The 72089-nt window shown below is 42.1% G+C and overlaps 1 protein-coding gene across 1 annotated transcript; it reads right to left on the reverse strand.

Annotated features, from left to right (window-relative positions):
- Positions 1 to 3047: 3047 nt before the first annotated feature.
- Positions 3048 to 24002, reverse strand: SPACA1 (sperm acrosome associated 1). Its single transcript, XM_067560716.1, has 7 exons — positions 23783 to 24002; positions 18206 to 18262; positions 14045 to 14146; positions 13544 to 13650; positions 11978 to 12113; positions 3736 to 3856; positions 3048 to 3431 (listed from the first exon to the last, which is right to left on the reverse strand). Exons 1-7 carry the CDS (start codon positions 23940 to 23942, stop codon positions 3110 to 3112), a joined length of 1005 nt encoding a protein of 334 aa, XP_067416817.1. The 5' UTR covers positions 23943 to 24002; the 3' UTR covers positions 3048 to 3109.
- Positions 24003 to 72089: the final 48087 nt, after the last annotated feature.

Here is a 72089-nt window from a genome sequence, read left to right on the forward strand (position 1 = left end):
CCCATTTACAATTAAATTTTAGACCTATCAGTTAGCCATCTTTTAATGTGTGCCATGTTATATCTTTTACATCTTTTTAGTGTTTTAATCAAAATGCCATGCAGTACCAAGTCAAATGTCTAACAGAAGTCAAAGTATATTACATCACCACTATTACTTTTATCAACCAAACTTGTAATCTCATTTTTTTAAAAAAAGGGTCTCAAGTTAATTTGACAGGATCTATTTTCCATAAACTCATGTTGATTGGTATTAAATATATTGCCCGCTTTTAATTCTTTATTAATCAAGTCTCACGTCAGCCACTCCGTTATCTTGCCCAGGACTGATGTCAGACTGACAGGCCTATAATTACCCAGGTCATTCTGTTTACCCTTTTTAAATATCAGCACAATATTAACTTTCTTCCAGTCTTCAGGAACTTCCCTGGTGTTCCAAGACTTATTCAAAATTAACATTAACAGTTAGCATGCTCCACAGCCAGCATTTTAAAAACTCTTGGATGCAAGGAATCTGGACCTGCTGATTTTAAAATGTCTGACTTTAGTAGCTGCTGTTTAACATCCTCCTGAGATATCAGTGGAATGGAAAGAGTGTTTATCATGATCATATGATGAGACTACATCATCTATTTTTTTTGCCAGAAATATTTATTGAAAACTTCTCTTTTCTGCATTATTATTGATAATTCCATCATTTTCAGCTAGGAATGGGCCAATACTATTGTCAGGATTCTTTTTGTTCCTAACATACTTTAAGAATTCCATTTTCTTGTCCATAATTCTGCTGTCCACAGATGTCTCCTTGTGTCCTTTTGTTTCCCTTATCATTTTTACAATTCCTAGCTTCTGATTTATATTCATTACTATCAACTTCCCCTCTTTTCCATGTTTTGTTTAGAGCTAGCTTCATTTCCCCTCTAAACCCGGTCAGTTTTTTAACCAATAGGGCCTTCTTCCTCAGTTGTGGGATTGTGGCTTTTGGGGCACCTAGTAAAGTGTTCTGAAACACTTCCCGATTATCATCTACATTATTCTGATTATATTCTTCCTCCCAGCTGATTTGTTAGTACAAGTTCTAATATAGAATTTTCCCCATGTTGGTTAGAACACTTTTTGAATTAGGAAATTGCCATCCATAATACTTAGAAATTCTAAGGCTGTTTTAATACTGGCAGCAGGAGGCCTCCAGCCACTCAAATGAAAGCCCCCAAGCTCACAGTTTCTTTTCCCTATACGTTATAGACAGGTGTGCCAGGACCTGGTCATCCAGTTCCCTGGTGCGAGTTGGCAGTCTGTAGCAGACACCCATCTTGTGCTTTATCTGTTAGGACACTGAGCCATAAGCATTCACATAAGCATTTTCTTGTGGATTATCAGTGACTCAGAAACAGATAATGCCATTTTTGCCATAGAGCAGCGCTCCCCTTCTCCTTCCACCCACTCGATCCCTCCTGAATAATTTATGACCATTGCTTTTAACTTGCCAGTTGTGCAAATCATCCCACCAGGTTTCAGAATATCAATTAGATCAAATTTATGCTCTTAAATGAGCAATTCCAATTCTGCTTGTTTGCTACCCAGCCTCCCAGCATTGGTGGACAGGCAATTAAAGAATTTCTTCTCTTCATCTCCTTTGGTTCCTTGATTACTGTTCTCAACATCTTGATTCTGTGCTAAAAACGTACTCACATCTTCCCTCTTTTTACCCTCCTCTTTTGTTTTGAAATGTCCTCCTAACTACTCTAGTCAGCTTGTCCCCAAGATTGGTTCCTCTTCTATTAAGGTGGAGGCCATCCAAATTATACAGCCTCTTCTCCACAGAGAAAGTGGACCAATATTCCACAAAACCAAAACCCTACACCACTTACCTAGCCAGCAGTTCACTTCCAGAATTGTCTGCCTTCTGTCACTCACAGGACAGGAAGAATCACAAAGAACATAAGGACATTCTTCTTCATCGTGCTTCCAAGTTCCCTGAAGTTATCTACTATCTGTGAGATACCCCATGATACAGTGTCATTAGTGCTGATATGAACCATGATTAATGGATCCTTCCCTGTCTATTCCAGAAGTCTATCTAATCTTAAGAGTGACATCTCTTGGCTTTAATAAGACAGCACATTGTCCTGTTGTCCACTTGGAACTGAGCAAGAAAACTAACCCTTTCCTCCCCACCAAGAGAGGTTGTCCAGTGAAATAAAAGACTCTAATATCTTCTCTTTAAAAAGGGGTTTGGATAGGTTTTGGTTATAGTTGTTTTAGATAATCATTTAATTTTTATCCAACAGTACTTTATAACTTGTTTTAGCTCCTTTTTTCTTGTGTATATTAACTAATAAATTTCCAAGCTTTAGCATAAATTTCTTAGTGTGTTTGTCATGAAATTTAGCAAACCGAGGTCTCTGTATGCCAAACTCTGAACCCTGTTTAAAACTGTTTACTGTTGGACAGTTACAGGGTCAAGTTAACACCTTTTAACTCTTTGAGCTCATATATTCCATCTAAATTAATACAACAGTTACCATGAAACTGTGAGAATTTGCACAAATGGAAATGGTTCAAGAAAACCGGGTAGAAATCTAACTACTTGATGTATGCATAAATTCTGGGTTTGCAGACATAAATGATTGTGTGTACAAAAGTGAAGGTGCAAAATTAGTGGCTGTTCTTCAAATAACACTCCTTATGTCTTTCTCCTCCTTTGCTCACCCTCTAAGAGCCAAGAAGAATCTGGCCCCTAGGATTCCACACTAGTTCTTGGGTCAAAGGCTATTAATGACATAGGGGACACTTTACAAAGGGATGATCTTCATCCGGACCATTTGATATTAGCACTTTAAAATGTTAAATACGCTATTTTCAAGCTTCTAACAAAAATCTTGCTTCTGGTTCTCTGGATGAGAGAGGTTCAGATTATTAAAATCACTAAACCATATCCATTTTAAACAAATTTTAAATTTATCTGATGAATTTTTACCCCACCATCTTTAAAGTTCAGCTCTACATACCCAGTATATTAAAAAGCACATCTTAAAACTAGTAATGTAAATATTTTAAGCAAACTTTAATATAATCTCTTTTTAAATAATCTTTTTATATTTTTCTTTCTAATACTCTTCTGCATTGTTCCATTCATGGAAAGATTCCTGTTCTTGTCCAGGAGTATCTATTGGTGAAATATGTGATGCTGTTGGTGTTGGTGCTGGTGCTGACACCGACGCTGAACCAGATCCTGATGCTAATCTTGATCCTGATGCTAATCTTGATCCTGATGCTAATGCAGATCCTGATGGCAATGCAGATCCTGATCCTGATCCTGATCCTGATCCTGATGCTTCTTCTATGGTTCTCATTGAACCTTGAGAGCTTGGTTGTTCTTCTTTGGAGCTCTTCCCAACTTTAGAAGCCCAGAATGCTTTTACAGCTGCCCTGAAATGGAAATAACAATTGAACAAAATTGTAAATTCAAGTAGATTTACATTCACATTCCCTTACACAGAATATACCATATCATGTTCCTTCCCATCAACAATCTATAGTACTGCTTTGCAGACTACTTCTTTTGAAGCTACTCTAATAGAAAAAGAAGCTATCAGATATACAGTCCACTAGCAACATAAATATCCCAGTGTAGAAACATTAAATTATCTCATCCAAGTGTCAGTTTTGCAGTTAGTAATACCATACTCTGATCAAATAACACAAAAATCGCATTTGTATGCTGCCTACCTACCAGTGAAGAATTATGAAGATTAATGCAAAGATCACGCCAACACAAACAATAATTCCAGTTATCAGGACAAACACCAGAACTATATCCGTGTTTGGTCTCTTTAATCTTCTTGTTTCCAGTTCTAAAGAGAAGAAATGCCTTGATCATTATTGCTCAAATATCTTATTGAATAGGATGGTAAATGGAAGGAAAATAATTGAAAAGAAATAGGGCCTGATTCTCCATTACCTGAAACCTTGTGTAACCATTTAGACTTGTGAAAAATGAGTCCAAATCAGAATGGTAGCATTTTACACCCACTTTGCATACGTGTGAGTAGAGAAGATGCAAGACAATGGAGAACCAGATACATAATGCCTTTAAAAAGCCTAGTGTAATAAGGGACATTAGAGCTTGCAATGCAATATAGTGGAAGGAAATAACAACCCAAAGCAATTATGAACTGTATAAAAAAGGCATCACTTCACAAGCAGATTAGATATATGGTAGTCCTTCTCTATACAGTTCTAGTAAGACTGCACATAGTTCTGTACACATCAACACCACAAAGATGGTAACAAACTGGAGGGAATTAGAAGCCGCACAAATTATTAAAGTTATTAAAAGACTGAGATAAGGGAAAAAATTAAGGAAATAAATATTATAAGCACCTACCTAGTGCTATGAAAAGAATTAATAAAATAGTAACATGTTGCTTTTTAGAAAGTTTTGATAACATTTTAATAGACTACGGTAAAGGTAAATTTGTTGTACACATTTAAAAAACAACAAAAAAAGTAAATTAAATCATTTGCTTAGATTGTAAGCATTTGGGGCATAGACTGTCTCTTTGTTCCGTGTTTGTGCAATGTTTAGCACAATGAGGCCCTGATTTATGATTGGGCTCCTAGGAGCATACAAATAAATAATAATAATAATTAAACACTAATAAAAGAAAGTATGTTAACTGTATTGTATTTGAAGCATATAAACACGAAGAATGGAGAAGAATTGTTTTGGGTGAACCAAAGAGGTATAATTAGAAGCAATGGGATGAGATTGAGCAAGGGAAAATTTAGGATATCAGAAAATATTTCTTAATGCAGTCCAATAAACTTTGGAACAATCTTCTAGGGAAGTACTGGCAACCCCAATACTTGAGCTATCTTATATGATACCAGACAAAACACTTGAGAACAAACCGTAAGGAACAATCCAACATTGGTAGAGGACATGCAGGATGACCTAATAAGTATTTTCCATCTAATTTATGAGATTTAATTGTTACAGTGTGAAGAAAAATATTTGGTGGACAAACACTGCAAGCTCTCTTCAGAAATGTTATTGAAGACAAGTGTCCAATAACAATCCAAGTTCCTGATATGTAATATACTCTTCTCTGATCACTCCAGATTCAACTATCTAGACAAGCCAATTTTAATATCAGATTGATTTCTACCTGGCAGTATATATGTTAAAAACATAAGGTGTTATCCTACCATTCATTGCTATGCAAAATTCCCATTGAGTGTACCAGAAGGATTGTAGGAAATCCATAGCATCACTTGAATTTTAAAGGGCCCTCTGGTCCACTTTCCTGCATCACAGAAGTAATGATTTCATTATTTCTAAATCATGGATCATTCTTATAATCCTTCTGGTCTTTCTGCAAGATACAGGGCTGAAAGAGATGATTACCAGACTGGTTGAAAATTCCAAATAGAACTGTTTTGCATATAGGAATTGTCATATAATATTGAACTAACTGTTTTTAGACAGTTTCATTTTAAATGCTGGACTGTGTCTTTTTTAGAATTACGGCAGGGGGAAATAATAATTAAAAATAACTGATTTAAATATTTAATTAATTTAGATTTTTTATTTTACTGCTTAGTAGTAAGTGATTATGATGCTCTAAGAATATCTCTATTTGCAGGCTGCAACAGGGGAGTCTGTTAATGAGAAGTAGGAAATATCTCATAGTTCATCCAATATTGATCCATCTCCTTTGCTGTGTATGGCAGAGCCACATGATTCAGAATTAAAGCTGTTCATGTGACAACCTTATAACACAAGCTGAGAAGTCTTCAAGGCTACCACATATTTTTAAAGTAAAAGCAGAGCAGAGAGAAAAGTGAATATCCAATCAAGCATTTTATTCTGAGGAAATACTAATTTAAGTATCACAAAAAGCTCTTTAAGAGTATTTTAAAGCAGTACGGTACAACTGGCTTGATTCTGTACTCATCGCTCAGGCAAAACTTCATTACAATCAGTGAGAGTTTTGCCAGAACGAGCAGTGCAGGACTTGGCTCAATATGTCTTTGATCTGCTGATTCAGCCAAAGTAATATTTATTCGTCATTCTGAAAAAAAAATCTAATTTGTTTATTAAAAGAAGGGATAGGAAAATCTTTTTTAAAATGCACAGTAGCAATCCTCTAGTAAAACATCTTAGAAGCTGAATGTTAGTGTCAAATAGCTTCACTCCTGTTAATTTATATTTCATGAGTCTCCAACCATTACACACCCATATATTTTCAATGAGCTGTTGATTCTTTGATTATGCTTTTCTGGAAGAGGAATGTATGGTGAATGAAAGGGAAACTTCTTGTTTTGTTTGTCTGTATTATAGAAAAGAAAAGAAAAGAAAAGAAAAGAAAAGAAAAGAAAAGAAAAGAAAAGAAAAGAAAAGAAAAGGCCAGATTTTCAGAGATACTTAAGCCTCCATTAAGTTCAATTGAGAGGGGAAACCACAAAGGAGGCAGTTGTAGCTGCCTGATAATTGGGTTCAGTTCTAGGACAACTCCAGAATACTTTAGAGTAATCTAGACTCTAGTACATCACCAACTATAATGGTAATTAGCTGGAATAGGCTTCTAAGGAAGGCTGTGGAATCCCCATCCTCAGAGGTTTTTAAAAACAAGTTGGACAAACACCTGTCAGGGATGGTTTAGGTTTATTTAGTCCTGCCTCACTGCTTCCTTCCAGCCCTACAGTTCTACGATTCTATCAGCTCTGAGCAGCCCATAAAGGGCTATCCATCAAACGGGGACTGCCAGAGTGCTATGCTCCTGCCGCACCCTTTCTCAGGCCTTTCAGTTGGGAAGAGGTGAGAATATTTAGGTTAATAGGGGAATTATAAAAAGAAAAATCTAAAGTGAGCTGTGCATGAGTCAGTCTAGCCTCAAACCAATACAAACATTTTTGGAAGGTATTTTAGGAATTTCTGTAAAAATCAGATTTTGTGCAAACCAACCAACACATAAATTTTACTTGCAGTACAAAAGAGCAACATATTAGGAGTAACTGAATACTCAGGGCCAAATTGTGTTCTTAGGGTCTGATCCAAAGCTCACTGAAGTCCATGGGAATCTTTCCATTCACTGCAAAGAGATCTGGATGAGGCCCTTAGTTAGACCCTGATTGCACTGAAAAGGAGTAACACCCATGCATCTGAGAGGAATCTGGCATGTAGGAGACAGGCTACGGTTTGCCTTTGCACAGATATGTAGGGAGAGGGAAGGCCAGAAAGCCACTCTTCTATTGTTCCATGAGGTGCAAGCCACTCTAAAAGGAAAGGGGACGAGACAAGGCCATGGCCCATTCTCCCTTCATACCACTATCAGAGCTAGACAGCCACAAAAGGGGAGTGCACTCTGCACCCTGCTGAGGTGTGATACAGTGGGTGTACTTCCACTGTGCACCAAGGATCTATGGGAGGAACCGAACAATGCCTCTCTGTACTGTCCACCATGTGGATCTGCGCCTTAATGGAACAATCTGCCCCTTAATCTATTCAAAATTAAATAGGCTACACCCCAACTATGTTGTCACTGCTAGTTTTTCCCTCTAGAAAACATCAATGATATAAAGTTTTATCCATACACTTTTGAATAATGTAGTTTATTCAGTCACTTCTTTTTAAAAAACTAGATTTATAGTTACATAAATTACATACATCAACCCTGGAGCATTTGCTTTTCCAACATAACTTCTAGCAAAAGGAAACCCATCAAATCTGCCACTGCACTCTTTCCCCCCAAAATGTTTCAGTGAGTTGGAGCTGCTCCTAGAGCATGATGTTGTTGATGATAAAACAGTATTCTCTCCGTAAACAGAATGCTTGACCATTTGTGTACACAGTCAGCATCATATATGAATTATTTTCACTGAATTTCAGACCCAGCTTTCTACATATATGTTGGCTGTTTTGAGAAAGTTACATTAGATGGGAATGCACTTCTTACTCCCTACTTGGACTATTTTGTACTTAATGTACTGTTGTGCACGTATCTTTGTTCCCCTTCTGGATCATCTGCAAGACTCTTCTCACATATTAAAAATGCATGTACATGTCTAGATGTCAGAGCAGACCCCTCCCCCCCCCTCTCTCTCTCTCTCTCTCTCTCACACACACACACACACACACACACACACACACACACACACACACACACACACACACACACACACCAGGAATTTCAAATATGGTCATTGGGATTCCCTATTTCATTATCATATGAATGCAACAGAAAAAGGATCATATGTAACATGCCCTTTGTAGAGTAATCTGTTACAAAGAGGCAGTCTCTGCCTGAATAGGAAGTGAACTGAATTCATGAGAAATGGTCTACAGAAGCGCCTCAGCACAACCTACTGCCCATATGGGTGATGCTGCCATTTCTGATGCCTGACAAGCTGCTGCCTCCACCTCCTCCACTGTTGGTGCCATCAAATACACTCACTATGGCGATGGAACAAGGGACACAGTCTGGATCTTGGCAGACTGGCTCCCTTCACGTGGCACCATGAGGAGAATCATTCTCAATCTTCACCCCCTTCCCCCGCAAAATCCTCCCTCCCCACAGAACTATTATTAGAAAACATGAATAAACTGCCTTATGGCATTGGAGTCTTCAAAAGCAACTTAACAACGTAACAGGCAGGAGTGCGAACAAAATGATTTACTGTATCTCATGGTAATGATCTGGTAAGAGAGACATATGGAAAATTTGGCAACTAGTAGGAGGATTTTTCCTTACAATGGCTATAATAAAGTTTACTGAAGGAAAAACAAGTGGCGGTTTTCTGTCTCCCAGATGCTACGAAAGAGGAACAGAACCAGTCTCTGGAACTGTGTTGAAAATAAGAGAAAAGCCCATTTGTGATGACAGCTCATTGTGAAAAACCATTATTATTATTGTTTAATAGAAGGTCAGTGAGAACTATGGCAATCTGCTAAGTGCAAGTGCAAGCGCCCTATGGGCAGCTTTACATTACACCAAGTTCTTCCAAATATCCACTTAGAATGTGTGTGTGAACAGCTCCGATAGGTCTCTTCCTGCCCTTTTGCAAAATGTATACTCCTCCTATCTTCCTAAGATATACCCTAAAATTTGAAGCGAAAAGAATCATGCTGCATGTTTTGAACAAGAAAATTGTTATACCTATATGGGGACAAATTCTCAGCTGGTGTAAATCAGTGCTATCTCCATTGCTTCCAATGGAGCTATGCTGATTTACGCTAGCTGAGAATGTGGTCCTTATTGTTCAAATTACACAAGCATACAAGATAAAAAGGGAATGATGTGATGGAGTGAGGCCAGAACAAACAAGTTTTCCTCTTACCTGTTCATTTGGTTTTTTGTAACTGTTGATCAGCACAAGGTTTTCCTTTCCCTGGCAGCATCAAGCAGAAAAGCCAAACAACCAACCAAGCTGAAGCATTTCCACTCCCCTTCCCCAGCCTTGCAGCTCATTCTCCCTTTCTCTAAAGGAAGTGGAAGGAATGGGAAAACACCCATTATGATTCCATTCACTTCTCTCCTAGAACACATCTGAATCCTCTTAAGGAAAATGCACTCTGAGGACCCACCGAACAAAATCAAAGCCAGACATTTCAGTTGGTAATATCTCTGATAAGTGTGCACAGATCACCAGAAAGCCACCTGACACAGATCATCTAGTTAGGCTTCACCTCTTTCTACCTAAAAAAAAGTTGACAACCTCGGTAGAATGTGCTCTGATCCTAACCACACAAAAGGCACTTCTGGTACTCTGATCTACTTATCAGTGACAGTCCCTGCCTTGGGCCCTTGAAAAGAACAAGGGGCCCAATCAAATGCTCATTAAAGCTTCTAGGAACCAAGGACACCCATTTATTTTAATGGGAATTGGCTCAGGCCCAAAGAAAGTCAGCTTTCTAAAGGGTTCTGTTTTCAACACTAGCCTTAACCGCGCTCTGTAGGTCTAGCATATGCCAAATGTTCTCTTTCCTGGTCTTACTTTGCTGACAAAAACTGGGCAAGAAAATACCCTAATTGATGTGAAAAGGCAAAAGCATTGTGGGAAGAAACCTAGGGCCGGCGCAAAGAACCCTATTGTGGAACACCAGATAAAGTAACAATCTGGAAGATTTTAGAGGGGTAGCCGTATTAGTCTGTATACAGTAAAAACAACAACAAAAGCAACAGAGCTCTGCAAACTAATAGAGAAGAGCTAAAAATGTCTGCATCCAAACACAGGGACTCCTGTGGCATGTCTCTACAGCTTTTAACAGCAAAAGGGTTTCAAAAGTTCTGATCCCCTTGGAAAGGTAGATGCAGAAATCCTAATCTTGCTGGATCTCAGAAAGCAAAAGACAGCAGATCTGAACACACAAGAAAAAGGTCTGTACAGAATTGCATAACTCCCAATCAGTTATTTTATTGATGATCTCTTCCACCTTCAGCTTTTTGGGTCATAACAGCTGCATCCACTTTAGGGGAAGTAAGTCACTCATCAGAAAATCCTCTGGGAGTCTGTATAGTTTTAGAGCAGATCTAGTGGAAACCACTTGGGCACTGAGCATGAAACAGGCTTTTTCCATTGTTTTCTGAAAAGTGGAACTCGATTCTTTTTTCCAAGGAACAGAGGTAGTAGATCTTGGAGCCAATCTTTGCTGAAAGTCTTCTATCTTGCATAGCCAAACAAATCATTTCTGAATAGATATTCTTAGTCCCTGTGAGACATTCTGCTAGATGGACCTCAGCCTAGCCCTCATTCAGTAAATAACTTAATCACGTGTTTAAGTTCAAGCTTGACTTCAAGTCAACAGGACTATTCGGGTGCGTAAACCTATACGCATGATTAAGTGCTTTGTTGATCAGGTTCAACAGGAACCACCCCTTCCAGCAAATGGAATTCAGCGTTTGAATACCAGGAGATAGAATATTACTTGATAAAGCAGAACTCTGGAAGTTTTGCAGGAGCTAGATGTATTTAAGAATGAAAAAACAAATTCCTGGACACTGTGCAGTAGAAAAAAGAAGGGACTTTGCCAATGTGAGCAGAATCCCTTCCTGACTTAAATATGGATTCAGATGGACATGAAACCATGGGGGAGTGGAAAGTAAGGGACTCTGGGGGCTTTCCAGCCCCATGCCCTCTCCTCTGCAGTGCTTACTTGGACAAATCAATCTTGCCTGGCACCACACTTTTAAACCAGACTCTTTTCATTCTCCTCAGTAAAATAGTCATCCATGGCTCTAGGTCCATCTGAATCCACATTTTTTTTTCAGGAAGGTACACTGCCTACTTGAATAAGGTCCCTTTTCCCTTCTACTGATTGGGGGGGCTGGAATCTCCTCTCAGAATCTGAAAGGCAACCAGGGCCAATGCTGTCTCTTCTCCTGATAATATAAGTAAAAATTACCTGCAGCAGAAGAGGCAAGAAAACTGTTGCAGATAAACCATTTTATGAAATCTTCTCTTTCATTTTAAGCTTTTCTAAACCCAGCATGCATAGTAAAATTCAAGATGGCAGCTAAACGTGTTAAAATCCAAAGGTTGCCTTCCTACTTCTTCTGCACTGCACTGGAGCAGGAATCTAGCAGGGAATAAGGTGCCACCAAGTGAAGCAGAGTTGCTTCCATTTAACTGGCTGCCTTTCCTGCTTTTTGCTAGCAACGAGAGAAGACACCTGTGATCTGTGCAGCTTGACCAAGCCATAGTAACAAATTAACACAATGAAGACAAATAAATTTATTTTAGCCTGCAAATTTAAGAAATTACTCATTGCTACCATCAAACCCTTCTGTTTTCTGTAAGAGCTTTTTTTGTGTATCCATCTTTTATTGATAAGCATTTCTACAGCATTCATCATTATAGCGTGGGAGCACCTGCTCTGATATTAGGTGAGGTGCAGTCTCATGAAGGCTTAGAACAACCCATTAAAGACAAGCAATATCTTGTAAAAGGTTTAAAAGCTATTATGGACTTACCAGCTGTTGTATATACTGTATATTTTACAGAGGCAACTATCTCATTATTTTCTTTTGTGTCACACTGGAAAGCGACTGGATGGGTATCCCTGTGTACCTCCAGAATAGCCGAATCATTGGGAAGAATAAGTGATTGCTATCCATATTTTTTTTAAAAAAGACAAAATGGATTTTTTAATAGTTTTATAAGGGGGAAATGTTCTATATCCAAGTCATACAGAAAATTAGTTATTCTACTCGAGTAGTTCTCAACCAGTTCCATACCAGGATCCCTTCCCCTCCCTCTAAAACCCCATCCCATCTAGCCATGACTCCCATCCTACTCAGCAAAGGGGAAGGGCAGTGTGGTTGTGATCCACTGACACTTGTTCACAACCTCCAGGTTGAGAACCCAAGTTCTAAGAACATAAGAATGGCCAAACTAAGTCAGACCAATGGTCCATCTAGCCCAGTCTTCTGACAGTGGCCAATACCAGGTGCTTCCAAGGGAATGAACAGAACAGAGCAACTATCAAGTGATCCATCCACTGTCCTCCACTCCCAGCTCCTGGCAAACAGACACTAGGGACACTTCAGAGCATGGGGTTGCATCTCTGACCCTTTTAGCTATTAGCTATTGATGGACCTATCCTCCATGAACTAACCCAGTTCTTTTTTGACCCACATTATAGTTCTGACTTTTAAACACTACCTGGCAACAAGTTCCACAGGTTGACTGTGCACTGTGTAAAGAGGTACTTCCTTTTGTTTGTTTTAAACCTGTTGCCAATTAATTTCATTGGGTGATCCCTGGATTTCATTTTATGTGAAGAAGTAAATAACACTTCCTTATTCACTTTCTCCGCACCAGTCACGATTTTATCAAACTCTATAATATCCACTCTTAGTCATCTCTTTTCCAAACAGAGAAGTCCTAGTTTTTTTAATCTCTCCTCATATGGAAGCTGTTCCATACCCTTAATCATTTCTGTTGCCTATCTCTGTACCTTTCTAATTCCAATATATCTTTTTTGAGATGGGGTGACCAGAACTGCACACAGTATTCAAGGTGTGGGCGTATTATGGATTTCTATAATGGCATATATTTTCTGTTTTCTTATCTACCTCTTTCCTAATGGTTCCTAACATTCTGTTATCTTTTTTGACTTCCACTGCACACTGAGCAGATGTTTTCAGAAAACTATCCATGATTCCAAATCTCCTTCTTGAGTGGTAACAGCTAATTTAGACCCCATCATTTTGTATGTATATTTGGGATTATATTTTCTAAAGTGCATTACTTTGCATTTATTTACTCAAGTAAGAACAAAAAAGGTTACCTTCTAAAATATGTTACAGAATTTATTGCTTATTTTAAGTAAATAAAGGAAAATTGGAACTCTGCAATGTAATGGGTCACACAAGCTCTTGTGCCATCAGACTGTCAAAGAGAAACTGAAAGATTTCATTCATATTGTGATAGCAAAGGAAAGAACTAAACCAAGAGTTTGTGTGAGACGGTTGAAGCAGCTGGTAAATGTATCAAGTACATCATTCTTCTGCACAAGGTGAGGTTCAATTACTCACCTGGTCTGGAATTAACATTTTCCAAACATATGTAAATCGATTCTCTGGAGGTATAAAAATACAAGGGATCTTCACAGTAGCAAGGCTTTCAGAAATTGGCCTACCCCCTGTGGAAGAAAGTTTTAATAGATACATCAACAGCTGTTTAAAACATCTCTGTATGTACCACACAGTTCATAATTTACCTAATCAAAGAATGTGATTTTGACATTGTTCTTTTAATTAAAACAATTTAAAATATCTGCAGTTTGGCTTAACATTTAGAACATATCTACAAAATTGAAAATCAGTGCAGAAAAATGATACTTTACAGGGACTTGAAATCATGCACACATCAGTACAGAAATGAGTTTTGAAATGTTACTAGATTGCTTAATAGGGTAATTGGAGAGTGAAATGCAATCATTTCATTCCACTTCCACCACACTCACTAAGAATAAGAATGTTTCCCTTGAATAAACACATTCACTCTAAATTCCTATATTATAGGGTTCTACTTACATCCACAATCTACAGGTCCTCTGCACTCCTCTACACGAACAATACATTTTGTTTCACTTCCAGGGCATCCATTGGTTAATATAACTTCTCGAATGCCAATGCCTTTGGAAAAAAAATTTAAAATATATATTTTAGTTACCATTTCTTCCTTTTCTTCCAACGTTTTTTTGTATTCTCCCTCTTTATACCGGATGCTAAATTAATTTATCTACTATACATCAGGGGAAACAAATCCTCTCAAAGCTTCTGCCAAGGCTAACCCATATTTGGGCTTAAGATTTGGCTAACAACACTTACTTCTGCCCACTTTCATCACCTAAGGTCTTGTAAAGCATGCAGATCCTCAGAGTCACCATGTCATAGCATAGCAGTCATTCTTAATAGTCTCCTTTTAGAAGAACTCAAATGCAATTAAACTTTATACAGTATACTCCTGATCATCCGAATAGCAAGGGAGACATGGATTTTGTTCACATAATCAAGCGGGCAGGAGCCATTCAGTCACCAGTAGCAATATGGTCTCCCCTGCAGCTGAGGGCTCATCCTCCTCCTTCTCTTTACAGCTTTGGCTGGGGTGTCTGCACTGTCTCACCAGGATTACAGTCACCCCACCACACCCACTCCACATCTTGCGCCTGCAGGGATTGGGTATCACTGGGCCTGCGGTAGCACAGGGACCCCTTTCTGCAGCCCCGCTGTCATAGCCCCGCTCCCTCACTCCCGGGACAGCGGGGTTGCAGAGGACTCTCTGTGCTGCTGCAGGAGCCATTCAGCAGCAGAGAGGCTTCCTGCTACAGCCAGGGACTAGTCCTCCTACTCCTCTTCATAGTCCTTGCTGGGATCTTTGCTCTATTATGTGAACCTCCACATTATTGAACCCCTTCCTGGGCCCTCGCATAAGATACATGCTGCAGAGGGCATGTATTTCATGTATCTCATGCTGGGGGACAAGAAAGGGATTCAGATAATTTGGAGGTTTGGTAAAAAGGTTTTGAATAAAGAGGAGCATACCATATACTGCTAAAAAACAAAACAGTGACTCAAACATCAAAGCTGACTAGCAATTCATGAATCTGGTCTTTCAGTGCCCAAGTCAGCTGTTGCTGGGAGCATGGTAGGGATAGCCTGCTCACTCTGGCCCAGATCCTGTGATGTGGTGGGCACCCTTAATTCCCACTGATGTCAACAGGAATTGAGTGTGCTAAGCACTTCACAGGATTGAATCCTTAGAAGGAGAGCTTTGAATCACTTAACAGTAACCAGTGTTGGCTGGCTAAGGAGCAACACTGACAGGCTCTGAAGTGAATCCCATTCAGACCTCCTCGTGGTGACCGACCCTCAGAACTCCACCTAAGACATGGAGGGCTCTCCTGAAAATAAGGGCGGGAGGTATGCAATCACAAATATTGCAGGGTAAGGGAAGTGTCTGTATAAAATTCAATTAAATAAAATGCATTTACTCTCAAACATCAGTATTTCAATGGGAACACTGCCTCATTTTAACCATTACAAATTCAAAACAAATGCTGTATTTATTTTTGCCAAACAACGTGTACACAGTTCACTGAAATGACATAGGGTGTGGGGGAGGAGGGAATAGTATGTTTAGGCCCAGTAAACACTGAAGAAATTGCCATTATTCTAGCAGCATGTTGTTTACTAAATTGCAGGGGCATAGGAAAAGGGGAGTTAAAACCCTCCTGCAGTATGATAAATGGGAAATTGATTTGAATGCTGAATTAACCCCACTGATGTGAAGAATAATTTGTTGTGATGTATCTGCCCACTTTAAATGTATATGATACACACTGATAGATTTTAGAATATTTCACAGATGACATATAACTCGTGAAACAATACTTCAAGTGACAGAGGGAGACAACAACACTTACTGAAACTGTCACAAAACAGGGATCATTCTCAACTGCTGAGACATCTCATCTCGAGGATGCAGAGACAGAGGTGTAAATGGCAATGAACTGACACTTTTATTAAAGACATTCCTCTTACTTTAGAGCTATGTCTTTTTTGTTGTCAGGGGAAAAAAGGGGGGTGAGTAGAAAATCTATGAATATTGAAATGGCTGGTTTGAAAAAATCTGGATATTGGGCTAACTGTGGTTACATTTAATGGGAAAGAACATGTCTGTTTTAACTACCTGAATATTAAAACCTGGGCACCCTATCAACCTCAAAGAGTTGACTAAAAGAACTCCATCTTGAGACCTAAATTCCCCTGCCTCCCCAGTTTGACCAGTTTTCTCTTCTACTCCCCAAAAACTAGTTTCCCTTTTCCCCTCCCTATTAGCAGCTGCCTATTTCAGAAGTTAATCTACTGCAATACTCTGTCAAATGAAGTCTTACTTTAAAGTATTATTCAAATTAACTTGGACGGAAACATGGTCATGTTGAATTAGAAAGATTAGAAACATGGAACTTGGAAATTGCAAGTTAATAATACAGCTGGGAAAAATAATACAAAAAGTAAATATCAGTGGGAAGGAAAAGACAAATGGTGAAAGAGACTTAGAGGTAAAAGTAGATAAAAAAATAGACATAAATGTATTGGAACATGGCAGCAAAAAAGACTAATGCAGAATTGAGCAACATATTAACAAGCATCACTATCATGAGGAAATAAGGCTTTATGGTCTCTATAAACTGTTGTATCACCACATCAGGAATACTGAATTCTGGCCACAACATTACCGGAAAGATATTGAAAAACTGGAGGCAGTTCAAACGGCAACAAAAATTACTGAGGGATGTAGGGATTAATTTACAAGGAAAGATTAAGAGAGTTAAATGTGTATAGTTTGGCTAAATGGACTGGAGGGCATATCTTTCAACCTGTCAACACCCAACTATTGGACTTAAAATATGACAGAGACCCAAAATGAGGGACACAAAATAATAATCAAATTCAAAATGATGGGGAATTGCCTTTACTGTAAACAATCCTTCTTACAACCTCTAGCCGATGATTATTTATTTAAGATGTAAATAACTGACATCAATAAAAGGGAGAGGACATCAAACTTATGAGAAAAACAGGTAACTTTGGGACTACATTTAATTAAGTCCTTCAAATGGAGGGACATCTGAGAGATCCACTGAAGAGGTGAGCCATGATAACAATCTCTAAATACCTTAAGGGTGCAAGTATGGAAGAAAATGAGGTTATTTAGGGTGGCTCATAATGCGGGGAAGTGAAGTGCATAACCAGCAGTAAATGATGAAATTGAGAAAGGGAATAATTAAGCTGAATATCAGAAAAAAGACTTTCTGATAGCAAGATGTATCAGCATGTGGAATAGTTTCCCAAGGGAAGTAGTGGAAGCCCCCTCATTTGCGACATTTAAAACTAGTCAGGAAAAAAATATTAAAAGAATGTACTGTATAAAACAATACCAACTGGCTGGGGAACAGAATAATGGATTTTAAAGTTGGTGGTTTCCTGCCGCCCTTCATGTTCCAAGGTATTATGATACTATGAGACACAGATTCTGTTCAGAACACTTCAATACAACTTGTGTATCTTTTGCTAAGCAATGCAGAGCCATTCCAATCCGGTCCCTATCACCACCGTAATACTACAGATGTCTTATTTGCAATATATGTCCAATTTTCACTAGTCTGGTGAAACAAAAATTCTGAGATTCTGAGTGCTGAACTAACATTTTCATCCTATCTTTCTCCATGGTACCTCTTCTTTCCATTACGTAGTTTATAAATTATATAAATCTGGAATATAGAATAGACTACTGCAGATGAGCAATTTTTTGATAGAGCTGGCAATATTGTATGTGGGAAGACATCTGTGAGATGCATCAGAAGATCTTTCATCTTCTGAACATCTCACAGATGTTCACAAATAGAGAAAATTGTTACTTTGGTGAAGGCAGCTCATGTGCCAATAAATGTAGAGAACTGGATTAAAATAGGAGCTTGCAGGCTGTGAAATTAATAAAACAACGGATCTGACCTAAACTTCTAATGACAATCAGCTTGATTGTTTTTGTTAATTATAGTTATTGGAAATTGAAATCAATGAGAGGTGAAGGAGAGCAAGCAAATTACACCTGCTAAATTGCTACAGTTAGCATTTTTCCCCCAAAAAAACAAATTACAATATGCTTTATTCATCTGCTTTGCTACTTACCACACGTAACTGTGCATACTCCAAATTCTACTTCCTTGGATACTGTAGCATTCAAACCTAAACATAAAGTGTGAAGTTACATTTCTAATACAAATGAAACCTGCTTGGGGAGTGTGGGAGTGGGAAAGGGGGGGGCTGGTGGGTGTCGGGTGAGGAACACCGCCTAATTCCCAGATGAATTCATTTCTTGAAGTCTTCCCCAGTCCTTTTCATAAAGCCAAGTGCAAATAATGAATATTTAAATCTTAATCTGATTTTTGAGAAAATATTATGCATTTTCCTTACAAGTCAACCTATTATGTTAAATTAGCTTACTGAATTCTCTGGGAAGTACAATCTATGCATAATATAGGTCTTCTCTTAAGAGAAGCAAAATTCTCTATAAACAGTATTTCAGTCAGCTCATTTCGTAGTTCTTTCTGGCAAATGCAAGCCTTCCCACATAATTTTTTTTTCCTATCACACTTCAAGGTCAGCTTTAGACAGCTAGCACAAGCGATGAGTCAACCAGGTACAGTCTTTTAATTAACTATTGTGGTTTTAACCACTATGATTGGGCTTCTTCCATTTTTCTGGTACTTTTGAGGTTAGGAAATGGGTTTCACAAAATATGCAGAAGCAAAAGGTTCACGTCTCCATCTGGGATTCAAATATGGATGATATATTTTATTAATATTAGCATGCAAGCTGAATGCTTCTAAGGATAATGAGATAAAGTAACTGCTCAATAGAGGAATTAAACAACTTTATGCAGTGCCTTTGAAAACAATTCATTACAGAGGCAGTAAGTCTTTTTAATCTTCTAAAATGTATAGAGACAAACAAAGAAGATGTATTATGGCTGTTTTTACAAATCTACATTATCAGTCTATCCTGCTCCAGATATGTTGTTATGATAATAAATACCCATCATTGCAAAGTTTACTTTTTCTATTCCTCAATATTTTATGTTTTGGAATCTCTTCTGCACAAAATGTTATGTAAATTCAGTAATGGAAGTTTATATTTCTCTTCTTTTAAGCTGTTAAAACTTTACATAACATTTCTGTGGTTGAAAAATAAGTTGGTCCTTTCCATTAGCAGTCAGTGATACACAAATATAAAACAGTCTTCTTTACTCTACAGTAAGAGATTAACACTACAGTGGTAGTAGGCATACTTTACAGAGATAAATTGGTATCAAACTCTTATAACCTCTTTTCCAACATTATTCATGAAACTTAATAATTCTACACCTGTGCTATCCCTAACTGTCACTAAGGCTTTGTGATTTATTTCAATATATAAGGTATGCTAATCAGAACACTCTTTTAGCACATGGACAACAATATTTAAAGAATAATTTCACAATTTAGCCTATTATTATTAACTGTCTCAAATCAGAAAGGGAGGAATTAAAAAAAATTAGATTCTGTCAGTATCATGTGAAAACAGAGAGATGGACCATAATTTAAGATACCATGCCTCCAGTTACCCCACCCCACCTCTATTTAAATCTGTGGGATGTTAGCTCAAGAGCTTTGGCTAATCTCAACCACCACACCATAACAAAAAAGAGAGGAGATCTCCACAATCCTGTCTACAGTACAAATATAAACATGTTTATTTGTGGCTGTGATCACCCCATATTATAACATGGTTTTTTCTCATTCATAGGGACGGGAAAAAAAAAACATGTCAGAGAACTGGGAAGACTGGAGGATAGATCCTCAGCTTGTGTACATTGTCATAATTCTATTGCTTTCAATGGAGCCAGGACAATTTGCGCTAGGTCAGGATCTGCCATTAGGGGAACATCTACACAGGGATAAAAGACTCGAGGCACAGTCACAGCTGACTGGGAAGCTGACTCAGAATTGCAGGGCTCAGCTGGCAGGCTAAACATTGCCGTGTAGACTCTTGCATGGTCCCAGAGCTTGGGCTCCAGCTGGAGCCCAAACATCTACACAGCAATTTTTCAGAACATGAGTGATTGGGGCCAACTGTGGGTTTTTTATCCCGATGTACCCAAGGTGTCTACCCCAGAGTCTACATATTACAGTCATCCAATCTGGCGATGACAAGATCTGGCAGCTGTGGCAAGATGTGGTCACACGTGAAAGAAGAGGTTGCAATCTCCCACCCAAATACAAATGAAAAAAAGAATTTTGAGCACTACTTACTATGTGGTTTAAGAGCAGCCAGGGAACCACAGATTCAGAGATTACTAACAAAAGGCGAGCAACCTTATTACGCAAAGCTCCTCTAACTATGGGGCAGATATCAACTATGCTACCCTCTCAGGAGGCTTGACATGATCCAGTTGTTTCATTATAAAACATATTATGACTCTTTCATCACAAACTTAAGCAAACTAAGCAGTCATGGGATAAGAGGGAAGGTCCTCTCCTAGATCATGAACTGGTTAAAAGATAGGAAACAAAGGGTAGGAATAAATGGTCAATTTTCATAATGTGGAGAGGTGCTAACAGGGTCCCCCAAGGACCGGGACTGGGACCTGTATTGTTCAACATATTCATAAATGATCTGAAAAAGATGGTGGACAATGAGGTGGCAAAATTTGCAATTGATACAAAATGACTCAAGATAGTTAAGTCCAAAACTGATTGCAAAGAGTTAAAAAAGGGATTTCACTACGTTGAATGACTGGCCAAGAAAATGGCAGATGAAAATCAATGCTGATAAATGCAAAGTAATGCACATTGGAAAACAATCCCAACTATACATACAAAATGATGGGGTCAAAATTAGCTGTTACTACTCAAGAAAGAGATCTTGGAGTCATCGTGGATAGTTTTCTGAAAACATCTGCTCAATGTGCAGCAGCAATCAAAAAAGCTAGCAGAATGTTGGGAACTATTAGTAAAGGGATAGATAATAAAACAGAAAAATATCATAATGCCACTATAAAAATCCACAATACACCCACACCTTGAGTACTGTGTGCAGTTCTGGTCACCCCATTTCAAAAAAGATATATTAGAATCGGAGAAGGTACATAGAAGGGCAACAAAAAGGATTAGGGGGATGGAACAGCGTTTATTCTAGGAGAAATTAAAAAGACTGGGACTATTCAGTTCAAACAAGAGACAACTAAGGGGGGGGAGGAGGGGGATATGACAGAGGTCTATAAAATCATGAATGGTGTGGAGAAAATGAATAGGGAAGTGTTATTTACCCCTTCACATAACACAAGAACTAAGAGTTATTTGATGAAATTAATAAGCAGAAGGTTTAAATAAAAAATAGGAAGTACATCTTCACACAATACACAGTGAACCTGTGGAACTCATTGCCCTGGGCTGTTGCGAAGGCCAAAAGTACTGGGTTCATCAATAGCTATTAGCTCAGATGGTCAGAGATGAAATCCTATGCACACAGCCTCCATAAACCTTTAACTGCCAGAAGCTTAGACTGGACAACTGGGAATGGATCACTCAAAATTGCCCTGTTCTATTCATTCTCTCTGAAGCATCTGGCACTGGCCACTGTCTGAAGACAGGATACAGGACTAGATGGACCATTGGTCTGATTCAGTATGGCTGTCCTTACGTTCTTAAACTTACAATGGTGATTTGTTCATAAGAGATGAATAATCCTAAATCAAAAAAAGATTTTTTTATTTTCAAATAGTACTATTCCAACCAAATTTTTAAACATATTTAGACACTGCAAACTGATTGACTCTAAATTAACATGCCAATCAGAAATAAAAATTGACAATGGACTCAATCCTGCTATCAATGAGGTCAATTTGAAAAGAAAAAAAAGGAAAGAAAAACAAAAGCAAATAACAAAATCTTTAAGGAGAACAGTATCAGACTTAATGATATAATACTGTACATATCACTGTTATGATGCAATCTCGCCTCTTCTTTTATTCACATTTCCTCCCTAGATTTTTTAAACCAAGCTAAAATTTGAGAAATCTCCCTAGAAAAAAGAAACTACCAATCCCTATGTTTATATATAATGTCTTTTTCATTTTGCATCAGATACAGATAAAAAGGTATATTATCATTCCTATGCAAAAAGACTTATGCATATAACTTCCATTAGCATTAATGGGAGTTATATACATAAATCCCATACAAACTGATATGAGAATGTGCTAAAATAATATCCATTTACATTCCAGTCATAGGGCTGCAATTAGTACCAGCAAAGCAAAGATATCTCAGGTTCTTCTCTACATTTGGAATCCTTTTAAAAGCTATGCAGAGCAGAAATATTTTCCATTATTCTCTCTTTTCATTACAAGTCACATCACAGAATGCACATAGTACATCTTGATAAACACTTAAAATCCTATTTGAGAATGGTAATAGAGTTTCTTCCAAGTCATGCCTGTGAACTAAGGGAGAAAGTCACTCAGTTGTGTTTTAAATATTTTACTCTCGGTGAGTATTGTGGCTTATAAGCAATATTTTGAACTGTGCTGCAAAAGGCCTGCACATCAGGAAGTAACCTTAACACTCTCATTCCTAGTTCCAGGATTGGTGGAACTCAGGGTTTTGTAGTCAAGGTACTCAGGTTTTGTAGTTAAAACAGCTGGCTGCACTGATCCCTCATGATCCTTGATAGGCAATTTCTGTAATGACACTGATAGTGGTTACATCTGAGCAGGGAAATGGGATAAACACAGTATGCAAAATGATGTGGTAGGGAAAAATAAGATAACCCTCTTTGGACAAAGAGATAGATGAAATTCTGGACAAGGGACAGTCCATTTTCAGATGGCTTAAGGAAGGAAGATTTTTCATTATGTAGCTGGCCTTGTGCCTAATGACACACTAGTTGTGAACTTCAGTGTCTCATTGCTCAATGAACTAACAGACTGTGAGGGAGTTTACATGTACCCAACACGTTCCCTTAGCCCACACTTTTCAGCTACAAGAATCACAGGTAAATCTGGAATTTTCAGAATTTTCCTTACTCCCCCATTAGGAGGACCCCTTAGATGCTGTGTGACTTCATAAGTCATGAATGAACAAGGACATCGTCTCACTGTTAGCATATGCTATGAACTACCCTCCTGCTGTCCATGCATGAGGGGAGCTGGGCTCCTTCCTGGGGAGGGTAAAGGGGGCCAGGGAGCCTTTCTGTGCTTCCCCCACTCCTAGCATGCTCAGGGAAATCCTGCTTGCTCCCAGCACCCCAGGACAATCCCTCCTTCATAGACCCCTCTCCTCCCCTTCCCCTCCCCCCCCCACACCCTTTCACCCTGCCTGGAACCCCACAGATCCCTTCACCCTCCCTGGCAGCCCACTGACCTCCCTGGCACCCCAACACTGTGCAACCTCCCTGCCTGCATCCCCAGACACCCCATCATCTTGTCCCACAGCACCCTGCCTGGCACCTCACAGACACCCCCCCACCCCATCATTATGCCTGGCACCCCAACCCTGCCTGGCACCCCCTGACACCCCATCACCCTGCCTGGCAGCCCACAGATCCCTTCACCCTCCCTGGCACCCCATCACTGTGTCTGGCACCCCCCCAACCTGCCTGGCGCCCCACAGACCTTCCTCCCCGCCGTGCGGCTGCGGGACCCCTCGGCCCGGCCCCTCCCCTCACCCGGCTCTAAGAGCGGCACTATCGGCTCCGCCACCACTTGCTCCAGGGCAACGCCGCTGTCGTTCTTGGCGCCGACGGGCTGCTGGGCCAGCAGCAGGCTGAGGAGCAGCGCCAGGCGGCGGGCGAAGTGCCCCGCGTCCCCGGCCGCCCGCAGCCCCATCTTCCGCCGCGCCCCGAGTCCTGAGCCCAGCGCCGAGCCGCCCGCGTGGAACCCGCCGCCGCTGCCCGGCAACCCCTGAGGCGTCACAAAGGGCAGGCCCAGCGTTCCGAGCGGCCGCCGGCTCCAGGCCAGCGGGCTCCGCGTGCCCACCCCTGCACGATGGCGCCCAGAGACCTCCTCTCCCACCCCAGCCCACGCCCGCATGGCCCCTCTTTCCATCCTCCGTGTGTGTCCCAACTCGCCCGCCGTCCCCCCTCACACACTCCCCGGCCTCCCATGCCCCTTGTTCTCTACATGGCGCCCCAAAGACACCCGCTCCCTCCTGGCTGGGCCCCCCCCCCCCAAAACCTCCTTCTCTGCCTCCTTCCCATTGCACCTCACTCACAGACTTCTGCCTTGCCCCAGCACCTCAACAGTGTCACCTTTGCTGCCTCTGCTCACCATGCAGCCATCCAGGCCCCCCGGCCACCCTACTGTCATGGCACCTGGAGCAGCCCTCCTCAGTCCCTCCCTAACATGGAGGGGCCAGGGTCCACGCTGAGTTACAAATTCAAACTGACTTTCTTTGAAGTCACTGAGGATTTAAACTAGTCCAAATGAGAGCAGACTCTGGTCCATGATGCCTAAACACCAAGTTTGTATGTGCATGTATGGCATATAGACTGTGTTTATGCACCTGGACTTCAAGCCCTACTTTCGGAAAGCGTGGACCACAAACTTTGTACTACTTGAATGTTGAGGATACAGATTTCAGACAGGCCTCAGGAACAAAATCTGAATATGGAGCTGAACCCATCAGGGCCGTATTATCCATTAGGCACAATAGGCACAGTGCCTAGGGCCTACGAAACTTTCAGGGCCTACAAAAACATTTTTATATATAATTTTTTATTTTTATTTAAAAAAATATTTATTAAAAGCTTAAAATCAAATTAGTTATATTGGTTGGGGGGCCTACGAAGGCAGGTGTGCCTAGGGCCTACAAAGGTCTTAAAACGGCCCTGGAACCCATCCAGTACTTCCCCAAAGCTCAGGGGGGAGAGGGTTTGGATTCAGTGTTCTGATTCACATCTATTTCTAACAGAAATAATTGCGATAGTATCTGACATTTCGATAGCACCTGTCAACCCAAAGTATCCCAAAGCTCTTTACAAACTATGTGCATGCCGCCCTGCTGAAATGCAGCCACTTCTGAGGTAGACAGATGACAGCTATATAGATAACTGCTGTACAAAACAACAGTTCTGGAGGAGAATGGGGATTTTGGCCAGCTAGTACCAATCCAGCAGCACAGCTGCTTAGCATCACAGAATGAACACATGGCCCTAGTGCTCTGGTCTTTGCATTGAATACAGAGTCCAGTTCAAGGTCTCTGTCCTGGTGCTCAAAACCTTCTCTGGAATTGGCCCAAGCCACTTAAAAAAGAGTGTCTCCCTCAGCAACCTTGATCTCTATTGACACGTACTTTCCACTGAAACAATGAAATTCAAACAATAGGAGGAGGCTTATGAGTGCAGGAGATAGACTTCTCAAAGAAGCTGGACCAAGACTATGGAGTTAACTCTTGCAAGAGATAACAATGAGCAGAGACCACATCACTTTCAGAATTAAATGCAAATCTCATTTCAATTTAACTTTACCCCAATAATTTCTTCCCACACATGGATACACAAAACACCCACTCACTCACACGCACAAACATAAACAAGCAAACAAACAAAATTCCTGTGAACTAATGAAGCTATTTATCCTATAGGCTAGGAAGGAAGGAATAGAGCTTATTACTTTTTAAAAAATACTTGGTAGGCTCTCATTTACTATGGTGATGGGAACAAGGGGAATTTCACTCTGGGGAGTTTAGAGCACTGCAAGATTTTGATTCGATGGGTGGAGAGGCATTGCCTACTCCATCAAATGCATAAGATTTTCAAAGTTTGTATTAGAGAGACAAAGTGGGCAAGGTAATATCTTTTATTGGACCAACTTCTGTTGGTGAGAGAGACAAGCTTTCGAGCCACACGGAGCTCTTCCTCAGGTCTGGGAAAGAGTGGTCGCTTAGAATATGTGCTAACTACTTATGCTAAACAATCTGTTCCATCTTGCATTTAGCTGTGATGCTCGGAGTACTTTTCCCAGACCTGAAGAAGAGCTCTGTGTGGTTCAAAAGCTTGTCTCTCTCACCAACAGAAGTTGGTCCAATAAAAGATGCTACCTCAGCCACCTTGTCTCTCTAATACCCAGGGATCAACACAGCTACAGTTATTGTAGCAACACTGAATACAAAGTTTATATTGTCAGAATGATAAGGATATATTCTATAGCTTCAAGTCCCACCCACTGGAACTTTTAAAACTAGCTTGGAAAAATGTAACTAATTGTTAAATAAGGAACAACCTTCTGTAGGCAGTGAAATGATGAACTAGACTAATAGGTCATCTTCAACTCTACATTTTGATTCTTTCATCCTGAAGGATTTCAAATCACTTTACAATACAATGCCAATGCAATGCATCTCTGGTGAGGAGGACAGGAGACCATTGTGCATAGCACAAATGACAGTTTTGAGAAGGTGGTAAGGAAAACCACCGCTTTCACATAAGTGGATTTTTAATGTCCACACAGAGTAAATAGAACCCCAGTTTTTAAGATATAATTCCGCCCCCTCCAAAAAAAAAAAAAAAGATTTTTTAAAAAATGGACACACAGTAAACTGCAGAGAACTAGTAGATGACTGGTTAATGTTGATATAAAACAAATCATGTTATTTAGTATGGAACTTTATTCCATTTATTCACCATACCCCACAAAAATAGTGTCCTTCCTCTCCATAACCTCATATCTCACTATTCCCGATAGTGTCTCTCACTTTTCTTAACCCTCTTTTTTTTTCACCTTTTCCAAATGGAACACATTTGAAAGTTATAAACAAGGATATAAGGGAATTAAAATAAGACCAATGAAATATACAGGCCTAGGAGAGCTTTCTGGAGGAACCAAATAAAAAACTAAATAATTTGTTCAAAAATAGAAGGCATCCCTCCTAAGTAAGGTCAGCGTACAAGAATCTACTCTCCTCAACTCGCTTATTCACTCTGAAAGTGTCTCCATGGAGGAGCACAGTGGATTCCCAAGGAGTGGGTGTGCCACACCTACCTCTGCTGCTCCCATAGCTGGTTGCACCCTGGGCTGCCCCAACAGGAAAGGGGCTGGCAAATGAACATCTTTGAAAGAAATTGCAACTGCTTCCTCAGCTCTCCAGCATCAGAACAGCAACAAAAGCATTTCTGCAGTGGAGTGGGTGTTTGGAAACTTTCCTTCAGACTGCTTCTCTGTTCTTATCACAGGCACCATACCGCACTTAATACTTTCTCTCTCATAAGCCAGTTATAGGAAGGGGAAGTAGGCTGCCATGGGTCCAGGAAGACACCTCCACCCCAGGACCACAAGAGCAGAAGTTACACCAGTGGCCAGAGTTGCATTTTCCTTATAGTTGCCCACATGGGGGTTGAGGGAGAGAGATGCACCACAGGTAAAGTTGACATCTTCAGGATGAATAATGCTTGTCAAGTGTTATAAATATCCGTATCTTCATTAGTGCTCTTTGTGACCCGTCCGTGCCCAGGGCAGCCACCTGAAAATGCCAAGGGCAGGGCAGGCTGTAAAAGAAGAGCAGATTCTCTCAACACTGGTGGGTGGTACTGAAGCCAGACTTCCCAACCAGCCACAAACTGCACTTCTGAATCCCCACAGAAGCCAGCATACAAATGCACACAGCCCCCTTTACTGCATTTCAGCTTCTGGCTCCCAGATCAGCACTAGGTCTAGTAAAGAGACCAGTTGTTTAAACACTATGCTCTTTACTACAAAGGTTCCCTCTGACCCCAAGGGGTCAGCCACAGTACCAGTTCAATATACGTTTGGATCTTACCTAAAATACCACGTTGCCAGCCAATCCTTTAGTAACTAAAACTAAAGGTTTATTGTAAAAAGAAAGAAATAAACCATAAGAGAAATGTTAAAGGGTCAAAGCAAATCAGATACATACAAATGATTCAAAGTCCACATACATCAGGTTTCTAGAAGAAATGTGGAGCTGCAGGCTTGTACAGTTCCTCTGGTATACATCCAACACCTGGATGGGTCTTAGTCCTTTGGTTCAGTTGCAAGTGAATTGATCCAGAAGCAGGTATATGTCAGTAACTGAACAGGAACAAAAGGCAAAATGGTTTCTGTTGTTTGATATTATATATCCTCTGTCTCTGGCCATGCGGCCTGTGGAAACTTACAGGAGCTAAAATGGAGTCCAGAGTCACATGGGACAGTAGTTCAGAGTCGCATGAGAAAGTCCTGGTGCCTCATCAGGCATATCTCCGGCTTCTCCCCCTGGGCCCCTTGCACCTGGGGATGTCTCAATGGGCCATTAAGCAGGCTATTGTCCTGCAGCCCATCCTGTCTGGAGTGTTGCCCAGGCAGCACAATTTGAAATACAGATATCTCAAATATATTTATAACTTCCATTTTACATATTACACATGAATATAAGTAGTATCATCTGATTTAGCATATTACAACCTTTCTAACAGTACCTGACATGGCATATCTCACATGAATTATTAGGATTTCGACATACTGATGTCAAACAATATAACAAATGCTCTCCCCTCCATCTACCCAGCATGATATCCCCAACGTGAGACTGGTGTAAAAAGGAGTAATCGGAGCTCCTGAATACACCTCAAGGGCCCCCCTCATTCAGACAGCATGACACTCTTGATTAGCGCTCAGGCTGTATTTGACAGACCTTCTATTTAACCACATAATACAAAGTAGTTTCTTGCTTATTTTATTAGGCTTATGGCCACTATTAGAATAGAAAACAAAAACAATTTGTATTTTTAACATAAATCCTCACTCATTCATACAAAGAGTACAACAAAATGGATGTTTCACAGAGTTTCATTATTTAATAATTGTTGTTTTCATAGGTTGGACACTGCGCATAACCAAAACCCACACAAACCACTAAAATGGACCTGTGCAACCATATCTCTTATTTGCAGTGAGAAACTTGGTGGCTTTAAATGCAAGAAAGATGTTTGATCCATATGAATTCCGTGCCACGTTGTCTTCTATGACACAGTGCTTGAGGTCAATAGAATTTTCTTGATTCACTGGGCATGAGCCAATGAATAATTCCCTAAGCATTATTTAATAGAAACTTCCTGCAGCAGGAGCTGATGTCATAAGGTCAGCACATATGTAGTGGGTTGTTAGGGGGAAACAGCATTGAAAAACACCTCTTCCTATTTAATTCCTATCAACAGATAATGCCATGCTTCTTCCATAGAGTAAGAATTGTTGCCATAGTAATGTTTTCAGCATTTGTCTGGATCAATAGCAAAGCAAATTTGTTATTATTATTATTAATTATTGTTTGGAGGTCTGCAAATTTCATAAGCATATTTATACTCTCATGTAAAATAAATTATTTCAAACAAATTTCAGTACTATACAGTAATGTGAAAAAAGTAACATACAAAGATATTGGATCAAAATCAGACCTGGGATAAGCACATGCAATTCTGTTGATGTCTGAGTAGCTGTATCTACTTACTCCTAGGTCTGAATTTGGCCCCCAATATCTATGAACAGGAGACCAAACTCTAGAATAAACTTAAACTAAGAGAATTAGTGGGATTTCTGATTTGGGACCTTTGTTATTGGGGACTGTGCCTTTAAGGGCTGAGCTTCCCAGACAGAAAGTGTGGGTGGGTGTTGTGAAACTCTTGTTGTTACGCAGAGCCCGTTAAAACTAGACAGAGGCATTTTATACTGGCCTCAAATGAGGAAGCTGTTAAGACTTGTTACATATGCCAAAATATAGCCCCAGTCAGATGAAAGAGCCCGTGTTGTTGGCACATGAAAATTAGCCCCCTAAAGCAAAGCAGGCATAGATTTTTTTAAGTTGGCTGGAAAAAAACTGTGTATTTGTCCCAAACTGTTATTCTCATTTTCCTGATATAGCCTTACTAGAAGATACTACATTCAAACTGGTGATTGTGCCTATCAAATCTGTTCTTGCTAGTATATAGTATACCTGACATAGTAATATCAGACAATGGGACACCATTTAATGAGCATGAATGTAAGCAGTTTGTAGTGAAGTACAGGTTTAGATATGTAACCACTATTCACCATTATGCCCAGTCTAATGAGTTGGTGGGAAACAATGTCAATATAATAAAGCACTTACTGAAAAACACCATGGAGTCAGACTCTCATCTGTATTTAGTATTGTTAAATTACAGAATAACATCACTGAAGCAGGGGTTGTTACCAGCGGAAATTTTGTTGAACAGAAAACTGAAAACAAGGAAGTCTGCACTGTTAGAAACTGATGTCAGCCCCTAGGGACCTGCAGCTGTATAGCAACAGATACGGCAAAACAAACAAACAATATGATTTGAGGTCCTGCCACAGCTGCTACCACTTCATGAAAATGATGATGTGTGTCTCAATGATGGGAAACAATGGTTGCAGCCACAAGAGGTAGGTAGCCCTGCAGTCAGATGAGGTTTTCACCTTAGGTGGGTACATACTATGGCGACATCTTCTCCAAATCCAAAAAAACGAGGAAGATACAGGGCACTGAATCTGCCTTTTTCTCCCGAAGGGTCTCAGACAGGCAACAACTACAGCAGATTGAGTCGACCGAGCCCCAGGACATAAAACATCCAGAACAAGTGGATTTGACACTTCCTGACGGCAGTAGTTCTGAGGTTCTAGGGGAGACCTGCAGGTCCAAATGAGCACACAGGGCACCTCAACAACTAACTGAACGTTATTAGTAAGTTTAATTATTAGATTAGTTATAAGTATTTGTAACTGCATATGAAATTAATGTTGGTTCTTTAAGTGTCATTGTTAATAAGTTTTGCTTAGGAAAGAAAGATGTGGTAGTGGGAACTGTGCTTTTAAGGACTGAGCTTCCCAGACAGAGAATCTGGGCAAAGTGAAGCTCTTGTTGTTATGCATAGCCAGCTGAAACTGGACACAGAATGAAGCAGAGCTCTTGCAAGCTCTGTAAGCACTGAGTGACCACAGAACACCTCAGGATTCAGTCCTACTTCCAATTCAATGGGAATTTTTCAGTTATCTTCAATGGGAACAAGACTGGCCGCTGGTCATTAGACTTTCTCTGCATGTACTTTACATATGTTCCCACAGCTGAAACTCAGACAGGTCAGCAGGCAGCAGCTTTAGCAGGTGAGCCCAATGGAAATCTCCCCCAAGCCACTACAAACCTGAGCTATGCTTTTCTCAGATGGAAATTGCTCTGCTTATCTCACAGCTCCACAAGTAGGTAATGAACACACTGTTGGCAGTATTTCAAGAAAGAGTATCTCAGATTCCCTCCCATGGGAGAGCAGTTCTGTTCCTTCTGTAGTTTACATCCACATTCTAACATACTCAGAGCTACAGCATATAGTTTTGTCCTATATAAGGTGCTTGTCGTTTACAAAAATCAGCAGTTGGTACACTGTGGTATATATATGAGATACTACAATTATTTCCCTGAACAGTAGTTAGAACAGGAAAAAAAAATATGGCCTCTTCTGCCACCATATAGTAACAGTTGGTAAACAATTACTCTTTAATGGTGACCAATATATCATAGCCTGCCCAAGACATCACAAAACCAAAAATACAAATTTGTTATTTCTGAATAGCAATAATCAGCACTGTAGACAAAACACAGGGAAACTTTTCACATAGTAAAGCCCCATTTACATGACTAAACTCAGCATGTAACACCTCATCTAATGTGCAAAAGTCAGGGACTGTCTTCTCTCTTGTTCTAGTCTGACTGCTATGTGCTTGATTTTCTACAGATGGATACGGTTTTTCTAGCTGCTGCTTTTTTCCCATCCCTGCTTTCAACTATCATTACCAGGAGCAGCCACAACCATTTTGCCAGCCATGGAGAAAATGTTTTCGGTACACCCACCTGCCCCCGAAACAAACAAAAAACCCCACACCTAGAGCCAGCCAATCAGTGGTGGGAAAAAAAACAAAACAAAGTAGCACAGTGGCATGGTGTCCCCCTAGAAGTTGGCACCCAGGGCAACCACCCTGCTCACCTACCCCTAGTACTGGCTCCAATCCTGAAACTATCCCTTTTAAAAACAAAAACAATTGCTTATTTTTTAAAAAAGTCCAAAAATATCAGCATATCCATATATATTCTCAGACCTTTTCATATATTCCCACTGACTTTCATATTTTAAATATATCAGCATATTGAACACAGGCTTTAGAAAGAGAATTTAGCAACAGGGTGATAATTACTTCATATAAGGAACGAGAGATTATAATTGAGAGAATGCATGACTAAAACTGCCTGTAATTCTTCATAAACTAAGAGCCAAATTCTGCTCTCACATTTGTGCAGCCTTTTTCTCCTCAACAGGGTTGCAGGATTGTAAGCGAGGGCTGAATTTGGTCCCAATAGTCTAATCTTGCTCACTTAGAAGTCAATGGGAGTTTTGCTACTAACTTCAATGGGAGCAAGGTCTTGGGTCTTCAGTGTTTCTGAGCAACTGCAGATTTCACTGATTTCAATAGGAATTGTGGGTAATCAGTACCTATGAAAATCAGGCCTTGTGTATGCAGGAAATGCCAGGTTCTGTAAGATGTGAAGGGAAATACACAGATTTTCAATCATTTCATGATTGTTACAGTCTTAAAGTACATTTTTTCCTGGCATATACAGTTACATATCAGGTGCACATACAAGTTGTTCCAAATGACTGTGGTAATGTTTATCTGCTAGCTTTAAATCATGTTTGCTGCAGTGCACGAAGTGCATCATTTCGCTAGTTCTTGCTTTTTAGTTGCTTTGTCATACAAGAGCCACCATCATAATAACAGTCCATGACAACTGATCCCATCAGGACTCTTTTGGCAAGCTTCACCTGTAAAGAAAATTTTCAAGAAACAAGAATCTGTTAACTGCATATCTCTAAAAGTGATTTATAAAGCAGCTGAAGAATGCATAGGAGAACAGCCCCATTTAATTAAAATACTGTTAAAAGGGAAATCATGTGGTAGAACAATGTCTGGAGTATTTTCAAAACCAGGTCAGTTCAAGAAATGTGCATATGTTCGGAGTCCCCTTGGGTATGAGAGAATCTGACTTTGACAATGTTACCATAAAAAACTGGTAAACATGTAGTGAGGCTCCATTTACACAGAATGCCAACAAGCCTTCAGAATTGCAATGTGAAAAGGCAGTGAGGAAACTAGTTCCAGAAGTTCCTGCATGCCAAAGCCACGGGGAAGGATCATGTACATCCTGGGAACAACTCACACACTAGGCCACTGCGTGTAAGTGGAATAAATTATTTTCCCTATGATTTAAGCCCAGCTGCTTAGACAAAGCAGAAGGAGGTGGATTTGCTTAAGAATCCAGAAATCGTCTTAGTGGATCAAATGAATGGCCTATCTAGTTCAGTCCTGTCTGACAGTGATCAATACAACTTCTTGTGGAAGAAGCTGCTAGAATCCTCATAATGGACAAGTATGGAATAATCCACCCATAGGGAAAGATTTTTCCTAACTCGGTCAGTTATTGCTTGGCCTATTTTTTATTATTATTATTAATTTTCATTGTGGTAGTTGCCTGGAGGCCCAAATCAAGATCAGGCCCAATTTGTGCTTGGCACTGTGCACACAGATAATGACAGATGGTCTCTGCTTCAAATAGGATTTGTACACCTTATCAAAATATCTGGCCTTTTTAACATAACGGGGAGTATTTTCATGATCTATATAAAGTTCTTATCCTGCTGATTACCTTCACAGAGAAAGTAACTGAAACTGTATTGTCTTTGTCTCTCACGAGCAGACAAATTCTCAACCGTGTTGTACCCTCCTGTGGAACAGCTGCCAAGTGAACAGACAGCACAGGAAACTCTATCACCTTGCAGATTTTCCTCCACATGTTCCCCTCAGAGGAGAGGGATTTAAAGATCCTTGGAGGAAGCAAAGAACATGCATCTGCAAAACCTCAGAGCCTTTGGAATCCACAAGGAAACTCTGGTTCCAGCCTCATAGTCTTCTCTAGAGAATTAACTTGCTGTTAATCTCATTTGTAGCTGTTACTCTCAAATGTTTCTGTTAACTTGCCCCCTTTTCTGACATTAAGTCCCCCCGGTCATGCTCTAGTTATGGCACATAACAAGACAGCTATTTCACTTGGACATTTATAGCAGACTGCAAGTCAGGTTGCCTTGCTGTTTGCTAATTGAGAACACTGGTCAAGCTCCTACGCAATAATCAATTGTTGTTTTCCCTCCACTCCTTTCCCACAATCCATGACATCACTCCAGCCTGGATCCTATCTTTCCATCTCCCTGTTCTCTATACCCTGACTGGGAATCACCACCCACCTTCATAGGGTGCTCACCACACCACTTGCAATACCCCTAGCTTTGCTTGCCTCCATGCTCTGGAACAGCAGTGAGAAGTATACCAGCCCACAAGCCATCACATCAGCATGCTGCCACCTGGCTAGAAATGCATAGCAAGGCATTGACTAACAGATGCCAGAGTCTCCATGCTGCCCTGCTAGCTTCCCTTCTTCAAGCAGCACATTGCATCTAAGAGACTTGCTGTTGTTGGCTGCTGTGCCTTGCAGTTGGGCAAAAGCATGGGACCTAACAAGAGTTAATACTCATTCATTCCCCTTCCTGATTAGATAGCCACTAGTCTGGAGGCACCGAGATACCATGGTAATGAATGCAGTATAAATCCCTAGACCAATGGTTCTCAATCCATGGGCTGCTTGTGGCTCAATCAGCACACAGCTGTGGCCCATGTGACATCCTCAGGGCCATACAGGTAGTATATATATGCAATCCACAAAACACATATGAGGTTATGAGCTGCATATGAGGCCCACAATGATAAATAGATTGAGAACCACTGACTGTAGTAGTCCCACAGCTGTGGGAGAAATGGAACTAGCAGGTCTTTCACTAAGTTAACCAGTATGTATTCTAAACAGAGGAACATATAAAAAGGCAGCTTTGTGTATACCCTGAACAAATATACTGATTGTCTGCTGTGACAGGATACTGCAAAGCCTTTGCAAATATTGTGCAATTTAGAAAACATTTTAAAAATAAAACTGACATCTAGTATTTGACAAGCTCTATTTTTAGAGGGCCTTGACATTTGTTTAAGTAATTGATGATTTTTTTATTACCAGATAATAAGGATGAAGCTAAAACACCCCCCCAATTTTTCCAGAAACAAAAATCTTAAAGGAAAAGATTAAAATCAACAAGCTGTCCCTTTGTGTGACCTAGGTTTAAAAATACATATCACATTCTGATAAGATTTTAAAAGCATGGGATGCATCTCTGGTTTAGATGCCAGTCAGCTCTGCACCATTTCTCACTGTGAATTTGGTTTGATAAACATGAAGCTTGTTAAACTCAGGTGCAGAAATTAGGAGTTGCCTTAAAAATGTTTGTTTGTTTTTTCCAAGTGTAACTTGGGAAAATAAGGGCATGATTTTCAGAACGGCTGAGCTTCTGCAGCTTCCATTGCAGCCTGCTGGAGCGGTCAGTACTCAGCATCTCTGCAAATCAGGTCCAATGTCTGCTCATTATGGCAAGCTTTTACCTGATAATATAGGTTTACACGCGAATCTCAATATTTGTTGTCTTTGTCCTTCCAACTTACCTTGTTTAAATAATGCTCCAGACCAGTGTAAAAAAATCAGAATAATTTTGTTGAATTAAAAGGCTGCATTGAAAGAAAAGAAAGGCAAAGATGTGTCTTCTCCTGCAGTACAATAAAAATAAGTAAATGCAATTCCAGTTAATTATCCATCACTCAGTACAGTGACTTTATTTAATTTAATCCCTGGCTAATTAGATTGTCTATTTTATTTGATCATATTTACAGTAACCAAATCATTTGCATTGTCCTTTGACTGTTTATTTTGACCACTATCTGTTATTCAAAAGGTCACTGTCAGGTCAATTTAGGCCCACGTTTTTTCTTTAATGAAACAGAATTTTTTAATACATAATATTTCTGCAGAATCTGGCACTGAGGTTCAGAATTTTAAAGGTAGGTAGGCATAGCTCTGCTCAGCATTACAATACCTAAGTGACTTAGATGGCTAAGTCCCATTCTCAAAAGTAATTTTGACTCCTAAGTACCTGAGCCACTTTTGAAAAATGGGACTTGTCCAATGGCTGCACTAGACATTTTTACCAGTAGCGTGTGTGCTGGCATACAGCTGCTGACTTTGCTATTTCACTGGACTGCATTCATGCTTGGCTGCTTTTGCTGGTGCAGCATGTCCTCACAGTGACAAGCTGTGTTGGCAAAAGACATGTGGCACTGTGCATAGACATCCCAGAGCACCCACACAGCTGGAGTTCTGGGAGAAGGGTGTACACATAAGCTATGGAGACATCTGAGGGGTCAGCACTGGTGCCATGTATGAGGCAGATGGACCAAGGGGTCACAGCTCTCAGGAGAGGGCACTGGACTGGGAGGATCTGGGTCCTGAGGGCGTGCATAGAGACCCCAAGCCAGGGGCTGTACTTGGACTCTGTTCAAACTCTGGAGACTTAAAACACATGGGGATTCAGTCTTTGGCTGCACTCATAGTAGTCTGAGCAGTGTCCAAGAGCACATCTGGATCTGTGATGAAGGCTATTAAATGTGTCCTGCTGCATAAGATTGTGACTCTGGGCAACATGCAGGAAGTAACAGATGGATGTGATGCAATGGGCTTCCCTAACTGTGATGGGGAGATAGGTGGGATGCATATCCAGTCCTCGTCCCCCTCCACCTTGCTTATGAGTACATAAATAGAAAGGGATATCCTTCCATGGTTATTCAACATTGGTGGATCACCTGGGATTTTTCAACGACATGAACGTTGGATGGAAGGTGCAAGATTGTCACATCTTTAAGAATACAGGACTTTTTGAAAAGCTGTATGCCAGGGATGTTTTTCCTTCATTAGCGCATTCCTAGTGATGGGGTTGCAATGCTAATTGTAACTCTCTCGGACCCAGCCTACCCTGGCTCATGAAGCCATACACCAGGCACTCAGACAGAAACAAGGAAAGATGTAATTATCACCTGGGCAGGTGTAGAATGACCATGGCCTGCGCATCTGGCAGATTAAAGGAATGCTGGAGATGTCTCATGTCTAGGCCAGACCTCAGTGAGCCAAATACTCCTTTCGTTATCGGTGCATGTTGCAGTTTACATACTATATGACATTCAAAGCCAAGGAGAAAGTGTTACTGGCAGGCAGGAGGGGGAAAGTGGGAAAACTGCCGATTTTGATCAGCCAGACACAAGAGTAATTACCACTGAGCCCATCAAGGTGCTGTACAGCTGAAGAAGGCCTTAAGAGCACACTGTGACAGTGTGCCATTGTTACTCAGTGTGCTGCTTTGTGTTCCTTTGTGAATTTACAGCAGTTGGCTTATCTAGGAATCATTACCAACCTTTATGAATCGGAAGAGGGGCAATTGATATTTTTTGTGGGCTGGGGGTGGGAGGTCAAGTCTCTGTATTTAAAAAACAACTAAACAAAGTAAATCATAGTTTTCACAAAATAAAATTGATTGCACAAACAACAGACTACTAAAAGGATTTTAAAAGACTAAAAAGCAAAGGGGAAGGTGCTGGCTGCTCCAGGATGAAGCAAAGCTCAGTGTAGGTGTCTTTACAGCAGTCCTCCTTATTTGTATTGGCAGCTGAGTAGAAAGAATACTGTGGCAGGCTGTGCTGGTGTCTTGGAGCAATGGGGTGAATGGCCCAGGCTCTAGGAGGAAGAAGTTGTCCATGCAGTAAATGGCTGCTGGGGTGTAGGCCTTTGCATGTTTTGCTCCATAATGTTTTGAAGCATCTGAGTTTGTTGTCTCACCAGCTGCATGATGTCTTGGCATGCTTCCTGCTGCACCTCTCAGTCCTTCTGCCTGACCTCCAACATGAGTTCCCTCCACTCCCTAGTTTGGTGTTCCCTAACCTTGAGCAGATCAGAAAACATGTTCTCAATTACCCATTTATTTCTCTTCCTTACGTAGGTCAGTGGTTCAGCAGATGTGGAGGGGCTTCCCTCCAGGATATTCCAGGCAATGCCACTGATAAACAACCAGACAGATATTGCTAAATTTAAAGAGTTGGCAGGAAGGAGAAGATAAGTGTCACAAACTCCCTAAAATGTAACCAGAAAGATTTTCATAAAAATATGAAGAGGGTCATGCTACCACTTGCCACAGGATTGTTCAGCAGATGCTTTGGTAGTGCAATAAGCTTGCCAATGGTAGTAGACATAGCTTATTGCACTACCAAAGCTTTTTGTGACCGCATGATTTCTGGCTGTTTAGTGGCATTCCTTGGTAGACATGCTTTATAATTTGTTGGTCTTTCATCTTAATAATATGTGTATACCAAGAAAGCCACCAAAACCAAACCAGTGCTGTTGGAGGCAATTGCTGGGTACAGCTATGAATATCTACATTGCTGATCTTATGCTGCCACTTGAATATTGATATCTGCACCGTATCTGAAGTGCTCTGGCAAGGAAGCATTAAAAAAAAAATTGAGGGCTATATGTTTTTATTCTGACTGGTTGCTCCAGTGAGGGGTGGGCATTGTATTTTCACCCTCTGCCCAAAAGGCATTGTAGAATTGGTAGGTGATTAATGAGTGACTTATCAGTATCTGCTTCCTTACCAGCCATGGTCATCTTACCATCATCACTGTGTATGGTCCCACCAGCAATAAGGCCAACAATGCAGCTGCAGATAATTTCTACCAACACTGTAGATAGTCCTTAATGAAACCCTGAGAAGAGATATCATCATGATCCTAAATGACTTTAACATTTAGATAGGAAAGGATAACGACACCTGTCACTGGTCACTGTGACCCCTGGGAAGCATAGCTCAAAAATTCAACCAGAGTGGTCACTGTTGCAAGGAAAGGGGAACTATGACGTTGTTGCTGGAGGACTGTTTGTATTGGCCTGTGTCCACACAGGCGTCGTACCTGTGGAAGAATGCCAGGACAAGACTTACGCTACTCAGGGGGTGCTTTAACTTGACCGGCAGAAACTTGGGGTTTTGCTGGTGAGACTCAAAGTAGAGTGCAAGGATGTGCCAACAGAAGGCAAACTTTCTAGCATAGACCAGACTTTAGCCATCTAAGTCACTTCAGGTATTCCAACACTTCAGTTACTTCTACGCTGCAAATGAAACAAAACAAAACTTGCCGCAGCAAGTCTCAGAGCCCAGGTTAACTGACTGGGGTTCGCGCAATGGGGCTAAAAATAGCAGTGTAGACGTTCCCGCTCGAGCTGGTGCCCAGGCCCTGAAACTTTGGGAGGGTCTCAGAGCCCAAGTCCAGCTCAAGCGCGAACATCTACACTCCTATTTTTAGCCCCATAGTGCAAGCCCCAGTCAGCCGACCCAGGCTCTGAGACTTGCTGTCTCTGGGTTTTTTTGCAGCATAGACGTAACACTGAAGGGAGCAATGCCTGAATACCTTTAAAAATCTGAGCCTGTGGTACTGCAGCTCCTCTCAATAGTCTCCCCAGGGATGGCTAGGTCGTGAAATTGGCCCATGGGATCCCACTACAGGCTATTGACTTCATACTAGCAATGCTGCTATTGCTGAGGGGCAATTGCTTTCACATTGGTACTGAGGCCCAGCTGTTGCTTTGCCTCTTGTCCCTTATCACTTATTCCTCATAGTTATACTTCGCAACTTTCTTTGTGGCAGTTCTTCAGGATCAGCAGTTACACTCTTACATGTTCTTTGTGGCAGCTCTTCAGGATCAGCAATACACCTTGCCTCTCATCCAGCTTAGTAAAGGAGATTCTTTTGGCGACACGTCTCCCTTTTTTCCACATGTACAGCCTCTCTGCCCCTGCTGCTCCACCTTTTCATCGTGTGTGGAATTTCTCCACTGCCTCCTTCAAAAAGAAGTTCCTTGATCTTTCTCAGGGTGCTGCTTTCTAATTATTATTATTTGCATTGTGAAAAAGCCTAGAAGCCTTATCCAGGAACCACGGACCCAGGTTAGACACTCTACACATATAATAAAAAGGCAGTTCCTGCCCCAAACTAAATGTGAGGCTTAGTGTCAAATAGAATATTACCCAGGCAGCTTCCTGGCTGCCGAATCAAGTGAAGGAGGAAAAAATTAAACAATGTAGTGACCTAAACTTATTTAGGAGTCCCACCTCAATCACATAACACAGACACTAAGCCGGCTCACAGGCACAAACAGAAATGATTCTCAGGGGACTTGCTCTGAGGACACAATGGTATAATTTATAAATCAAAATAAATAAATACAGTTGGAGCAGAAATATAAAACAAATACTATCCAGAGGAAAATTCAATCAGTTCCCTAGGGATTAAATAAGTCAGAATTGGCCTGTCTGATCTCCTCTGTTCTCCTTATAAAATGATAAATAAAATAAATGGGGAGTAGAAGGATTCTCAGAATACTGATTGAATAACGTCAGCTCCCACCTATACGAAATATAATCGTTTGCAGGGTGTATAATTATTAGTCTGATTAGAAGGAAAGCACAGACCGAGTGAAATAATAGAATTTGACTTTTAAATGCATTACTGAAGGTTGTTTAGGTTTTTCATTCATTCTTTTGTCTTCTAGAAGATCAGCTTGGTTTTCTTCAGCAATGGTTATTCACTAGGAGAGTGGTTCCCAAACGTTTTGGCTCGAGGGACACAAATACGATTTTTATAATCCTGAAGGACCACCAGTCTCTGCCAGCAGCCCCCACTGCAGCAGCAGGAAGGAGTTCAGCGAGAAAGATCTCCCATCCCCCTGGCTGCAGCAGGGAACTCTGCGCTCCACCTGGGTCCCTAGGCAGTGGCTCCTTTCTGCAGCCAGGGAGACGGAGGATCAGTGTTCCCCTCCCTCTGACTCCAGCAGGGACCCAGTGCCTAGGGACCCAGGCAGAGCACTTTGCTCTCTGCTGGAGCCGGGAGAGAGGAGCGCTGATTTTCCGTCCAGTCAGCTGCAGCAGGGAAACTGTGTGCTCCACTTGGGTCCCTAGGCAGAGGTTCCCTTCTGCAGCCAGGGAGATGGAGGATCAGTGCTCCCCTCCTTCTGACTCCAGTAGGGACCCAGCGCCTGGGGTCCCTGGGAGAGCACTTTGCCATGCTCTCTGCTACAGCCAAGAGAGTGCTCATCTCCCCTCCCCTTGGCTGCAGCAAGGAACCTGAATCATCTTTCAGCCCCACAGCAACGCGCTCCACCTGGGTCCTCAGGCAGCGGCAGTGGAAGGGGAGCGTGGGCCATTTTGAAAGCCCACCGCGGGTCACGGTTTGGGAACCACTGTCCTAGGATGTATCTGAGGCCTTTTAGAGATCTTTAAAGGCAGTTGGGATATTTATATGGAGAAATTGCTTTCCATCTCCTCTTGAATGTTTATTGTCATTGTCAAGGTGATATTTGCTGTACAGTTAAAAGACTAGAAAAACCATTGAGCCTAATTCTGTCCTCACAGTACCATTATGCTAGTTAGATACATAGACTTCAGAAGTCTTACACCTGTTTTACCTCAGTGTGACAGGAGAAAGAGACCTGATATTTTTTTGATTAGCATACAGAAAGAAGTTAACAGAAACATAGTCAGAGAAACAGCCAAACATCTCTAATCAGACTAATAATTATACATCCTGGAAACATATATTTGGTAACTGATGTTATCCGGTATTTTGACATGACCTTCACCAGACAGTCAGGGAACTAGAACTGATACCATGTGACTTGAACTGTTTATCTGTCAGACACTCAATTTTTCACCAACAATTCATCTTTACTCAGTCCCCTGGAGAGTTAAGTGGGCCTGTTGTTCTCTGTGTATCTAGTACGCTGCTCTTCTACCACTACTTCCAATTAAGCAGCAACCAACCATGCCCCTGCATCCTTCATCAATACAAGTCAAACAGAAAGAAAGAAACAGAGGAAATGCCAAGTAACGCACGAAAAGACAATCTTTTGACAGCTACGTCCTATTCAGTGCAATCAGTTAGCAGCTATCTCACATGAGCTTAAAATAGACATACACTTTCGGTTCTCCTGAAATGGAATTTTTCTGGAAATCCATTCCCATCAAAATTCCACATTTTTGACTTTTCATCCCAATATGGGACAAAAACATTTTCAAACGTGAGTAATTTTTTATGGAAATTGATTTCCCCTTTCTGACCAGCTCTACTGTGCAGGCCAAAGTGATAGACCAATAAACGTCTCTGCTGTATACGTTGCCAAATTGGTATGGCTGGAAGGTTATCCTGATGTCATAGGACCTGAAATGGAATTCTCCATCAATTGTCAATCAACCATTATCTCCATGTGATTTGTTGATTGCCAATCTGTAAATTAGAACTACACCACATAGTGGCTTTTGTATAGTGTTGGGGATGAAAGTAAAATGTATTGGCCAAAATGATTCATATACTTTGTTGAACCATTTTGTTTTTCTCTGTATGGCAATGTAACTCCAAACCCCTCCTGTTCACCATCACAGTATGGGGTTGTTCAAGATAGGGTAAGTCTGCTCTGTGGCTTTTTACACAACTTTGGGGGACCAGGCCTGAGGTTCCTCAGTGTACACTGCATTGTGTGCCAGTGTGCATTCACCTCACACCAGACCCACTCAGACAAACCACCAGGAGCAGTTTTATTCTGTAAGTGTAACCCTTTTGCCAGACAGAGTCAGCAGCAGCAAGGGCCGGGTTCTATATCTAGGGGTCCCTGTCAATGATACAACACCAAGCTGGCTTGAGCCCCCACCCAGTCAGCTGGGAAATCACACACTATCCACTGGGTGCCCCAAAGGGCAATACTTCCCCTCTCACAAGCACAGAGTCTGAGTGTAGAAAGTAAACCTTTTAATAACAGAAGGGAAGTAACACAGAACTGGGTTTGGGAAACAGTGCAAACAGAACTCATGAACTCAATGAGCCAAACCCATCCCAGAGTACGGGGAATGTCCTTTGCCTCTCCCTTCTTGCTTTCCCCTGTACTGACCTTCATAGTTGCAATGTCCACCTCTCGGATAGGGGCTCAGCCAGTCCTCCTTTGCAGGCTCCTGCCGGACGCAGGCTTGACCAGGCCTCCTCTGCTGCTGCTTCCTGCCACCTCTGGCCTCACCAAGTCTCCTCTACTGGCTCTCACCATCTGGTGGCACCAACCACTCCTGGCTCCCATGTCTGCTGGCCCCCTCTGTCTACAGATGCTAACCGATCCTGGCATCTGCTGGCGCCGACCGATCCCACCATCCACTGGTATTGACTGCTGTTGCTCCTGCCATCTACTGGTGCTAACCAATCCCACTGGCTCAGGTGCTGTCCACTGCTGGCACCTTTCTGGTGGTTGTCAGTCAAGGTTTCCCTAGTGATTCAGCTCTTAGTGAATTTCAGCTCATGGGAAAACCTTCTGCTGGCACAGAAGCAATTAACAGTGGGAAGAGATCATCAACCCTTGCCTGAGGGTAGCCCTTTGGCAGGGCTAGTGCAATAGGAGACTTCTCCCCTCTCCCTCCTCTTACAATGCTGAAACATCTGTCCGCCACCCTTTTTGGGTTCTATTTGGGTGAGTGTGAATTTTTTGATCAGAACAAGCTAAACACAGATCTGCTGCCATTTGTTCATACAGTCGAAGGACAACATTTCATTACCCCTGCAGTTAACACAAAAGTGACTTGTAACACTTGTAATACCAGACACATTGACCATTTCCCATCATGCTCAACGCCTAGTGTGCTTATGCAGTATGCTGAGTACTTAATTGTACTCATGCAAATACAAAGCCCATGCAAATAACGTGCCCCCCTTTCAGCTGTTGAGCAGGGAGAGTGCCACTCAGACACTCAGACCTTGCTTACACCAGGAGAGCTAGAACAGGATTACAGTTCCAGCAGCTTCTTCTGTCCCTGCCTCATGCTCCTAGCTTCAGTGCTCAACCTTCCTGCTGGGAGGGCAGAGTGTACTTCCTATAACACAACCCCCCTACATGGTCTAACTCCCACAATAGCTAAACCCCAAAACAGACATGCCAGTGTTCTCCTTTTGTATCATTTCAACTCCTCTGAGGGTGCTCTTTAAGTCCTTTTTGGTCCTACCTATAAGGAAGCCTAGAACAGGATGAGAGTTCAGCAGGCCCCCTCTCCGTTTGCCTCACGCTCCCAGCTAAAACTTCCTCCTGGGAGGGCAGAGGACACTTCCCAGCAGGAACCAGGAACTTCTCCCAACATTCAGCAGTTTGTAGTCCACAACTGGTAGTTCCCACCGCTGCTGCTGAAGCACACGGGGCCTTGGGCTACATCAGGATGAGGATCCCAAAAGCCCCATTAGAAGGATTGGTTTCACGACTTATTTTTTTATCCCTACCTGTAAATGGGTATTATTGTTTATGTTTTGGAACCAGTGAAAGGCTTGGGACATGATGGAGGCAATGTAATCTTTCTGAAGGACCAGGAGTCTGAAACCAAGCCCACAATGGTGAGCTGAAGCCTCCTCCAAGACAGTGTAAGGCATTGACTCAGGTCCCAGATAAAGGTTTTGATCTTTTAAAATCTTTTAAAATAGGATGGTAAGAGGATGACAGGAAACTCACTCAAATACACAAAAATCTAGGTAAGATGTTCACCTAGACTGTGTTAATTTTGCTTCAGAAGCTCAGAGAAAGCTCTTTCCACTGATTGATGTCTTCTAGTTTTATGGGATGGCAGATTCTAAATTAGTTTTTACAAGTTTTTAAAATATTTCCTACTTTTTTTATCCCCAGTTATTTAATTTCTTCCCATTGCCTCTGCAAATTCCACTGGGAGAAAGCTCCCACTATAAGGCAGCCAGGAGATCTCAGGTAGTTTCAGCTTCTGTCTGTTAATGCTATAGCCTGAAAGTGAATCAATATCTTGGCTTAACACTAGAAGGGTAAGCACTGTGATTTTGGGGCCCATTATAAACAAGAGGTCATCATCAGTGTATAGTACTCCACAAGGGTAAATCTTGAGATATTAAATCAGGTGAGAGCATATAGTGATTGCCATGGTCTCTAGGGCCAGATCCAACAGGAGAGGGGACAGTGGACAATCCTGTCTAATGCCTCTGAGGAGGTTAAATGTCTGAAATTATGCCACTGGTTAAGAGATGATATGTGGAGTCCTTATATAGAAGCTTAACCCATGCTCCAAAAAAAAGGGCCCCAGATTAAATCTCTGGAGGGTATATAGTGTGTTTTACCAGGTTACTTTTTCAAAGACCATTTCTGCATCCAAGACTAGAAGCGCTTGGGATTCAGGGTCATCATTTCATACTGCTGTTACACCTATTGTCTTAAGTTATCTGAGTCATGCTGGCCTTTAATAAATCCCACTGAGCACAGCTTTCTCCAGCTTAAATGCCAATAGTTTAGCCAATATTTTTACATCATTATTAATTATGGAGATTGGTCTCTAGTTCAGGCATGATGTGAGATCCTGGCCCAGTTTGGGAATAACTGAAGTTAGGTGTCACGGTCAGGGGGTGGATGGTCTGATCTAGTGGTTAGAGTAGGAGTCAGGCCAGCTCAGATATCAGAAGGTCAGAGTCCAAGGCAAGCCAGAGGGCAAAACCGAGAGCCAGATGTCAGGAGGCAGGCAGTTTCAGATTCCCAGGAGATCAGTAGCAAGGAGCAGGTATTGCAGGGGAAACAGTCCTAAGTAGGGAAATCCCAGCTGCATGGACAACTTTCTGTTCCTGTGCTGGGTTTATACAGAAGATGTGAACCGATCAGGAGATACCCTGAGTATCTGAGATAACATCAATAATATTCACTGCCAGTTTTCTGAGGAACAGCACAGAGAGTCCTCTAGATTTTGAGGTGTGGCAGCAGGACAGAGTTTTTAACAACCCAATCTCATTCCAATTTCTGAAGCTCTTCTACAGTTAAAAGAGTCTCCTATAAAAATGTTATGTCAAACTTGGCTGTTTACAACCAGGCATACATTTGTTTATATTTAATGTGGATGTTAGATCCTTTAATGTTCCAAGAGATTACTTTAAGGTACAGAGCCATAGCAGTGCTGTTTAGGGCTGGTCTACACTACACAGTTAGGGTGACGTAAGGCACCTTATGTCGACCTAATAATATCAGCGCCTACACTACAGCCTTCCTCCCACTGATGTAAGTGTCCTACTACACCGACATAATAACTCCACCCCCACAAGAGGAGTAAGGCGTATGTCGGCCTACTTAGGGCGAGGGAATGTCTGTGTAGATACTGCGTCCCTTACTTCAAAGCCATGGCAGAAGCAATGAAATTGACAAGAAAGCCAGGCAGCTAGAGCCCAGCTGACTCCTGCTCCCCTGGAGAGTTGGGCAGCTGAATCCAGCTCTGGACTGGGAGTCAGGGCAAGAGTCCTGGGCAATTTCAGATCCTGCTCCCAGCAGGAAGCTGGGTCAAGAAGCCCGGGCGACTTCAGACCCCACTCTCGGTGGAGAGCCGGGGCAAGAAGCCTGGGTGCCTCCCCTCCCTTCTGCTGCCCCCCCACTCCCCGGTAGCGGGGAAGCCTTGTCAATTTCATGGCTGCCTGGCTCCCAGCAGGGAGTGGTGGGGCCGAGAAGCTGGGGTAACTTGGGCTCCCCCTACCTCCCAGGAGGGATCTGGGGAGGGCAGAAGCCCCAGGGGCTTCTTCCACTCCCCAAGGGGAATGGAGAGTGGAGGGGAGGAGCAGCCCACTGGGAGCCCAGGAGCCCGTGGGGCAGCAGGGCTCCCAGCAGAGAGCTGCCAGCAGAGCTCAGAGACTGGGCTGTCAGTTCCCCACCCTACCCCTCTCAGGTCGATAGACGCACTCTTGGTGAGGATGTGCACCACTGACCCAAGGCAGGTAGTATGGACATCATCCACCTTGCAAAATCCCCAGGGGTGGGAGAGCGAGGGGGTCTGTAGTGGGACAGGAGTCCCAGACATCTAGTTTTACTTGCTTTGATTTTGTGGAACATTGGTCCACCATCAATTGGGAGATGGGGGCTGTACAGTTTGTATGGCTTTCATCTTAGTAGAAGAGGAATTTGACCAATCATCTTGGGGTCACGCTGACTGGGGTAGTCAGGAGAGTATTAAACTGATAACAAAAGGGGAGGATGAAAAGAGGAAACAAATGACCACTCATTTAGCACACAATAACGATGTTCAGAACAAAATTAATCAAGAAACCAAAGGATATGAAGAAAAGCACAGATGCCAGATCCCTCTGAAGGGTAAGAGGGGGAGGGGACAGGTGTCCCGCTGGCCTGGAGGTGTGTGGACTCTGCTTAAGAGTCCTAGGTATGGTTTAACCTGTCCCCCACCTCCACCCCTGTTCAAAGATAGAGCTAATTAAGGCCCCATTAGGCGTTTTTTGTTTTGTTAAGTGATCAGTAGAGCTGCAATCACCTGTTGAAGGAGAAGGACAGGGCACGTTATAGGAATTTTGGTTGTTGAACTCAAGAATCTGAGGCAAAAGACACTGCCCAATATACGCTGAAGTGGGTGCTTTGCTCAAGGTTTTATGTTTATGAATCCTGCTTGCAGAGTTTTCCCAAATTAATGCCAGGTTACTTCCCTTCTTTCATTAAAAGTTTCTTTTCTACACTGAGGCCTGGTCTACACTGGCAGCTTAGGTCGATTTAAAGTCCCTTAATTTGAATGAATAACTCCCGTGTCTACACTGGCGCTACTGTTAATTCGAATTAAGGTGCCTGTAAAATCAAATTAATAAGAACACCTTTCCAAGTGGCGTAGCGCCTAATTCGAATTTGTTAATTCGAATTAATGTCAGTGTAGATGCAATAGGACTTAATTTGAATTAATTGGCCTCTGGAAGCTATCCCATAATGCCCCATTTTAAAGTCCCCTCCCCTCAAGCAGCCCGGGAAGATATGAATCTTCATTTCCTGTGCTTGCTGCCAGCATGGAAAGAGTTTTCCCACTGTTCTCAGCATGACTACTGCAAATCCCAAACGTGCTCCAGCACGGAGTCGAGCAGAGGTCTACCTCCACTAGTTCACAGTCCCTGATCAATGAGGAAGACTCCGTGGACAAGGAGGAGGAGGAGGAGGAAGCTGTGGATAGCAGGGTGCAGGACAGCGGGGTGTCCGTTCTCACACAAAGTCAGGAGTTATTCCTGACCCCTGAGCAGTCCACCAGCACATAGGACAGCACAAAAGATCCCATGGAAGGCACATCTGGTGCGTTTTCTTTCTTATTAGCATTTCTGTCCTTGTACATTGGGTAGTGGGGGGACGAGGGGGATCTCATGCATTTCGTTGACTGCCATGGGTGCCAGGGCTCAGTTTTTATATGTGTTGACAAACGCTACGTGTATCATCTGTTGATATCTCATGGAAAATTTAATGTATGCAATCTGTTATCCCTCCCTCGCCTGGAAAAAGTTTTCAGGGGATGACTGCCTTGTCCCTCACTGCATGGTAGGATTCTTCTCTGCAATCAAGGCAGCCAGCATCCCTCACCCTCACCACGCCATCCGCAGTTGGTTTCTGAATGGGTTTTAAATGCAAGCAGCGATTCTCCCCCCCCTCCCCCCTCCAACAAGCCCTTCAGAGTTTGTCTCTGTAAGGGTTTGAAACACAAGCAGAGATTTCACCACCATCCCCTCACCCTGCGGTCCGCAGCTGGTCTCTGAATGGGTTTTAAGTGCAAGCAGAGAGAGGAAATACTTTGCTACATTTTTTCATGGGCTTATTATGGAAATTGTTACTTTTGTATGAGATTCTTCATTATGCTACATGTGGCTACCTTTTATCATTGGCTCATTATTGAAATAGAAACATTTGTATCAGTTTCTTTACTATGCTAACTGGGGCTCCCTTGTTATTTATATTTCATTCTACAGACACCTCGGCACTGGACCAACCCTTAAGAAGTGCTGCTGACAGACTGTCTCAGACTAGAAAAAGGAAAAAAAAAAAGCAGAGATGACATGTTTGCGGACCTCATGAATGCCTCAGCAGCCACAGAGACAGAGCAAAGAGCGAGGTGGCTGACCTTGTCCCATAACATGGGACAAATGCAGGACAAAGATCACAGCACCACGCAGGAGATGCTGCGACTCATGCGGGACCAGGCAGACATTCTACCGAGTCTCATGGACAGAGTCCCGCTGCAGCCCCTCGATAATGCTCCTCAACCGACGGTTATGCCGCCTTCCCCCTCCCCAGTCCCCAGTAGGTCTCGGAGGAGATTGTCCAGGATGCATTACATGCTTGCCTCCACCCCAGTGGAGGCGAGCAGAAAGATGCGGCGGCCACGCTGAATGCTGGCCAGCAAGCTACCACCCTAGCCCTGGAGACAGTGAATGAACCTTCCCTCCCTCTTCCCCCATGACTTGAATGTTAAAAAATAAAGGTTTGTATGACTCCACAACTTTTCTTTATTAAATCATATGTACTTCAAGAGGGATTTCTTGGGCACAGATATCGAAGGGGGTTGCGGGGTGGGCTGATTATTAAAGGCAAATAACATACAGGAGGGGATGGATCATCAAAGGCAAGCAATATACGGAGGGGTGATCATTAAAGGCAAACAACATTCAGGAGTGGAGGAATGGTGATCATCAAAGGCAATAATATACAGGGAGGGTGGCAGGAGCATGAAAGGCAAACAACAGACAGGAACAGAAATCAGTCCTGCATCTCATTGCAGAACCTGGTTTTCAAAGCTTCCCTAATGCAAAGCTCTCCGCGGTTAGCTCTCCGCGTACTGCTGGCACCTGGCTGCTCATAACTGGTGGTCAGTCTTTCTGCCTCCACAGCCCAACCCTGGGGGAACCTTTCCCCCTTCGCTTCACCCACATTATGAAGAACACAGCGCACAGATATCACAGAAGGGAGGTACTTCTCACTCATGTCCAGCCTAGTGAGGAGACTCTTCCATCTACCCTTTAAATGCCCAAAGGCACATTCTACAACCATCCTGCAACTGCTTAACCTCTTATTAAAACACCCCTTGTCACCTAAAGGTGCCCAGTGTATGGCTTCATTAGCCAAGGGAGCAAGGGGTAAGCAGAATACCCCAGTATCACTATGGGCATTTCCACACCCCCAATGTGAATGTTTTGGTCAGGGAAGAAAGTGCCTGCCTGCATTTTACAAAACAGCCCCGAGTTACAAAATACATAAGCGTCATGCACCTTCCCACACCACCCCACACTGATGTCTGTGAAACAACCCCTGTGATCCACAAGCCCCTGCAGGACCATGGAAAAGTACCCCTTGCAGTTTATGTATTCGGTCGCCAGGTGTGCAGGCGCTAAGATGGGGATGTGAGTTCCATCAATGCTCCCTCTCCCCTCCCCCCTGGCAGTTTGGGAACCCCATCATGGCAGACCACTCCACTATGTCCCTGCACATTTCCCAAAGTCACTGCACTTCATAACAGAAGTCTATTGATGGCCCTGCACACTTGAATCACGGCAGCTGCCACTGTAGATTTACCAACTCCAAATTGATTCCCAACCGAGCGGTAACAGTCAGGGGTTGCCAGCTTCCAGAGAGCGATGGCAACTCTCTTCTCCACCGTCATAGCTTGTCTCAAGCGAGTGTTCGCATGCTTCAGGGACGGTGCCAGCTCCGAGCACAGTTCCAGGAGAGTTTCCTTTCGCATACGAAGGTTTTGCAGCAACTGATCATCATCCCACAGCTGCACAACGATGTGGTCCCACCAGTCTGTGCTTGTTTCCCTGCACCAGAACCTGCGCTCCACGGCTTGCAGATGACATGTTACAGCCTACAGCAATCGGGAATTGTCCTGCTCAATGTCTTGTAGCAGGGCAGCCATGGAGGCATAGATCAATCTGCTTCGCATTCTTGTTCTATTTCTAAAGTACTCCAGGATAATCTGCAATGTATTTGTCACGCTCACAATTATAGTGCAGAGTTCAGCTGGCTCCATTTCTCTGCATCAATGGTGATGGGGGGGAGTAAAAAAATGGCATGAAAAGCCTTTTCCTGTTTGTTTGGGAGGGGGAAGGGTAGGGGAAGCAGCGTTGCATCATGGGATGAAGATACTCGTCTCAAAAGCTACCATGGCTAGTTACACTGTGGGATAGCTACCCACATTGCACTGCTTTCTAATTCGAATTAAGGCTGGCCAGCGTGGATGCAAGAAACCAGCACAAACGCCATAGTGTGGACAGTCTGCTGCGATTTCTATAAATCGGTTTCTGAAAGTCAAATTAAGCTAATTCGAATTAGCGCTGCAGTGTAGACATAGCCTCAGACTCTGTGCTTGCGAGAGGGGAAGTATTGCCTTTTAGAGGTGCCTTCGGTATAGTGTGTAATTTCCCCAGATTACTGGGTGGGGGTTCCAGCCAGTTCTGTATTGTAGTGTTGAAAAGAAACCCCTAGATATTGAACCCGGCCCTGGTTGCTGCCGACTCCTCCTGGCAGAAGGGTTACACAAAAATAAAGGACGAAGTGGGTTACAGGCCACGAAAGCTTACGCCTGCAGAAATTAAATTTGTTAGTCTTTAAAGTGCTACAGAACTCTCGTTGTTTTTGGCTGTATACAAACTAACACAGCTACCCCCTCTGGAACAAAAATAAAATTGATCAAGGCACTAAGGAATAGAAAAGAATAAAAAATGTAATGGCCAATATACCAATGCTAGGAGCCTTGGTAACAAAGAAGAGGAATTGGAATTGCTTATTTAAGAGCATAAATTCCATCTACTGGTATTACTGAAACCTGGATGATTCTCACAATTGGAATGTTAAAATGAATAGTTATAACCTATTTAGGAAGTATTGAGTGGGCAAATGGGGAGGGTGAGTAGCACTCTGTGCAAAAACGGCTTTATCTGTTTCTGAGTTACAGATAACTTGGAAGAAAATGACCTTGAATGCTTATGAATCAATATCATAACTGATACAACATGAGATGGGATATTAGTGGGTGTCTGCTACAGACCACCAGCTCACACTAGGGAACAGAATGACTGGCTCCTTAAGTACCTGTCGGGGGGTGGCGGAAGCCGCATCAGGACTTCAACTTTAGAGACATATGCTGGAATCATCCTTGGAATTTCTAAATATTGTAGATGACAATTTCCTAACCTACAAAGTATTGAATCCAACATGAGGGAATTCTATATTAGACTTAGTCTTGATAGATACAGAGGAACTGATCACAGAATGAAAAATTAGTGGTAGCTTAGGTACAAGAGTTCATGACTTGATCACATTTGTTATGTGCAAATAGAATAAAGTTCAAACCTATCATATATATACTTGGTTCTTTAAAAAGGTCAATTTCACAAAGCTGAAAACAATTATGAGCCAAACCATCTGAGAGGAAGACTTTAAACAGAACAATATTAATGATAATTGGGGCTTGGGAATATATATAACAAATGGAAGAAAGGTGAAGTTGATAATAATGAATATGAATCAGAAGGTAGCTATAAATCAGGATTCACGTAATACTTTAACTCCTTTTGTTTTGCAAGTGCCTCAGCCCTCCTGAAAGCCATCCTACGATCTAAAATCTCTCTTGTAAAGTCTTGAAAGAGCAGTATTTTAGAGGGGCAATTGCCCCAGCGAAGCTCTCTTTTTTTCTCTTGCCTTGCATAGAATGGTTTCTTTGGTTGTGAACCCAAGAAACTTAATTATCACGGCTCTGGGTTAGGCCCTAGGAGCAGCCATTGGGACCAAGGACCTTTGGGCTCTTTCAATGTTGAATATAAAGTCCTCAAGCAGATCATGTATTTCATTAAAACTCTGGGGGAAAATTCCAAAGGCTTCCCTTGTTTTGCTCCCTCAGGGACTCCTATTAATCTAAGATTGTTTCTGGGTGATCTGCCTTCCAGGGTGTCCAGTGTCAATTTAATTACATTTATGCTCCTGAGGTGTTTCTCAGTTTAGACAGACATGCGCTGCAGCTGATCCTCTACTGAGGAAATACAACCCTCTGCCTCTGACATTCTATCAAATAGCAGTGGCAAGCAGGAGCCAATAACAGACACTATTGTTTGGAGAGTGGTGACTGTAGCTTTAATTGTGAAGGTGTCTGTAGCTACCTCTTTGAGTAATCAGTACACTTTAACTATCCTCAACAGCAGCCGTCTTGGCTGCGGGAGTCTCTTCTTCTGGATTTGCAGGTCAAAGAGGAGCTCACCATTGCTGGTGAGCCCTCAGTTGGCATCAGCATAGTTTTGTCTTGCTGGGTAAAAGGGGCACCCAACAATGGATAGGGGTGGATGCTTGTGAATTGTCCCAGAGCTCACTTTGCCATGTTCTATGGCCCCCAGTAATCATCATCCTGGCATGTTCCCATCTCCACATAAATCACACTCTGATACAATAGCCCCAAACCTCCTATCTGAACTTTTCACTTTAGGTTTCTCACAGAAAATCTCTCCACACACACACAGCCACATCCTGAATGGCCCTAGAACCTGGATGTAGACGAAGGCAGTATATTTCTGCCCCCAAGATCCTGGTCAGAATGCCTTCTCTTCCAAGCGAAAATAAGAATTCTTTCCATCTCAAGAGAAGAAGATTTGTTACTTTAATCTATAGCATCTTGCAAGGAACTTGGAGGGAAAAGCACAGAGTACAGGAGGGAGGAGGCACCAGGGGATCAGTCTGTGTGCACATGGCTAGAATGCTACCTGCAGTTGCAACATCACTGTAAATAGTTTCCTTAATAAGTTTAGTTTCACAGAAATGGAGTCCTCTCATTTTATTACCCAGCACACAGTACATGAAACATAGTCCACTCAGAAAATGCTTGGACCCTGCCTGATTCCAAAATTTACAGATGCCAAGAAACAGAAGCATTAGTGAATCATTAACCCAAGAGAAGCATCTACCACATTTGCACCCGTGCACAGTAGCATGAATCAGCAGTAGTCCCTTTGCTACATTGAAGGGGCTGCTCATGCCTAGCATTGCCTGGGGCTCAACATACCAGGTTTCCTCCTACAACTTGCATGGCATGGTCTGCACCACTCTCAGTCCAGGCCAGTATCTATATGGCAAGATTGAGAACTTTATGCTTGCTTTACAACTGCCATTCAGAAGATCTAAGTTAAATTCCCAGGGTCCCATTCTCTTCTCATGCCTGTTTAACCCAGTATAACTACAATTACTTCCATGGAACTACTCCTGATTTACATCAGTGTTAATGAGAGAAGAATATCTAGATCCCTTAGCCAACATGATATAGGAGCAATAATGAGACAGTACAGTCAGCCCCAAGAAGAAAGACAGCTTCTCCTATTGCTCAAGAGTGACTTTTGATGACAAAGAAAGAGGGAGTTCCACCCAGTCCTTCCTGACCAGAAAGTTAATGACTTCACAGAGGGACCTTTAAAGCACACCACCCAACATTTCAAGTGGCTAAAGCAGGATGCAGTGCCACTCAGGGTTTAGTCCTTCTGCCTCTCTGTAGATGGAGAGAGAAGAGTGGATGGACCAAATTTAATTGAGGTTGTGACCTAGCGCATGGAGTTGCAATGCTACTCAAATTTGGCTCAGCCACTTCTCCATAGACAGGGACAGAGGGGCAGCCAAGCCAAACCTGAGTAGCGCTGTGACCCTGTGCAGCCGGTTGCAACACCACTTGGTTATTTGGGGGGCCCTCGTAAACAGGGGATCTGGGTAAAACTACCCCTTTTACACTCCTTCCCCCTCCCCCTGAATGCGAGAATTGTTCTGCTTCAGCTGGGACAGAGTGTATTGTGGGGGGTCAAAGCAGAATAACCCTGTAAAATGCAGAACTGTTTGGAGGTCTGCTTTAAAGTTGACAGAGATGTTTAGAAAAGGGTGTAAAAGTTAGGGTTCCCAGGTCTTTGACACATTTAAAGAGGAACCCTTGGGTGAAAAAGCGGACATCTTTTGCTATAAACTTGAAATAATGTAAGTAATAGAATATGTCAGATAAAATATATGAAGTTCCCCCCGGAAGTCTTCTCTTTTCACTTCACTCTTTCAGAATTCAACTTAATAAGCTACAAAGATAGATCATTTTAACAGCCACTCCTCTAACTTCTCTTGCCTTTTTCCAGAAAATGTCAGCAACTGAAATGCAGAATAGAAATGCTGCTTCAGTTTTCTTTCAGATAATTTATTTTCTTTGTCCTTTGACATCTGACTGCAGATAGGATGGTTTAATTGCCCAAGTAAAGGCAAATAAGTGAAATGTGATAAAAGTGACATTAAATTCCAAATAGACTTCAAATGAATTAAATTAAAATTTAAAATACGAGACAAAATAAAGAGCACTACAAATACCTGCAAAATACAATACAAGGTGTTTTCTTTTTTTAAAGCAGACAACTCTAGTGTTCTGTTGGGGCACAACCTAAGACACAACTTAGTCAATTTAAGAAAAAAAATTTAAAAAGATATCTTGAGACTTCTAAAAATACTGCCTAAATCACAAGCTAGTTAAAAGCTAGGTGTGGGCAAAGCCTGTCTCAGGGTCTATACTCCATCTCCATCTTCCTTGACCTATTGGGCTTCCTTTGAAATTGTCAGCCTTGTTCTTCTTGAATCAGTTTCTTTCTTGACTTTCATGACAGTGTCCTCTGCTGGTTCTGCACTTACCTCTCTAACTGTATCTTCAGTGTTTTGTTCTTTGAGTTCTCATACCCTCTACAACTTTCAGTAGAAGCCCCGAAGGACCCTATCTTTAGCCTCCTTCTTTTCTCCTTCTACACCCCTCCCCTGGCTGGAAGTTGAAGCTAGACAAATTTGGACTGGAAATAAAGAGTACATTTTTAACAGTGAGTAATTAATCATTGTATTGGAACAACTTACCAAGGATTGTGTGGTGGATTCTCCAACACTGGCGATTTTAAAATCAAGCTTGGATGTTTTTATAAAAGAGATGTTCTAGAAATTAACGTGGGGAAGTTCTGTGATCTGTGCTATATAGAAAGTCATACTGGGTAATCACAATGGTCCCTTCTGGCTTTGGAATCTATGAATTAATCATTTTCAAGGCTTCAACTATCATCTTTGTGCTGATGACTCTCAGATCTTCTTTTCCACTCCAGACCTGTCTCCCTCTGAATAAACACACCTCTCTGCCTGTCTTTCTGACATCATCACATAGATGTTCATCTGTAAATTTAAACTCATATTGGCTGAAACTGAGCTCTTGATCTCTTCCCATAAAGCCCTAACTTTTCCCCCATCTCCATCATCATAGACAACACTACTATCTTCTCAGTCTTTCAGACCTGTAGCCTGAGCTTTGTGTTTGATTTAACCCTCTCTCTAGGCCATAGATCCAGGCCACCTCTAAATTTGCTAACCTTTCTAGGTAATACTTCTAAGCCCCGGCCTTTCCTTTTTGTCTGCGTCATCCAGAATCTTCTTCTCTTTGTCCTTGACTACCACAGCATCTCTATCTTCGGCTTTCAGGATTGCAACTTTGCCTCCCTTCCTCCATTCAAAATGCTGCTGCTTAGATCATCTTCACTCTGACCACATCAATCCCCTCTCCACGTTCCTCCACTGGCTCTTTCTTCACTTCTACGTCACTCAGAAACTTCTTATTTTTACCTTTAAGGCCCCTCATATCTTAGCCTTACGCTATCTTCCTGCTCTAATAATTTACCATGAAGTTGATTCTGCCTTTTCTCTTCCAACATTCCCAAACTACACATCAGTCTACTTTTCCCTCAGACAACTTCATGCTTTCTCCCATGATTCCTTTTATGCATGGAAAAAAATTGGAAAAACATCCATATAGCTACTACTCTATTCTCCTCCAAACACCTCCTTAAAAGCCATCTCTGCTGCATACCTGCAAAACTCTATCTGTTGACCATGGTTCAGTAGTCGATGAGCTATGACTGTCTCTTTCCTCCTTTCTTTTCCTACTCCCCCATGCTTACTACCTGCTGCATTCATGCATTTTTTCTCACTCTACTTTTGCCCCCAATTAAAAACAACACATATCTGACAAAACTGCACCAGTCATGACCATGTTGTTTTTATTATTTATTTGTATTATATTTGTTATAGTCCCATCCACAGCCAGTCATCTTCTAGATCCTAAACTCTACAGGTCTCTTTATCTATGTTTGTACATCACAATAGAGCACAGTAGGGCCTCAAACTTGATTGGAGCCTTTGGATGCTACAATAAGGTTTATTAATAATCATCATCATTCTGACCAACCATGATTTGATTAGAAGTTTACTGAGTGCTTATATCTGTGGTCTCAGTTCAGCCCATTATAGAAATAGGGACAAGCCATGAAATTCATATCTAACTCCAAACTGCCTCAAAATCTCAATGTTAGGAGACAGAGGTTTGGTTTGGGTCCATCAATTTTAAAAACCAAGAATATGTTAAAGAGGAAGAACAGTTTTCTAAAAGTCATTAAACAGAATGTCTAATTTTCAATTTTTTCCATCCTATGAAGAATTAAAATCACTCAAGCTACCGATCCCTCATATAATATAATTTGGATTATCTAGATGTAATCAGTGTTTAAATATCATGATGCTAGTCCCTTAAATGAGGAACAACATACAAGATTAAAAAATGGAAAGGAATTAGCTTGGAATGGAAGTTAATGTTTTGTGTAGTGGTAGCAGAACCCAGGGGGCATCTGTGATATTTCTACCCACCTAGAAACCTAGGATATAAATTAATGGATTCTAGGCAGCTTCTTATCAAATTATCTTCAAAAGAATTATTCAAAGGAAAATCACCCATATTTTTTCAAAGCAGTGGGCTAGGAATACGTTATGGCTCAGATATTGCACGGGAAATGAAAGAATATTTGGTTTTGCTCTGTATATGTCTACCAGTTCTATTGGTCATGCTGGTATATTATACCTTCTTTGATAAAATACTTTAATAATGGTAAATAATCACTGAAGAACACTAATAACCTGGCCATTCATATAGTACAGCAGAGGTCTGGTCTGTCTCAGTGATGTGAAAGTTCAGATAAGAGGATGAACACTGAACAGTGATCATGGAAATTAAAGAGACACATAATAGGAATTTATATTTGTTTCCCTTTTCAAAGTTATTGTCTTATGAGGTGGCTGTGTGTCTGTCTGTTTGTGTGTGAAGAAGACTTGGCAAAGATGTAACTCTCCAAAGCTATTAATCTGTTTTAGAAGCTTAACTCAATTGTAGAAAATTTCATAAAAGATAATGCTAAGGAACAGTGCCTGTTTTTCACTGAGCAGTCAAAAAATATCAAATGACAAAATGCTATGCAAAATTTGTTAGGCAGAGAGAGTCTATGAAGTAAAGGATGCCAAGGTAAGAAATGCAAGTTATTTATTCACAAGAGGTAGAGAACCAGTGAGTACTTGTCTATGTTATGTGTCCATAATCATTTTCATGCACAGAAATGCCTATACTTTCAGAAGACAACAAAGCTAGGTATCCGCATTTTGACACGGAACTGTATTCATAGATGACTAAACGGAGCCTTAGTGGTGAGGACGTGACTTGTGTAGCTTAAATTTATGACAGTTCATCTGCTATGTGAGTGGTATCTTGAATGGAGTCCAGCAACTCTTCCGTCAGCTGCATCCATATGCTATGCATGTGTTCACTGCTAAGCACAACTTATAAATTTAGTCCTTGTGGGTGAATTTTCTTCACTTTCGCCATGTTTGTGGTTCATTTTATATATGCTTTAAAGGAAATACACTTTTTTTTTAAAAGTTCCAAGCATATTCTTCAATGGCTCTCAAGCATTTCATAGTGACCTCTGCAAGTTTCCCAGACCACCTCAATCTCACATCATCAGCTGGTATATTACATTTGTCTGGACTGTTTTGTCTGTACTGTGAATTGCAAACTCCATGGGGCATGAATGGTGCTTTCTTATCTATCTACACAGTGCCAAGCATACAGTTGGTGTTTGAGAAATAATAATAGTAATATTTGCATGTTTAAACTTTGAAGACTCCTGGGTTAAATAATCAAAAGGGTACCTCTGAAGGAGTGATAGAATTGTGCACTCTTCAAATTCCTATGAGAATATGGGTAACAGCTAATCCTTAACCACATAAAAGTCACCTTATTGATTTTAATCTTTCCCCATATTATTTTTAGCCAACACTTCTTATTTATTATTAGAGTCCAATCATTTTTTGCAGCATAAATCTGGGAAAAGGGCTGGGGATTAGTGTGCTTTTAATAGCTGCTTTGAATGATACCCTTCCAGATCTCAGAAGTGAAGATAATTTTTCCGAGAAGAAATTGAGGCTGGCAGAAATATTAGATGTAGAACTACTGATGGTAATAATGACACACACCCAGCCAAGGATTTCTCTACAGCTCCCTTGAATTTTCCCAGCACCCCCTCAGTGGCCAACTAGTTTCTTCAAGCAGTGTTGCCAATTTAGTCATTGGCTGGACATTTTAATTGAAATTGAAATTGAAACATTAATACACACTTTAAAAACATACACAGTATATGATAAAACACTTGGACTTGGAAAAGCATAATAGGTTTGAAAAATATGAACAAAGACCAGCTTCCTCACACAGTTCTGTTTTTTATGACAATGTTGGCACATTCGTTCCGGCGATGCTGGCCGACCTAATAATGTAAATTATGGTTTGTAAGCAAGGTCTGAATGAGCTCTCGCCTGACAGCTAGTGATGAGCCTGGAGGGTGTGGGGGCAAAGCTTCAGGACCAGACTGTATTTACATGAACACACCTACTCTGCCTAGTTTCCAGCAGACAGAACTGTGTTGCCCAAGTGATCAATTTTGGCTGGTGTTGGGTTACAAATCATTTTAGTATTGAATGTGGGGGTAATACAATGTTGTTATTCTTGTATGAGTAAAGGGCAGCAGAACTGGACTTTGCCTGACGTGATTGAGGGGTGTCACCCTCGACTGAACTGCACTCACTAAGCAGGGGGTTTGGATGCCAGATCTCAGTGGAGACAGAGCGGGACAGGTGTTTTGTTTGGTGATGTGGGCTCTGCCTAAGAGTCACAGGCACCATTTGACCTGTTCGTCTCCCCTGTTAAAAGATAGAGCTGATTAGGTTTCATAGGTAGCTTTTGTTTTGTTAAATGACAACTGAGCTGAAATCACTGATAATCAGGTCTAAGTGAGGAGTCCTGCTGTGGACAGCGCATTTCTGCGGAAGAGACTGCCCAGCCTACACTAGCAGTGAGGTTTCCCCCACTGAGAGCTGAAATCACTGAGAGCTGGGTGCAACCTCAAGAGACCGACATGCAGAGGTCACAGTGGCGGGAGGCAGTAGAAGGTGATGGAGCAAGGCCACCGGCGATGGAGCAGTGGAGTGAACGATGGCACGACAAACAACAGCAGCCAGAGCAAGCGGCAAGCGGCTGGAGGAATGACCAAGGTGCCTTCTCACTGCCCCTGTGGGAGGTGAACTCATGTGAAAGCAACTCTGAGCTCTGGGTCTCCACTGACAAAGGAAAACAACGGTGGGGTGCAGTGGAGGGAGAAGGGGGGGCATGTTAAACAAACATTGTTTGTTGGACTGTGTTTTAGTGACTTTGCTCTAGAATGCTAGCTTTGTGACTGGGAAACTTATATAAATATATGTTTCCTAGCAGGCCAAGATTTTTAAAATGCTTTATTTGCCAAGGTCATTATCACACACCATCGCTATCTCAAGAGGTTGTTATCTTGGAGAGTTTCTGAACTAAACATTTTTATTATAATATTATAATTAATATTTACATAAGAGAAGCCATATTGGGTAAGATCAATGGTCCATCTAGCTCAGTATCCTGTCTTCCGACAGTGGCCAATGCCAGGTGCTACAAAGGGAATGAACAGAACAGGCAATGATCAAGTGACCCATCCCCTGTCATCCACTCCCAGCTTCTGGCAAACAGAGACTACGGACACTTCAGAGCATGGTTCTGCATCCCTGCCCCTCCTGGCTAATAGCCATTGCTAGACCTATCCTACATGAACTTATCGAGTTATTTTCTTAACCCTGTTATTGCTTTGGCCTTCACAACATCCCCTGGCAAAGAGTTAAACAGGTTCACTGTGCTTTGTGCAAAGAAGTACTTCCTTTTCTTTATTGTAAACCTGCTGCCTAATAATTACATTGGGTGACCCCTAGTTCTTGTATTATGTGAAAAGGATTAAATAACATTTCCTTATTCACTTTCTCCACACCAGTGAAAATTTTATTGACCCCTATCATATACCCCTTAATTGTCTCTTTTCCAAGCTGAAAAGTCGCAGTAATTTAAACCTCTCCTCATAGAAAAGCTGATCCATATCCCTAATCATTTCTGTTGTCCTTTTGTATACTTTTTCCAATTCCAATATACCTTTTTTGAGATGGGACGACCAAATCTGGACGTAGTATTCAAGACATGGGAGTATCATGGATTTATATAGCAGCATTATGATATTTTCTGTCTTAAACAGAAAGTATGATGTGACAGCCATGTTTGTTCGCATGCACTGTTTTGTGTGTGGCAGCAGTCAAAAAAATCTAACAAAATGTTGGGAATCATTAGGAAAGGAACAGATAATAAGCAAGAGACACCTCACACTACAAACTGGAGGCCAATGTTAAGTGCATTGTCACTTGTTAATCCTGAAGTTGGACACTGGCGCCAAATAAGACCAGCACATGCTTATTATCTTTCTTCAAGAAACTCATCTGACTGGTTAGTAGCATGCAGTGCAACAGTGAAAGATGCAGCAGTTGAAAAAGTGAAGAACCAAGAAAGATGTAGATGTAGTGCTTCATAGAAGGCTTGAGTAGCCAACTTTAATTTGTGTGATGATTTTAAAACATGATTCAAATCTACTAAAATGGTCATGAAACACTTCTCAGTTTTTACTGTGATGCCATACAGCCCATTTTCACTCTCACAGTCTCACCCCTCATTGGCCCTCGCACCCAACCACCGTAAATTCGAATGTCCCCTGTAATTTCAGTTCCTGGGGAAAACACTGCCCATAACACATTATAAAAGCCTTTTTTCTGGCAAGCATTTGTTCCCAGGTCTTCCACTGGAACAGAACATACCACCCTAGAAATCTGCAAAGAACTTTAGAGTCAATGTAAATGAGAAAATTAGCAACGAAAGAAAATAAATACTTTTCTCACAGTTAGCAAATGTAAAAAAGCACTGCTTTGATACTGAAGACTAGTACAGGTCTTCAAAAGTGAGAGTTATGTACCATTCTTTGGTGAGAAGAACAATAATTCCCAGAAGAAGAAGTAAAAATATGTCATTAAGATGGAGACAGTAAACTCATATCAATAAAGCAATAAGGGAAAGGTCCTAATAGAATATTATCATTTTAAAAAGCACAAATTTCTGAAAATACAGAAATTAAAAGTTAAGATAGCATTTAAAAAACAAACAAAAATATAAAAATATAGAGATTAAGTAATGTTCCGAAAGTTATATAGGGAATATATGCTGCTGGCAGGAATAGCATTTAGCTCTCCTCTGTTTTAACCACAGATCATCTTTCCTCTTCCCGGAGGCAAGATATTGGTGTTACTATTTTGTGAGGGGTGAGTGAATCAAAACCTAGACTCTGTTAGAATATTTACCACATATCCACTGGATAGATAATTAGTGCCTATATTTGTATGTCAAGTCCTGTACTGGGTAGTGATGTGCGTGGCTTATATTGTCGGTGCTGAGTCTGCATGGGCTGTGGACAGAAATCACAGTGGGACAGTGCTTAGCGGCCTGGTCCTTCTTTGGAATGTGTCTGCTAATGTTGCAGGAGCCAAGCTTTCGTTTTAAAAAATTAAGACCCTAGCCCCTGTGGTTGAAAATCTAAACTTCAAATTGTGAGCCACAGGTAAACAGATGCAGTGAAGTCTCATTTTGACATCTCATTTTGGCATTTCAAGGGAGCAGAGCTTGGTTTGTGGCTGAGGCTTTATTTATGAGTGGAGATTGGGAAAGTACCCATTTTCCCCCCTTCTCCCCAGTTAAACAGCTGGGTGGGGACATATGGATTACTCATGATTTGGGCTAAGGGAAGTTGGGGATGTAAGGGTTGGATTAAAGTTGTTTGGGGCCTCCTTGTTCCACATTTCAATCCTTTCCAGCGTGTACATTTTTGTTATTTTTAAGTGTAATCTTAACTCACAATTTTCTGGCTTTCAGACCCTGATCTTTTTTAAGGCTACAGCATTTTGTTAAGTTTCTCCCTCCCCCACTCTCAAGTTATTGCTACCTATTTCTATTTTTTCCTGACACTTTCTTTCTTTCCATCAGTGGTGCCTTGAAGTACCTCCGTGCCTTGGAAGCTTCAGGTTGGCCATTCCCAAGGATGCCATTTTATCAGCCAGGCACAAACCAAAGTACTTTCCTACTTCCATCCCTGCCACAGAGTCAGACCCATACCCGCCCTTGTCAAGTTACACCGACTGTGACTGGGGTGTATAAGAGAAAGAGGTGGGTGAGAGGAAGACAATAGGATGGGCAGGGAGTATGACAGGGATACCGCATGACTTTGCCTGTAAGGAACGTAGCATTGTTAAGAAGGTTATTTCTCCATTTATATTTTGCAGTGACACTAAAGATCTCTCAATTTATGGCTATTGCAGCTTAGGGTACGTCTACACTGCAACTAGACACCCGCGGCAGGCTTGTGACAGCTGACTCGGGCATGTGGGGTTCAGACGAAGGGGTTGTTTAACTGCAGTACAGACTCGGGCTTGGGCTGCAGGGCTGCGCTCTGGGACCCGGCCCAAAGCTCCTACACTGCCTGTAACAGCCCCTTAGCCTGAGCCACACAAAGCTGAGTCAGCCAGCACAGGCCGGCCACAGATTTTTAACTACAATGTAGACATACCCGTAGGCTCCACTTTTTCCTCTCAGAAGTGTGTCATGATCCCAGTAGCATGCAGATGGCGGGCTATGATTTTCTGGTCACCACACATCCTTTTGCTACTCCCTGCTGAGTCAGGTATGTGGATCTCCTGTGGAGAATAAGAAGAACCACATGAATAATTAAAGAATGCCTTCTTGTGAGAAATTCAGGGAGGTGAAACTATTTAATTTATCAAAGAGAGTGTTACGGGGTGATTTGATCACAGTCTACAGGTACTTACACAAGGAACAAAAATTTGACAATAGGCTCTTCAGATCAGCAGAGAAAGGTATAACAAGATCCAAGGGCTGGAAGCTGAAGTTAGACAAATTCAGACTGGAAATAAGGCACAAAATTTCAAAAGTCAGGGTAATTAACAAGTGCCACAATTTATCGAGGTTTGTGATGGATTCTCAATCACTGGCAGTTTTTGAATCAAGATGGATGTTTTTCTAGAACAGTGGTTCCCACACATTTTCCCTGCATGACCCATGTTCAGAGGTGTTGTTTCCCACTACCCCAGACAGCATGGAAGTTGCAGTTTAAAAATGGTGTCCTCCCTGCAGTGTGCCCTCAAACGCACAGTACATGCAAGGTCACACCGCAAGGAGGATGCCATTTTGCTTTACAAAATGGTGTCCTCTGGACTGCATAATCTCACAGACATATGGTGCGTGCAGCGTCATGCTGCATGGAGGGCACCGTTTTGTAGAGCAAAATAGCATCCTCCGTGCAACATGACTTTGTACGTACGGTACATGTGAGGTGACGCTGTGCGGAGGAGGCCATTTTGTAAAATGGCATCCTCTGCACACTCGGGATTGACACGACCCCATCTGCTGATGAAGTGACCTCACGTGGGGTCACGACCAACAGTTTGGGAACTGCTGTTCTAGAAGATCTGCTCTAGTTTAAACAGAAATTTATTCACTGTATAATCTATGAATCTATAACCAGGCTGGTGGGTGAGCGTGTGCCTGTGTGCGTGCACACACACGCCCACCGTGATCCCAGTGAAGGAGTAACTAAGACAGGCTGCAGATACACAGACTTACAGATACTTCTGATTGGTGACGCTACCCAAGAAAATATACATATTAATCTTTAAAGAGACCAGACCTCAGAATCTCACACCTATTGAAAATCTGTTTATTCATCCCTTCATTATCTGGTAGGAGCTAAATGGATCTTCATTAAACAGAATTTATCCTAAATACTGTCCTGATTAAGCAGCAGTAATTGCCATTATGCTAAATCAATTCCCTGGGAAACTTCCCAATAAGATAGATGTCCCAGTTCAGTGTGTCCTGATTCAGTAGAGTGGATTATAACATTATTTTACATTTATGTAGAATCTTTCATCTTGCAGCACTTGACAAATTATCAATATATTGCACCATTGAACTGCAGTGGCCTCAGGGGTGAAGGGCAGCAGCCAGCTGGCACACAGGATGCTGCATGGAGCTCTGAAAAATCCACACAGGAAACTGCATCGAGCTTAATTTATGAACCTTGAAGGTGAAGGTCTCAGCCAGACGGATCTCGTTTTGAACCTCTGGCTCGAAAAAGAATAAATCATTCTAACTTGGGGCCAGACTTCCAGCTGCACTGAGTGTAAACTCACCGTAAATGAGGAGGGGAGAGGGGAGAAGGATCCTGGGCTGGCCAAAGGCTGTAATGGCCCCTGGTGTACGGTAAAGCTACCTAGGGAGTGGTGTGAAGATCATCAGTGACAGTAGTTCCCAAAAGTCACTGCACCAGCCAGGGAGCAGGAGGAGCACCAGGCATTCTGTCCCACCCCCACTACCTCCTTCCCCGCCTTGGCCTACCCCCTGCATGGTGGCTAGGGAACCAGGTGTTGTGGATCCAGCTTTGCCAGATCTGTGCTATTCAAGGAGACCCCTCTCCTGGGGGAATCTTCACTGCCTCTTTAGGGCAGCTTTCTGCAGAGTTGGGTCTGAGGGTATGTCTACATTGCAGGTAGACACCTGTGGCTGGCCTTGTTCACCAGACTCAGGCTCGCGGGGTTCGGGCTGCAGGGCTATACAATTGGGGTATAGATGTTTGCGCTCAGCCTGGACCCTGAGCTCTGGGACCTTCTGAAGGGGAAGACTCAAAAAATAACAGCAAAACAAATGTTAAGTACATCAGAAGCAGCCTAAACAATCAGTGGGGTTCACTGGACAATTGAGATGCTAAAGGAGTACTCATTACGGAGAAACTAAATGAATTCTTTGCATTAGTCTTCATGGCTGAGGATGTCAGGGAGATTCCCAAACCTGAGCCATTCTTTTAGGTGACAAATCTGAGGAATTGTCCCAGTTTAAGATGCCATTAGAGGAGGTTTTGGAACAAAATGATAAAATAAACTGTAATAAGTCACCAGGACTAGATGGCATTCACCCAAGAGTTCTGAAGTCACAGCATGCTTTACAAGCGCAGCTGTGAAGCAGATAAGTGCTCCAACCTCCCTTTTACAGAAGAGGAAAATGAGGAACAGAGAGACCGAGTGTCTTACCTGAAGTCACACAGCAAGTCAGTGGCAGAGCCAAGATTTGAAATCAGGAGTTCCTGGAGACTTCCAAACCCATGTTAATTCTTCTAGGTGAAATGCAGACCTGTGAAGTAGACCAGGAAACTCAAGTCCTACATAAGCCACATTTTCATTGGGGATTTACATGGAACTTCATTGATGCATAAGCTTTATGCTTTCTGTCTGGGGAGAATTTAACCATTTGAGGATGGTGCCCCATCCCTCACTTGTCATGCATATAATTCACTCAATCTTCACTCAACTAAGAGTTGCAAGAAACTTTTTTTAGTGCCTACCAGAAGTGACGCCTCCCACAGGCTCTGATACTTTCTTCCAGGTGCTCTGTAGTACCTAAGTCCAGGATGATTGCATTGACAATTCCAGCAGTCTCTTCAGCTCATTCAGTGCCATGAGTCTTGCTACAACTCACACACAAAAGAACAGAATGTGAGCAACTGCCTTGAGTTCACTCAGAATTCTCAATGTTCAGCTGAAAACAAAGGCAAACCCTGGGCACTAATGCTGCAGTGCAGACAACTTTGCCTCCATATCAAACAGAAAACCTGGACTTTTTCTGCTGGAAGTCAGTCAGAAAATCCTCTAATCAACACGTCGCTAGCCTAGCATTTGATGCTACCAGGGTAGATGACTGGGGAGAACATAAAAACTGAAAATTCATTGCTCATTCACTATAATCACCGTAAATAAACCCTGGCATTTGAGACCAAAAGTGCCAGGCTGGTTTTATTTGCACAGTCTGTGTCATAAGACGCAGTTCTTCTTAATAGCTCCCAGTCATCTACCTTGCTACTCGACATGTAACCATGAGCCATCTTTGACTCCTTCCTCTCTGACTCACACATCCAGCCCATGAGTAAACCTTGCCATTTCTTCCTCCACAAGGTATCAGAATTCTGATCCTTCCTATCTGTCCGGTCAGCCATTAGCCTTGTCCAAACCCTAACAATCTCAATCCTCATGCTGCTGCCTTCTCTTCTCCAGCCTTCCTAACGCCCATAACATCCCACCCCCAGACCATCCAAAATGCCACCACGAAAATTATTTCCGTTGACCATCCCCCTGACATGTCATTCCCCTTTCTGAATGTCTTCACTGCCTTCCCCATGTCCATTGTATCAAATTCAAAAATTTTGTACCTTCAAAGTAGAAACAATTCCACCCCAACATATATCAGGAACTTATCAATGGCCAAATCCCTTTCCCTGACCCCCGTCTGCCAGCTACCCCTTTCATTTCCTTTTCCCACCGTCTCTCTGTACCTTTGTCCATGCTACCTGTTATACACGGATTGACCTTCTTGTCTCAATTCATAAACCTTTCCTTGTTCAGATCTCCCCTAAATTCTCATTTCTTCCATGCTGAATAAAAAAAAATAACAAAATAAATGATAACTGAGAAGCCTCTTCTATGTTTCCCAATATGTTCTATCTTTTCTTTGTCTATCGTCTATCTATATTGTCACCCATTTGGCAGGGAAACTCTATTTTCGTGTCTTGTACTGCCCTGAACACACTGGCTGTATCTAACAAATAATAAACATTGCAGCACCAGACTTTAGGTCATTAGATCAAGGTGTCATACTCATTTTTAGAGGGAGCCAAATTCCAATTTTAATTATAGTCCATAAATGAAGGACTGTATACTCTCCTGGATGCACAGCAGGTCTCCCACTGATGTCAATGGAAAGTTTGCATAAAGCGCAAAGGAAGAAAGATTATGGCCTTAATATAAGAATTACATTTCTAGGCTAGGTTCTCTCCTGTGACTAATTGAAGAGAGGGCGAGGTGGTCAGGGGGGCTAGTCAGAGCTCCCTGATTCTGAGGACTGGTTTATGCCAGCCGTGGAAAGAGTTAGCATTCCTGAAGGGTAATGCTAATTTACACTACAGCTCTAGGGTCTGTAATGGAGCCCATGTCAGTGGAGAGTCGGCAAAACAGAACTCTGTTACAGCCACTCCCCACACACCCCTGTTTCCTTCCTCCCTTGACATCTCCCTCTTCCCCCACACATACACACATTAGGAGTGTGATAGATGGGAAGCTGGTGCAAGAGCTGCCTCCGTCACCATTGCAGCAGCAGCAGGGAACTCCTTGCTGGTCATTTGTGGCCAGACTCTGGTCCCTTTGCACCTATGGTTGAGTTGGGAATCAGCTGAGATCAGGGGCTTAACACGTGTAAACAGGGTCTGAATGCGCTTCCCCCAGCATCTAGTGATGAGCTGGGCAAGAGAACTTCAGGAGACAACCTTGTTGGCATGGACACATCCATCCTGCCTAGGTGCTCAGCACGATGGGACTGCTTTGCCCAAATGATCACTTTTGGCTGGTGTTGGATCACAAGTCACTTTGTTATTGGGGCAGAGGTACTAAAGGGTTATTATGTGAATCAAGGGCAACAGAACTGTGCTTGGCATAGCCTGATTGAGGGACTCACCCTCAGCTAAACTGCACTCGCTAGACAGAGGACATGGGTGCCAAAGGCCTGTGGAATTGAGATAGGTGGTGTGGGCCCTGTCTAAAGGTCCTAGGCACCATTTGACCCTGCCTCTCCACTGTGTAATAACAGAGCTGATTAAGACGCAAGTGTGAGCCTTGTTACACACCGTACGGCGGAAATTACTGATAACCAGGTCTAATCATTAGACCTGTGTTGGGACAGTATCTGTGATGCTCTAAGAGACTGCCCAATGTGCATCAGCAGTGAGGCTCCCCCACTAACTGCTGAAGTCACTGAGCGCTGTATTAAGGGGTTGGACCTCAATACACTCGGCGGGGTGGTCAGTGGAGTGAAGCGGCTGGCAGGGTGGCCAGCGGGGCAGAGCAACAAGTGGCCGGCAGCATGGTGTGTGGCCAGCAGTGTGGCAGTGGACTGAGCAAGGCACTTCTTCTCCCTCTTCCCCAGCCACGGTGGGAGGTAAACTCCACAGGTGCACGTCTGAACTTTGAGTCTTCGCTGACCAAGGAAAACTACTGTGAGTGGTGGGGTGCTGTGACGGGAGGGGCACATTGAAGGAACTTCTGGTTGCTGCACTTAAGAACCTGAGGCAAAAGGAAACTGCCCAATGTACTCTGGGGTGAGTGTTTTGCTCATGGTTTTATCTTATGGACCCTGCTTCGGTGTTTTCCCAAGTTAATGCTGGGTTACGTTTCCCTTTTATTAAAAGTTTCTTTCCTACACTCAGTCTCTGTGCTTGCGAGAAGGGAAGTATTGCCTTTAGAGGCGCCCAAGGGGTGGTGTGTAATTGTCCCAGGTTACTGGGTGGGGGCTCGAGCCACTTTTGTGTTGTATTGTTGTAAAGGAACCCTTAGATATTGAACCCGGCCCTTCTTGCTGCCAGCTCCGACTGGCAGAAGGGGTAGACACATAATAATGATAGTAGCTCAGTCGCAGTCAGAATCACTGAGTAGGGAAATATACTCTCGGTTAGGACCACTGCCATTTCTGTTCTTTGTTTCTTTTCCTTCCCCTCCTCCTCTCTCTTTCCCCATCTTTGTAGCTCTTCTGCTCTCTTCACTCTGCATTTCCTTCCCTTGCAGCAACTCCCAAATTCCCTCCCTACCCACCCTGGGCTTGAAACTCCTTCTCCATTCACATCCCTGCTGATAAAATGAAATCGTTAATGATGGATCATTAAAGGATTATCACTGGCCTTTAGTGTTAACACCTCCATTATATTAACGAGGGCAAGGGAATTCACTCTTCCCAGAGCCATTGTTTCAGGCTGTCAGGAGCCTCAGAAAAACAACGCTGCATCAGTTACTCTGTCAACGGCTGGGCATTAACTTTGGAATCAAGAGGGCTAGAAACTCAGGCCTGATCTGAACTACAAAGTAAGCTGCCTTGTGTTGACTTATTTATGCATGTGTCTTCGTTCATATTTGTCACCAGCTGACATAAGGGTCCTGTTAGGGTGTTGCAGTAAAACCATCTCCCTGAATAGGCACAAAGTCATGGTTGAACTACTTTGGTCGACACAGTGCAATTCTGAGAGATCCTACAAGCTAGTGCTGCATCAGATCATGAACAAAGGCTTGGAGAGCCAATATAATTGAGAGCATGGAGAAAAACAGAGACAACAGGGAAAAGACTCAGGAGTCCCAGCAGGGCAGGGAGGAGGAAGTGCACCTGGACATAATAGGTCTTCTCAGGCAGCAAACACAAATTCCACAGAGATCAACCCACAAATCCAAAAATCCTGGACTCATCAACCTTTGCACTCTTTGAAGAACGCCATGCTAGCAGCTCCCTTTACCCTTCAACATTCCAGTAGCATCACAGACTGCATCCTCAGCCCTGCCACTCCACACAGGGGGACAGGAAGAAAAACAACAGTCTCACATAGACTGACCTGTGAAAACCACAGATTGGTGTATGTGTGGCCACAACAGACTACACTGAACCACCTTTTCGTTTACACAAATGGACATAAACATTTACCTCTTTTCCAAAAGGAATTTTAAAAGTTGCACCCCGTGAAGGTCTGTTAGGAAGCTGTATGACATTTTACGTTTGTTTGCGCTTTGATTCGGTGCACTGAATTTTTGCACTCAAAGCATCTTTATCAGTTCCCAACAAATATTACAAAATGCCAGAAGTTGTCAAGAAATCAAACAGTACTTTTAAATGTACACTAAGCACCACAGAATTCACTGCACCAAGACAACACCCAGCCATATTTATAAATGTACAGCAAGCAGCAAACAGTTCATAGCACAAGGCAAAGCCTTAGACCCAGCAGTATTTATAATTTGCAGCAGGCACAACAGAAGAGATACCAGCAGGCAATAGCCAAAAATCACATAGTTTAAATTACACAAGACAGAGAGAAATTATCTCAGGACAGAATACTACTGTGGCTGACTGTGAAAATGAAATCTTTAAAGCCTCCCTCCAATGCATAGCTTGACGTGCAGCTCTGGTAATAGCCCTGGTGTCTGGCTGTTCAAGCTCCGCCTCACCTCTCCAGCCTTGTGACCAAGGACCCCGCAATGCCAACTGGCAAAGGGGATTATAAGATTAGCCTGTTTCTAGTATGTAATTCTGGTTCACCAAAGACTGCCGTGTGAGGTCTGAAATGAAAGCCAGGATCACGCTGGTCATTGTTATTATTGTGAAATGTACATATAGATAGTACAAAGGACTTACGCATCTGTACTGAAAATATGTTTTTAGATTCTGTATCACAGTATAGGTAAAGAAACAGGTTTCCTCCTCAGACAAAAGCTGTTTATTTGCCTTTCTCTCAGTCAGCGTATACATTAAACATTGTAAGCTAACAGAATGGAGGCACATTTACATATGAAGTCATCAGAGAGATATGAAGTCAACAGGAAAGCGCACACAATGGGGGAAGAGAACCTTATTTAGACATGCACTTCAAAGGTTTGCTGGACTATACTGGGGAACAAAGAAGATAACCTGCACCTAAGAATGAGCAGTGTATTTACATTCATGAAAACAGGATCTCAACCAGCCATAGTTGAAGATGCTGCAAAAGGCTTTGGGTGAGATAAACTTCATTAAACAGGTTATCCTAATAGTTAAATTTAGTCTCTAGAAAGCATGTCTCTGTTATCCTTACTCACTATCTTTGGACTCTTTGGTAATATACTCATTCACTGTAAATATATCTTAGTGCTGTGATATTAAGTAAGGTGCTGATCCT

The sequence above is a fragment of the Emydura macquarii genome, unplaced genomic scaffold, assembly GCF_026122565.2.
Source record: "Emydura macquarii macquarii isolate MOO-44397 ecotype Brisbane River unplaced genomic scaffold, CSIRO-AGI_Emac_v2 contig_2297, whole genome shotgun sequence".
NCBI classification, from domain to species: Eukaryota; Metazoa; Chordata; order Testudines; family Chelidae; genus Emydura; species Emydura macquarii.

Excerpts from the sequence above, each read along its gene's own strand:
- SPACA1 (XM_067560716.1), bottom strand. The coding sequence starts at position 23,942 with ATGGGGCTGCGGGCGGCCGGGGACGCGGGGCACTTCGCCCGCCGCCTG. Across the intron at positions 18,263-23,782 it reads AGTGCCGCTCTTAGAGCCGG|GTTTGAATGCTACAGTATCC; the intron begins GTGAGGGGAGGG and ends CTTTATGTTTAG. Across the intron at positions 14,147-18,205 it reads AGTATGCACAGTTACGTGTG|GCATTGGCATTCGAGAAGTT; the intron begins GTAAGTAGCAAA and ends TTTTTTCCAAAG.